At 36.4% G+C, this 72,089-nt stretch overlaps 3 protein-coding genes and 1 pseudogene across 3 annotated transcripts; all 4 read right to left on the bottom strand.

The window, feature by feature from the left end:
* Positions 1 to 8,219: 8,219 nt before the first annotated feature.
* Positions 8,220 to 9,188, bottom strand: LOC103553989 (olfactory receptor 52J3-like). The gene has a single exon (XM_008524796.2). It carries the CDS (start codon positions 9,186 to 9,188, stop codon positions 8,220 to 8,222), a length of 969 nt encoding a protein of 322 aa, XP_008523018.2.
* Positions 9,189 to 24,277: 15,089 nt separating this feature from the next.
* Positions 24,278 to 25,213, bottom strand: LOC103553295 (olfactory receptor 52J3-like). The gene has a single exon (XM_008523793.1). It carries the CDS (start codon positions 25,211 to 25,213, stop codon positions 24,278 to 24,280), a length of 936 nt encoding a protein of 311 aa, XP_008522015.1.
* Positions 25,214 to 39,357: 14,144 nt separating this feature from the next.
* LOC103553983 (olfactory receptor 52J3-like) lies at positions 39,358 to 40,326 on the bottom strand (annotated as a pseudogene).
* A 12,170-nt stretch (positions 40,327 to 52,496) lies between these two features.
* LOC103553978 (olfactory receptor 52J3) lies at positions 52,497 to 53,432 on the bottom strand. The gene has a single exon (XM_008524779.2). The coding sequence runs from the start codon at positions 53,430 to 53,432 to the stop codon at positions 52,497 to 52,499; it is 936 nt and encodes a 311-aa protein (XP_008523001.2).
* Between the last annotated feature and the right edge of the window lie 18,657 nt (positions 53,433 to 72,089).

Genomic DNA, 72,089 nt, shown 5'->3' with positions numbered 1-72,089 from the left:
GATTGTGTTCTGTCTATTAAGTCCATCCACCCCTTCAGCTGGCTGCCTAGCTGGTCTCGGCAGCAAATACCCAGAAGCGGAATTGCGAGATCGTATGGCAGTTCTATTTTCAATTTTTGGAGGAATCTCGATACTGTTTTCCATAGTGGCTGCACCAATTTACATTCCCACCAACAACGTGAAGGGGGTCCCATTTCTCCACATCCTTGCCAACACTTTCATTTGTTGTCTTTTTGATAATAGCCATTCTGACAAGTGTGAGGTGGTATCCCATTGTGGTTTTGGTTTGCATTTCCCTGATGATTAGTGATGTTGAACATCTTTTCAGATGCCTGTTGGCCATATGTATCTTTTCTTTGGAAAATTGTCTATTAAAGTTCTTTGATCATTTTTTAATCAGATTGTCTGTTTTCTTAAGTTGAGTAAGTCCTTCATATATTTTTGATATTAGCGCCTTATTAGATATATGATTTGCAAATATCTTCTATTTAATAGTTTGCAATTTTTTGTTGTTGATGGTTTCCTTCACTATGCAAAAGATTTTTAGTTTGATATCATCCCATTTGTTTATTTTTCTTTTGACCCCTTTCCTGAGGATACCAGTCCAAAACAACATTGCTAAGAGCCATACTAAAGAGTTGACTTCCTATGTCTTCTCCCAGGAGTTGTATAGTTTCAGGTCTTACATTCAAGTCTATAATCCCATGGTACTTTAGCTACAACTTGCCAGATACTACATAGAATAAGTTACCAAATGTTAATAAATTATCCTGTATTCAGCCTTCTATTTCATTAAACTTGCATGACACTCTCAAGGTTGGCATATACTTTCTTGGCTCCTTTCAGTAAACGATAATTTGATGTGAAATTCTTTTATGTTTAAACTCTTTTATCCCAAAGCAAAAATGATACTTACTCATTTGGGCTGCACTGACGTTCAAGAGATGAATCTTTTTAAAGCTGCTAACTTGTTCTTACAAAGTGCCTTGAATTGGCTATTAATTTCCTTTTTTTAAATCTGGTTGTTCATAATGCCTTCTAATGCAGTTTAAATAAAGTGGATCATTTCACAATCATTAGAATTTTTATTACTAGCGTTCACTTGAGGTAGCAACTAATATACATTCCCATGCCTCATTTTTAACCTATTCCACCTCCCAATTAACCACAGGGAAATCTTTAGTAAGTATTATGCTAATGCAGACCCGTGTTTATCACTATCCTGCTTACCATCAGCAACAGGGTCCTTGCTGCTAAAAGCAAAACCTCCTTCTCAGTGCTTGCTTTCTAGAGCCGCTATGGTTCCAATTGTCTTAATACAGATTCTCCAGAAAACAAAGACTGACTCAGTAAAATCGCACGGAGTAAAATCCCAAGAAGCAGAAGTGAGGGACAGGGGAAACATAAAGCGAAGGAGGAGAGTCAAATGAGGATATTCTCTAGATCGTGGGTTGTTTAATGAAACAGCTCAGTTGCTGTTGTAGCAACATCCCCAAGATGTCATATAATCTACATCTCAGAAATGCACATTTAAAGGGAAGAAAGCCCAAAAGATTTATCCACTGGTCCTTTTTCTCATTTATTTTTATATTCTTTATCATTAATTTTATACTCAAGTACTTCCAGGAATTTTCCTAACCTCCTCCCGGTTTAAATGGCATATTTTCTCCATATACCTTAGGAGAATCACAAACATATTTTTCTGAAAGTGTTATAGAAATTAGACCTTGTGCAACTGAGTTAAGGTTGAGAGAAAGGAGGTAGTGGCAGGACTATGGGACTTAGGTATTCTCTTCCCATGTCTCATTATCTTCCTTGTGTCTCAAAGAACTTCTTGGGCTTCATCTCATATACAACCCTTGATTAATTTTACAGTGGGATGTCAGACAGTATCCTGACGATGATGGGTAACACGGTTTGCATGGTAACATTTTGGCTTTTGGCCAAGCGTTCAGTCTACTACAAGCCAGAAGTTCTTTTGTCAAAATGTGACTAGAAAATAAAAAAGAGAAGAAGATTACATAATTTTTGTTCCAAAATCACAAAAAAATGCATTGTGCTTTACCTATCTAGGCCAGCCAAAATCTATCTGCTATAGGTATTTCAAGCACTATTGGATCCACTCAATAATATATTGCAAATGGCAGATCAAATTACTCGGCATTGTAAAAAAGCTGTGGATCCTTCTCTTTTATTGGTGTCCTTTCTAATTACTCAAAATGGGCAAATTTTCCAATTATTTAGAAAATGGGTTGGAGTAGTATATTGCAATGTGATATATTTTGCCTACAGAATCAAAAACGGCCAACCGGATTTTGTGTCTCTTTTTTCCTGATAAGTGAGGCCAGATCCAGCAACTTGTTCCTGACTTTGGAAAGGATATCTCAATATGTCAAAATCATTGAACTTCCTGGATTTTCTCCAATATGTCAGGCTTCTCAATTTTTAAGTGACTTATTTACAACCTGCTAACATGCAAGTGTTGAGTCAAATATCCAGATAAATTATTCCTTCTTGTTCACTATATCCAGTCAGCAAGATGTTCTAAGGAATGACGAAGGATCAAAAATCTGAGGACCACATTAGGATCAATGAATGGAAAGCTGATAAAGCTGTGAAGCAGAACAGTTTATTACTACCCTTGCCAGCTGAAGGCAAACCAATTTTTATGGTCTTTACTAACAAGATGGAATAAATAGAATTTGTCAAATCAATAGCTGCATACCAAATATTAGGAAATATGTTGATTTTATCAAGGAGTAAAGAACACCTGAAAAAGCAGCAGCAATTGGAAACACCACTTGATTAAGTTTCTGATGATACAGTCACCACTCAAGGTGAATTTGTCTTTCACGTAGTTAAAAGAGGCAAGTTCAATGGAGAATAGGAATAAACATTTTAATTTCTTAATGGAAGAACTAATCCCTGCAATTTATTCATGAATGTGATATTGCTTTCTGTGATAAGTTGAGAGACCCTATGGACCCACCATGTGATGGACACAAGTCAAAACTCCATTAATTCCATGATCTTCATATACTCCCACACTGACTAGTGAACCACAGTGGGATTTTGCTTCTCCAGATATTAATGTAGATTCAGGACCAGTGTCCATTAATCCCCCAAGACTCTAGCTATTCCCCATCCCAATGCACAGTCTTGATGACAAACGATTGAATGTCCCTTTCAAGAAGACAAGTATGTATTTGGCTGTTTAGCAGGACCTTTCTTCAAGGAGATACAGCCTCCACTTCAAATGGCTCTAGGTTTCAGAAATGTCTCAAGATCAAATTCAGGAAGCACAATTCGACAGCAAAAGTTCCTGATGCCATTCCCAGCCTGCAGAGAATAGCCAAAACAGATCTTTTCCTGGTTTCTGGGTTCTCCTCATGAATATATTTATCATAGCCATTGTGAAGACAGTATTTTCTAGTTCCTCTGAGGATAGAGTTAGGGGCTAGTTGAACAGGTACTACTTGATAAATCCACTGTAACATTCTGTGCTCCCTGAAATCTTTGGAAATTCCCCTTTACATGGTTTTTAAGGAAATTATTGCCTTTCAGTTTCATTTTCTGAAAGACATCTTTGAGTCCCACTTTCAGTCAACCAACAAAACAAATTGTTAGAGACACTTTCAAACACATTGAGTCCAGAATCTCTATTTAATGTCCTCATATTACAATTCAGCTTCATGCGAAGTCACATTTCTTCTCAGATCCAATACTCTTACATGTGTTCTCCAGATTTCTATCTGCTTAGTGTGGCAAATGCTTGCAGTTCTTTTTTTTTTTTTCTTTTTGCTGAGAAAGATTAGCTCAGAGCTAACATCCTTGCCAGTCTACCTCTACTTTATATGTGGGTCACCACCACAGCATGGCTGACGAGCAGTGTAGGTCTGCGCCCAGGATCCAAACCTGCAAGCCCAGGCCACCAAAGTGGAAAAAGTCAAACCTAAACACTATGCCATGGGGCCAGCTCCCTTGCAACTCGTTTGGTTAGATTATTTTACTCTCTAGAACCTGTTGACATTCAAGTCCATTCATAGATCTAGAATTGTGCTTTCTCATACAGTTGACATTAGCCATATATGACTATTGAACATGTGAAAGGTGGCAAATGCAATTGCAAGACCAAATTTTAATATTTATTTATTTTAATTAATTTAAGTTTAAAATCTAGATCAATATAAAATATTTGTCAGATGAATACAATGTTTTGTTTTGATCTTATAAGACTCCATTTCATTTCAGACATTGAAAATTTAGTGTACAAAATAAGATGTGTTTTAAGCATAAAATACTGAATTAAGAAGACATTTTGACGATTTAAAGGATTTAAAATATTTCACTGATATTTTATATTGATTTTACATTTAAATAATTTGTGGATAGGTTAAGTAAGATTAAATATTCTCTTTAATTTCATTGTTATATTTTAGCCTGTATAGTGTGGTTACTAGAAACATTTAATTACGTAGGTGACCCACATTTCACTTCTAATGGACACGGTCAATCTAGAAGCAATGAGGAGGGTAGGAGTCATTCATGGGATAGATCAGCAATCCATTTCAGGTCAGCCCCCTTAGGAGAAGGTACTGCAATTTCTTCAGACAGGGGAGACTGTCAGCCTCAGACAAGAGAAGAGCTACGTCTAATCGTAAAGGAGTTTTGGCAAAACTCAGGATTTGCTTTATGGGGATCTACTCACATAACCCCATTCCAATTTTTAGAATTCTAATTCTTCTCAATAGATAGCCTGATAGAAGATGAATATTCCTGTAGCTTAGTCAAAAATGCTTTCCATTTCCTTACCTGGACCTTGCACTGGGAATTTAACACACTGACTTCATTATTGCCTTTATTCAGTTTCCCCAGCTTATTCATCACAAAAAGACAAATCCATAATCTTTTTTATTCTTGCTAAAATCTTTGGCAGAAATACTTGGACACGCAAAACCTTGCCTTCTTTAAGCACCTGGCTACAGAGGTCTAAAGGTGATAATGCACATAATAGTTTTGTCACTGCATTCCATAGACCACTAATGTCCCCTTTATCAATAGAAGCAAGTGTCATAATATCCTTAAAGCTAATCAGATAAGGAACCAATTCCAAACTCTCATTCTTAAGAAATGATTGTCAAGGAAGCACTTTTAGTATCTATATTTATGTCAGTTTGAGTTCAATGAAGGAATAGAGCTACTATGAGTATTAAGGAATAAAGAATTTATTTCAGGAGTTAGATACAACTATGGAAGGAGCTAGAAAAGAAAAGATATGAAAACAGATTTACCAGCCAGATTAGGCATGTATGAATGAGTTGGTGTTTGCAGAAAGCTAGGTACATGCGACCTTTGGATGGATTATAAAGGGCATAGGTTAGTAATTTATGGAAGATGGTTTGCTATTCATGGCTATTGCCTCTGTGTATTTGCAGTAAAATATCATCATTTTTTGTCACCAGGGCTGGTATCCATGGAGAAGCAGACATGGAGCTAAGGAAAGTGAGGAGAAATTAGAATCCTCTGGTATCATCGTGTTTATCTGTCACTGCCTGTGAACAACGTTAAACTGCAGAAAATAAGGGCTGCTGTTTTACATCTGCTCCCAGAGCACAAGCATATTTCTCATGTGACCAACTCTAAACTGGAAACTTACAGGGCAGGGAATTGTGGAGAACGGTGTTAGTTAGCTCAGTAGTCACAGCACAAAATCACCAGGGAGCATTTCATCACCTGTGCTTCTCCAAGTGAGGAGCACAGTTAATTTTCCCTGAATAGTTTAAGGAATTGGAGACACTGTTTATTAATTGATAGTAAATGAATCAAAGAAAAAATTAACTCAAAATTCCATCTGGGTATTTTTAACTCTGGCAAAGTGACAGCATTTTTTTTCAAATTATTTTATAGAACAAAAAGAGTAAGAAAATTATAGAAGGATAATCAGGTCTAAAAGTTAATAAAATATATTATAATTCTGTAGTGATCAAAACATTGTGATACTGGTTGAAGAATAAACAGACAAGCAGATACATTGATAAAAAGCAGATGTGTACATATTGAACTTTAATTTGAGAAGGAATCAAATCAAATCAATTCCCAAGTGACAAATTATTAAACAAAATATACTCTAAAAAGAAATTAGAAACAGTAACAGAAAAATATGTAATTTTCCTAATTTTCATTTTACACCAATATGAAGTGCATATAGATTAGAATTAAATGTAAAAATGAATTCACACACACACACAGACACACCAATAAAACAGATGTTGATGTATAACAAAGCTATGCAGAAGTCATAAGCATGAAAGGGATAGAAGACTGTGTCATAGGTAATAAAATCAGTGTGATTTCATTTAAAAATTTATTCTACCATATGAAAATAAGCTTTAAATATAAAGACTTTACGGGAACGTGTTAATATGTTGTGAGCTTAAAGGATTTATGGAACAAGACTTTTAAGAAGCAAGGCAGAAAATTTGCGGAGGGGAAGGGAATTCCAGTAAATAAGAAACATAATACAAGAAAGTAAGAACATGGTTTATTTAATGAGTAACCTACAATCTAACAATTCTACTTTTTTTTAAAGAGTGACACCTCAGCTAACATCTGTTGCCAATCTTCTTTTTGTTTTTTCTTCTTCTTCTTCTTCTCCCCAAAGGCCCCCAGTACATAGTTGTATATTCTAGTTGTGAGTGCCTCTGGTTGTGGTATGTGGGACGCTGCCTCAGCATGGCCTGATGAGCAGTGCCATGTCTGTGCCCAGGATACAAACCGGTGAAACCCTGGGCCACTGAAGGAGAGCACACAAACTTAACTGCTCAGCCATGGGGCCAGTGCCAACAATTCTGTCTTTAAGGGTAGAAACGTTAGAAATTTTTCTAATATGCACAAAAACTGTTCATAAAAATGTCATAACATTGATACTAAATTAAAAATAACTAAACAATTTTATATATCATCAAAGATGTAGGGATATATAAAATGGGAATGAAAAATTCTGCTACATTTTAAAAGGAAATAACTGTATCCCATTCGCATCAGCATAGACAGATCTCTAAATTTACTATTAAGTGAAATAATTTTCTGTGAAATGATACACAGTGCATTACTATTTACATGAATTAAAAATTACAATTTCAAGTCCCCCACGAAACTATTGAATTTGAAATGATAAATTTAGACTCTAAGAAAGAGAAAAAAAAAATGTGATAGTCATTCCTGTCTCTGTTGCAGTCATGGGTCATTTCAACTTAAATGTCTCATGTGTTTGACTAAGAATAACATTTAAAAGGCCAGTGCCGATGGACCTCGAGGGTATTATGTTAAGCGAAATAAGCCAGTCAGAGAAAGACGAACTCTATATGACTCCACTCATAGGTGGAATTTAGTATATTGATAAGGAGATCTGATCGGTGGTTACCAGGGAAAAGGGGGGGTGGGGGGAGGGCACAGAGGGGGAAGTGGTGTACCCACAACATGACTAACAAAAATGTACAACTGAAATCTCACAAGGTTGTAATCTATCACAACATTAATAAAAAAAAAAAAAAAAAAAAAGGCCAGTGCCATGATACAGTGCTTAAGTTTGACACGTTCTGCTTTGGCAGGCCGGGTTCTCAGGTTTGGATTCCAGGTGTGGACATATATCACTCATCTGCCATGCTGTGGTGGCAACCCGAATACAAAACTGAGGAAGATTGGCACAGATGTTAGCTCAGCGTTAATCCTCCTAAAGGGAAAAAAAGGGGGTGGGGGGAAAGAAAGGCAATAGATGTCAGCTCAAGGCAAGAAAATCATTTAAGATAAATAAATCAAAGTTATAATGTTCTTTAATTCCATGTTATGAGAACAGAAGTATTTGTTATATGTTTCCTTGTCTTTTGTTAACTGGGAGAAAATAATAGAACTTAAAAATTGGGGGGAAAAAAGCAGTGTTAGCAAATGTAATGATAAGAAAGGTCATTGCTTGAACTACTGACTCTCACTCCAAATTTACTAGTACAAACAGTTCTTGCTTCCATAACAGGAATTTGTCTTTGAACTCGAAATATTATGAATATTATTCAAATTATAGAATCAATAAGGAGACAACATCAAATCCTCTGGAATGCAATTTGGCAGAAATAAAATTTAGACAGAAAAAGTCTTTCAGGCAATAACACACTAGATTTTCTTGCAGCATCAAAATACTTGGTAAACAAAGGAGGTTGAAATCACTATTTTTTAGTTAAGGCACAGAGCACTCGTTCTCGAATCTGTTTGGTCCTCACACCAGAAATGATGGGGTTAAGTGAGGGTGGGATAACCAAATAGAGGTTGGCAACAAGAATGTGAACATAGTGGGGTATGTTGTGTCCAAATCGGTGAGTGAGGAAAGAGAAGACTGAGGGGATATAAAAAACACAGAGGACTGCAACATGGGAGCCACATGTGCTTAGGGCTTTTAGCCGTGCATCTTGTGATGGGAGGTGGAAGACGGCACGGAGAATGCAAACGTAGGAGATGCCAATAAGGACCAGGATCAGAAGAAAGATAGAAACTACAAAGAGCCCATAGATAGCATTGATACGGATGTTTCCACAGGACAATTTTGCAATGCCCATGTGCTCACAGTAGGAATGAGCTATTATATGAGCCTGACAAAAGGGTAGACGGTAGATGAGATAGATCATGGGAAGTGTAAGAAAGACTGGGAAAATTACAATGTATAAACTGATTCCCATCAGCACACGGGATGTCAAGATGGTCATGTAGTGGAGTGGAGCACAGATCGCCACATAACGGTCAAAGGCCATGGCCACCAGGACCACAGCCTCCATGCCAGTGAAGGCATGGATCAAAAACATCTGGGCCACACAAGCTCCAAAGTTAATCTCATGAGCATTAAACCAGAAGATACCCAGCATGCGGGGCACAGAGGTTGTAGAAAGGGCCAGGTCAATTGTTGAAAGGATGGCTAGAAAGTAGAACATGGGTTCCCGGAGCATGTGTTCCGTCTTGATGACGAGCAGAATTGTGGCATTGCCCAGTAAAGCCACAAGGTAAGCAGAGCAGAAAGGCAGGGAGATCCAGACATGGACCTCTTCGAGACCTGGGATTCCAATGAGGAAAAATGTGGCCGGGTGAAAAATGCTGCTGTTGGAATAAAATATCCTTCCAAATGACAGATTAGGAGAAGTGGTCATTCCTAGAAGGAGAAAAAAAAAAGCTTTGAACAAAAAGTGGTTCTTAAAATGATAAGCTTAGTGCTTCAATATACAGTGAAAATGAAAATAATTTCAATTTGGAAGGGCATATTAATGTAATTCTTTATTCTAAATCAAACTATTCTCATTTGAACAGTCTAGTCTCAAAGATCTTAATCCTTACACAAATTTAATCCTAATTTTTTTTTAACATGTAGGCCTCATCAGCAAGCTCATGGCAGAATTATAAGACATAGAACTTGATATTCATCATGGAATAATTTAATATGCACCATACCTTTTGTGAAGTCCCTATCTGAAGAGGGAAACATGAAAAATCAAGGATACACATATGGAAATGCAGATATAAATCCAAACAGAGACAGGTGAGAACACAAATTCACAGGCACAAATACACAACACACTTCCATGATTAGAAAATGCAGGAAGTCTCTAATGATTTGGTCATCATTTATTGACATAGCGAAAATACCAAGATCAAGCCTAATATCCTGTGAATAAGACAGAAAGACAATATCAGAGGTATACATTATCACAAACAAAAGCACAGACACTCTGGGATGACTGCCCAGGAGGACACACAGGCTGGGTCATATATTGTGTGCTTGAGAGGACCCAGAGAGAAAGATAATAATAAACTTTTGGTAGATTTTCATTGATGTCTCTATTTTCCCAAGACCATCCCATTTCATAGCAGCTCATTTAATATTATGGTGGTGATGGTTTTAGTGGTATTTGAAAGCTTCTTCATTCACTCTCCGCTCCACATTCATACCTCTGAGAAATCCTCCTAATTTTACCATTGCTACAGAACTAAGATGTACTGGGTTCACTCCTTCTGCCTAAGTCACTGTAGATGTGGTTAGAGGACAACCTAGAAAGCCTCAGGTGGTTATAGACCTGGGGAAGGCATTTCTGAGTAACACAAAGATCTATGGAATACAAAATCTAATTGGAGAGGGAATTCTTTTCTGTAATTGTCTAAAGGAAATAGGGAAGGATGCTTTGTCAATGCCTTCAAAACGATGAATAAGCAATCAGGCTCTCATAAACTCAAATGTCAAAATAAAAGGTCTTTCCTGGGTCTCCAACTCGACGCAGAGTGGATCAAGCTCAGAATAAAGTAGCACAGACTCCTGTGTTTATCCTTACATAGCTCTATATTTCTGGGGAAAATGTATCAAGGTAAAAAAAGAAAATAAATGGCATATCCAGTGTGAGATTAGAAGAAAGAAAGAGACAAAGAAAAAGAAGGAAGAGTTGTATTTTGCAATGCCTCCCTTATTTCTGTTTTTTAAAAGCTGAAACATCCAGGTAATGGCTGCTACCTGGCTGTAGCGGGATGTTGGCTAAGAAGAAGCCTTCTAGACACCCGGATGCATACTTTGGGTTCATCCTGGAAATAAGCTCTCAGTAATATGCCGCTGCTCACCTCACACTTTCATCATGCTTCCAAAGGCCATTTCATCCCCTATAACCCATGGCAGAAGAAGAAATTATACTTTATCAACTGACTACAACAATCATTTTGTAGAAACATTTTAAATGCCTTGGATCTTCTAGATATTTTCAAGGATACCCAGCCTCCATGTGAAAGTTGCAGGCTTTTTCCCGCTGTGAGATTCAGAAATTGGACCACATGATGTATATCTCATCAGGTCCAGCAGTTCTCAGCCACCTTTGATTCTCTCTCTTCCTTTTGACTGCAATACAGACCTAAATCAAAAAAAAATTCACCCGTGATGCTTCTTCATTCTTCCACAAGAATAGAGACTTGAGGAGAAAATCAAGCATTAAAGCTCCACGTCCCTTTTCTTGTAGAGTCTATGGAAAGTGGTTTTATGTTAAGGCTCCAGCTGCTTATGCCACTGGAAAAACTGAGTTAATTCAGTTTTCTACCATAATGGTGCCCTGAGATTGAATCCTCTGAGGTTCCTGACAAAACTGATAAACTGTGATTCAGAAAAACAGAAGTCCCAGAGGGGGCCAGCCTGGTGGCGCAGAGGTTAAGTTTGCACGCTCTGCTTCTCAGAGGCCCGTGGTTCCCTGGTTCGGATCCCGGGTACGGAAGTGGCACCGTTTCGCAAAAGCCATGCTGTGATAGGCATCCCACGTATAAAAAAACAAAACAAAACCAGAAGCCCCAGAAAAGTGATGTGAATAGGGATTTCTCTAGAGGAAATCCCACATATGGGATAAAACCACACAGATATAATCATTTATATATGGCATAAAGATAGACACATTTCATCTCCTCCAAAGTTCTATCTTGCAGCCAAATTCTTTGGGTTATTGTTTCCAGATACAATAATATTTAATCCATGTAAGAAGCTCAAACATAACAACCTGTCATAGGAGACTCCATATTCAGCCTTAACTCTCACCGTCCCCCTTCATTGACTGTGTGTTTTAGGTTCACTGAACACTTAGATCTAGGGATTCAGATCTATGAGCCTTTGATCTCACCATCCTTTGTCCCTCATTGTTCCTCTCACTCTTCCTCCTTGACAGTTTTCCTTATCTGTGTCACAGAGGCCATACAGGTAAGTGATAAAAATATCTAATCTTGGGGGCCGGCCCTGTGGCCTAGTGGTTAAGTTCGGCACACTCCGCTTTGGTGGCCAGGTTTGGTTTCTAGGGGTGGACCTACACCGCTTGTGGGCAGCAAGGCTGTGGCAGGGACTCACATGCAGGATAGAGGAAGATTCGCTCAGATGTTATCTCAGCACATATCTTCCTCGGTAAATAAAATAAAAAATATATATAATTCTGCAATTGGTCTGAATCAGTTCTCATACTGGATCTCCCATGTAGTATCTAGGTCACCTTGAGTGATTTACTAATCATCTCTGCGTCTCAGTTTCCTCAAATGGAAAACTAGGGATGATAATAGTACCAACAGCATAGGGCATTTTGAGGAATAAATTGAGTAGTGAATATCAGGCGCTTAGTACAATACATGGCACATTTTCATTGGTTAATTAAAATAGAATTTAACTCATGACACTACCTGATATACTTTTGATATAAGCTAGATTGAGGAATCCCTCATGCCTCTAAGTCTAAATAGCATTTGATCTGAGCGTTCTCATTTATCTTAAACATTTTCCTTCATTTTTCAGTCAAATAAATACATATTTCTCATTCTCACTCAAATAGAATCATTTCGAGTGGAAGAATTCTACCTCTTTACTACACACTTGAGAAGACATCTTAGGCAATGCCTTGAAAAACCACGATCAGTTTGAAGAGCTAAAGAACAGACTACAGAGCATAAGGTTAAATCCTTTTTTTGACTCTTGTATTTCCATTATGTCACACAAACCTTAAAACTGAATCTCTGACAATTTAAAATTGTATACATATACATACATATCTTTGAATGTGGCTTTTTCTTGGATATTGTGTGCATGCGACTAAATTATATGAGAACTAATTTTAAGAAATATTAGGCAAGCCTGTGTCCCTTATTCTGTGAATGAAGAAGCATCTACTCCTGACCTGCTGCTGATAGAAGTCTCAGGACCATGACAAGAGCCAGACTCAGGATAAAGAGGAGTGTCAGAATGGTAACTCCAAAATAGTGCTAGAAATTTATTCCTTGGTGACAAAAGAATCAGATCAACTTCTTGGTGACATCGAGCTTAGAACAATGTTTCTGCTTTGTTTTAATGTGAGTCAAAATTTCCTTTAATATTTTAGTAAGTTAAGTAAGATCAGATTTTCTTTTGCTTATAATTTGAATTTTCATAAAGATACACACTTAATCCCTTTTTTCCTGTGAGATCTTCCTACCAGGAGTATATGTTCAAAGTACTTTTTATGCTAACTTCTTTAATCTTTAGAACAGCCCTATGGCATAGATAACATGCTTATTTCCATTATACAGATGGAAAACTTGGGCTATAGAAAAATTTAGCTAATTTCCAAGGGCTGTACGTCTAGAAAGTAACAGAGATGGAATTTGAACCCAAATGTCTGATTCTAAAATCTATGCTATTAGCTATCCCACATGGTCTTGAGGGGCAAATAATAATTTTAAATAAAACATCTGAAATGACAAGAGACTGGGTATCTTAAACAGAGCTTTGTTATCCTATTAGGTGAATTTATGTGGGAGAAATAATTAGGCAGTGAAGATTCTTGTTTATTTCATTCTTGTTAACTCAGTAATGTGGGACTGTCTCATTACCAGGTATATGTTGATTATTTTAATTTACTTTTCATTGACTTAGGCTTTATTTTTCTAAATCCAAATTCAATAAAGTATTAAATTATTTAGCTTGAACCTAAGATATATAATGGAGTGCTTTCTTCAAAGTTATATTACTTACTTATAGGTAAACATTTTATTTTAAAACAAATAAAAGATTTAGGCTGCAAGGATAGACAAGATGGCATAGACCAATTTTCCCTTTCTCCTTTCTCCTCAGCATCCTGACAGTGGCACAGGAGACAACCAAAGGAGAACTCTGAAAAGTGGCAAGATGAGGTGAGCAGGTTTAGGACCCTAAGAATGGAGGAACAGCACACTTGTAGAGCATGTTGTGTCCCCCATCCAACTGAAGAAGACCACTCAGACCCAATGTTTCCTCATTCCGGACTTAGCAACAGAATGCGGCCTAGGTAGGCTCATTCCTTCTCAAACAGCTAAGATTGTTTCTAGGTATGTATTTTAATTTACCTATTTCCCTTTTTATCTTCTTAAAATGCCTTTTATCGCTTTTTACAGACCTGTGTTAATATATGGGATCATTTTTTCTTATCCTGAAGATTTCTTGCTAATATTTCCTTTAATACAGCTCTGCTGGCATAAAATGATCTCAGTTATTGTATTTCTGACATTGTCTTTATTTTAAATTCATTTTTCTCAATTTTTATTTTTTAGATTCTGATAGCTTTTAAGAGGTATAATGGACATACAATTTTTTTTTCAAATTTTAATTGTATATTTTGAGAAGTTTTAACATATTTATACACCTGGGCAACCATCACTACAATTAAGATGATGTATCACACACAAATGTATTCTGATGTCACTTTGCAATCCTTCCCTCCTGTCCATCTCTAACTCATTCCCATGTCAGTCATCTGACACTCCCATGTCAGTCATTATAAGGTAGTTTTGATTTTCTATAATTTATCTGAATAAAATCACACTATAAGTATTATTTTTGAAGTAATGGCCTTATTGAGATATAATTCACATAAAATGAAATTCACTATTTTAAAGTGTACACCACAAAATTCCTCGTGCAAAACGATTACACCTATTTTGAGGGATATTTTACCCGAAATACCAATTTTCAACTGGCTTTTATGGGCTTTATTCTAACTGGAGAGTCACTGTGGAATTATGCTTTTTGCATACCTAGTATTTTTCATCTCAGAAGATTTATCTAACAATTCTTGAAAGTCTGAGTATTTACCTTTCCCCAGTGAACATTTATTTTGGCAAATACCTTCAGGGTACTTTAGAGAAAAATTGGAAAAAAAAATGCTTACTAAATAGGGTCATGGTGACATGCAAATGTCATTCCGCAAAGAGAAGCTGACTCTGACCCATCGACATTGTCCAATGGAACTACATGAGTGACCAAGATTTTCTATTTTCCATGTGACATCACCTTTCTGCTTGAAACGCCTACAAAATCATTATTATCGTTATCATCATAATAATTATTTATCATAATCCTTATCTACATCATTATTATATACCTTGAGCACTACAGTATTTGCCTATAGATTTATTCACTACTGCTAATACCTTCATCTTCTAGCCATTATCACAGATGCCTCTTGATCAACACATTATGATTTGTACTCCAGGCTTGCTAAATATTTTTGCAATTATGTTGATTTTACCCCTCATAACAAAACGTAGCATTTTGTCATCTGCCATTCAAGATTCCCATCATCCCATCATCCTCTTTGATGCTATGGATCCCAGTTTCATGGCAATATCTTCTACTGTCAAGTCCAGCCTTAGAGATGAGATTCCACCTAGGTATTCAGTGTTAAAACTGCCCTCCTCAGCATTTCTTAATGCCTCAGTGAACCGAACCTCCTACGGGCCTTCACAAAGAACAAAAGCATATGGTGGTTCTAATTCTTACATAATAAATCTTTTTTGGCATAACCACCTCCCTAAGACTTCTAACTCTTCTCTAAATACTAAATCAAGAAAAATCTGCAATTCTACCTAATTTATAAGGCCATCAATGTGAACAGTTTTTCAGGAGCCATTAAAATAGGTTATTACGATTGAATCCTGGTACTCTTTGTTTATTTTTTACTTTTTCATTGAAGTATAATTGACAAACAATATCCCATTTGTTTCAGGTGTATATCATAGTGTATATATGTCTATATACATTCATATAATTATAAATATATATAACTGTATATTTTAATATATATTTATACATGTTCAATTTATATTTATGTATGTTATATAATTATAAATTTTATAATATATAATTGCACATGTATAAATATATTACCTATATTTATATACATTACAAAATGATCACCATGATAAGTCTAGCTACCATCTGTCACTATATAAAATTATTACAATATTGTTAGCCATATTCCCTATGCTGTACATTACATCACAATGACTTATATATATCTTATAATCGGGAGTATGTACCTCTTAACCTCTTTTATCTATTTCATCTGTCTTCCAATCCTGCCCAAATCTGGTACCCAGCAGTTTGTTTTCTTTATCTGAGTCTCTTATTGTTTTGTTTTATTTGTTCATTTGTTTTGTTTTTTAGATTCCACATATAAGTGTAATCACTTATATTTCTTTTTTTATTTTAAAGATTGGCACCTGAGCTAACAACTGTTGCCAATCTTATTTTTTTTTTTTTTCTGCTCTATCTTCCCAACCCCCCCATACATAGTTGTATATCTTAGTTGCAGGTCCTTCTAGTTGTGGGATGTGGGACACTGCCTCAATGTGGCCTGACGAGCGGTGCCATGTCCATGCCCAGGATCCGAACCCTGGGTCGCCGCAGTGGAGCGCACGAACTTAACCACTCGGCCACGGAGCCAGCCCCTGAAATCACTTATATTTCTTGTAATATATTTGTTTTTCTCTGTCTGACTTATTTCACTTAGCAAAATATGCTCTAGGTCTACCCATGTTGTTGCAAATGGTAAGACTTCATTCTTTTTATGGTTGAGTAATATTCCATTGTATGTATATACGTATATATACATATGATGACTTCTTTATCCATTCATCTATTGATGAAAACTTAGGTTCCCTCTATATCTTGGCTATTGCAAATAATTCTGAAATGAAGATAGGGTTGCATAATAATCTCTTTAAATTACATTTTTTGTTTTCTTTGGATAAATACCCAGAAGTGGGAATGCTGGATCATACAGTAGTTCTATTTTTATTTTTCTGAGGAATTCTCATCCTGTTTTCCATAGTGTCTGCAGCAATTTACACTACCACCCACAGTGTACAAGTGTTCCTGCTTCTTCACATCCATGCCAACACCTGTTATTTCTCGTCTTTTTGATAATACCAATCTGACAAGTGTGAGGTGGTACTTCATTGTGGTTTTGATTTGCGTTTCTATGATGATTAGGAATGCTGAGCATCTTTTCATGTGCCTATTGGCACGTCTGTGTATCTTCTTTGGAAAAATGTCTATTCACGTCCTCGACCCATTTTTTTAATTGGGTTGTTCGGTCTTTTGATATTAAGCTGTGTAAGTTCTTTATATATTTTGGATATTAGCCCCTTACTAGAGGTATGATTTGCAAATATCTTGTCCTGTTCATTAGGTTATCTTTTTGTTTTGTTGGTGGTTTCCTTTGCTGTGCAAAAGCTTTTTAGTTTCATATAATCCCGTGTGTTTATTTGTGCTTTTGATGCCCTTGCCTGAGGATACCAGTCCAAAACAATGTTGTTAAGACTGATATCAAAGAGCTGAGTGCCTATGTTTTCCTCTAGGAGTTGTATGGTTTCAGATCTTACATTCAAGTCTGTAATCCCAGGGCACTTTAGCTTCAACTTGCCAGATACTATGTAGAATAAGTTACCAAATGTTAAGAAATTATCCCTTATTCAGCCTTCTATTTCCTCAGACTTGAATGACACCCTCAAGACTGGCATATACTTTCTCGGCTTCTTTCAGTAAATAATAATTGGATGTGAAATTCTTTCATGTTTAAACTCTTTCATTCCAAAGCAAACACGACACTTCCTTATTTGGGCTGTGCTGAGGTTCAAGAGATGAATGTTTTTAAAGCAACTCACTTGTTCTCACAAAATGCCTTGAATTGGCCATTAATTGGCTTTTTAAAATCATGTTATTCATAATGTCTTCAAATGCAGTTTAAATAAAGTGGAACGTGTCACAATCTCTATAATTTGCATTATCAGCATTCACTTGAGGTAACAACTACTATACATTTCATTTTTAACCTACACCTCCTCCCAATTAACCACAGGGAAATCTCCAGCAAGTATTATGCTTTTGCAGACTGGTGTTTATCACTATCCTGGTTACCACCAGCAATAGGGTCCTTGCAGCTAAAAGCAAAACCTCATTCCGAGTGCTTCTTTACTACGGCCACCATGGTTCCATTTGTTTCAGTATGAACTCTCCAGAAAACAAAGCCTTAGTCAGCAAAATACCATGGAATAAAATCCTAGGAAGCAAGCGTGACGGACAGGGGAGGGATAAAGGGAAGGAGGAAAGTCACTTTGAGGATGTAGTTTCTAATCTGTGGCTGTTTAAGGCAACTGCTCGTTTGATCTTGTAGCAACATCCCCAAGACATTGTATAAACTACATCTCAGAAATGTACATTTAAAGAGAAGAAAGGGCTAAAGATTTATCCACTGGTCCTTTTTCTCATTTATTACGTGTATACTTCATGGCAAATTTTATGTCTAAAACTCCCTTCAGGAATTTTTCTAACCTCCTGCCAATTTAAATGGCATAATTCCCTGATATGTCTTGATAGAATCACAAGCAGATCTTTGTAAAAGCATTTATTGTAAAGTGAAAATTACTTTTTTATCTCCTCACTAGATTGTATACTCAATTCTTATACAAACTATTTCCTTTAAGATTCAATGAGGAAGGTAGAACCATTATGACTAGTACAAAATGAAGAATGCATTATAGAAATCATGCCTTATACAATTGAGCTAAGGATGAGAGAAAGGAGATAAGGTGTCAGGACTGGGAAATTTGGGCATCTCTGCCCATTCCTCATCCACTTTCCATGTGACTAAAGGCCTCCTTGGGCTTGATCTCATACACAACATTTGTAATTCATGGTGAAGTTGTTCTGCAATTAACTTCACAGTGTACTGAGTCGCAGAGCATCCTGACGATGATGGGCTACACAGTTTGCGTGGTAACAGTTTGGCTTATGGTCAAGTGTATAGTCTGCAAGGATGAGGTAGCAAGCCAGATGCTCTCTTGTTAAAAGGAGATGAGAAAAAAAAAAGCAAAAGGAGAAGAAGATTGTATAATCTTTTTTGCAAAATCACAAAGATTTGCATTGTGATTTACTTCTCTAGGCCAGGCAAAATCTCCCTCTCGACTATAGACACTTCAAGCATTATTGGATCTGCTGGATCCTATGTCGCAAATGGCAGATCAACTTGCTTGGCATTGTAGAAATGTTGCAGAGCCTTCTCTCTTATTGTCATTTTTTCCAACTATTTAGAAAATAGATTGGTGTGCCATACTGAAACGTAATATGTTTTGTCAACAAAATCAGAAGGGGCCAACTAGTATTTCGGTCTCTTTTTTAGTGGTAAATATGTGGAGATCCAGTAACTTGTAGTTGACCTTGGAAAGGCTATCTCAATATGATCATGATCATTACACCTCCTAGAAATTCCACCAGTGTGTCAGGATCCTGAATTTTTAAGTGTTTTATTTACAATGCACTAACATGCAAGTGTTTAATAGAGTTCTAGATAAATTTCCTTTTTGTTCACCAGATCCAGTCAGAAAGATTTTCTAAGGAATGACAGAGGATCAAAATCCCTGAGGACCACATCAGGACCAACAGATGGAAAGTTGATAAAGCCTTGAAGCAGAACAGTGTATTATTATCCTTACCAGCTGAAAGCAAACAACTTCCATGACTTGTACTAACAAGATGGAACAAAAAGCTTTTGTCAAATTAACAACAGCATATCAAATGTTAAGGAGTATGTTAATTTGACCCAAAACTATAGAACATCTGAAAAAGCAGCAGCAATTGGAAACACCACTTGATTAAGTTTATGATGACAGAGTCACCACCCAAGATTAATCTGTCTTTCACGTAGTTAAAAGAGGCAAGTTCAATGGAGATATTTTATGTATAAACATTTTATTTTATTTTTCTTTTTTTGAGGAAGATTAGTCCTGAGCTAACATCTGCCATGAATCATCCTCTTTTTTGCTGAGGAAGACTGGCCCTGAGCTAACATCCATGCCCATCTTCTTCTGTTTTATATGTGGATGCCTACAACAGCAAGGCTTGATGAGCAGTGCTAGATCCATGCCTGGGATCTGAGCCAGCAAACCTCAGGCCGCTGAAGCAGAGCACACGAACTTAACTGCTACACCATGGGGCCAGCCTCAACATTTTAATCTCCTAATGGAAGAACTAATCCCCACAATTTATTCATGAATGTGTTATTGCTTTCTGTGATAATTTCAGAAAATTTATGTGCCCACTGTGACTTGGACAAAAGTCAAAATTCCATTGCTTCTGTGATAATTGTATGCTCCTACACTCACTATTGAACCAGTGTCATCTTGCTTCTCCAGATATTAATGTTGATTCAGGACCAGAGTCCGTTAATCCCCCAAGACTCTGTCTGTTCCCTAATCCCCAACAGTCTTGATGGCAAATGATTGCATGTCCCTTTGAGGAAAACCAGTACATATTTGGCTCTTTAGCAGGATCCTTCTTCAAGGAGACACAGCCTCCACTTCAATGGCTTCTCAGTTTCAGAATTGCCTCAAGATCAAACTCAGGAAACACAGCTTGACAGCAAAAGTTCCTGATGTCATTCCCGGCCTGCAGAGCATAGCCAAAACAGATCTTTTCCTGGTTTCCTGGTTCTCTTCATGAGTATGTTCATCACAGCTATGATGAAATACTTGTTTCCTAGGTCCTCTGAAGATAGAGATAGGGACTAATTGAGCAAGTATTACACAATAAATCCATTCTAACGTTCTGTACTCCCTGAAGTGTTTGGAAAGTCTCCTTCATAGTTTTTTCAAGGAAATTCTGGCATTTCAGTTTTGTTTACTGAATGCCATCTCTGAGTCCAGGTTTCAGTCAACCAAGCAAACAAGCTGTTAGAGCCACTCTCGAACACATTGAGTCCAGGATCACTATTTAATGTCCTTATATTACAATTCTGCCTTATGCAGCGTCATACTTCTTCCACTTAGATCTAATACTCTTACACGTGTTCTCCAGGTTTCTATCTGCATAAAGCGGCAAAGGCTTGCAATTTTTGTAGTTAGTATATTTTACTCTCTGGAGCCTGCTGACACTTGAGTCCAGCTATAGGTTTAGAACTGTGCTTTCTCATACAGTAGACACTAGCCATATATGGCTACTGAACATGTGAAATGTGGCAAATGTAACTGAGGAAACGAATTTCAATATTTATTTATTTTAATTAAGTTTAAAATCTGAAGCAATATAAAATATTTTAGTTCAGTATGTTTTCTTTTGTTTTTGTAAGCCTACATTTCATTTTAGCAATTGAAAATTTAGTGTACAAAATAAGATGTGTTTTAAGTGTAAAATACTGGATTAAGAAGACTTTGAAAATCTAAATGATATAAAATATTTCATGGATTTTTTTATATTGATGTTATGTTTAAATAAATTTTGGATATATTAAATAAGATTATATATTATATTTAATTTCATTGTTTTTTTTAACTTTCGTAATGTGGTTACTAGGAAATTTTAATTACATAGATGAGCCACATTTCACTTCTAATAGACACCGTCAGTCTGGAAGCAGTGAGGAGGGTAGGAGTCACTCACGGGATAGATCAGCAATCGACTTTAGGTCAGCCACCTTAGAAGAGGGTCCCATTTTCTTCAGACAAGGGGAGATTATCCACTTCAGACAATAGAAGAGCTGCTTCTAATGGTAAAGGAGATTTGGCAAAACTCAGGATGTGCTTCTTCAGACAGGGGAGACTATCAACCTCAGACAAGAGAAGAGCTACTTCTAATCGTAAAGGAGGTTTGGCAAAACTCAGGATTTGCTTTATTGGGGTCTACTCACATAACATCATTCCAGTTTTTAGAACTCTAATTCTTCTCAATACATCTCCTGATAGAAGATGAATATTCCTGTAGGTTACTCAAAAATGCTTTCCATGTCCTTACCTGGACCTTGCATTGGGAATTTAACAGACTGAGCTCATTATTTCCCTTATTCAGGTTCCCCAGCTTATTCATCACAAAAAGCCTAATCCGTAATCTCTTTATTCTTATTAAAGTCTTTGGCAGAAATACATGGACACTCAAAGCCTTGCCTTCATTTAACACCTGGCTACAGAGGTCTAAAGGTGATAAGATTCATAACAGTTTTGTCACTGCGTTTCATACACCACCAATGTCCCTTTTACCAATATCAGCAAGGACTTTAATGTCCTTTAGGCTAACCAGATAAGGAACCAATTCCAAATTCTCATTCTTAAGAACTTGTTGTCAAGGAACCACTTTTGGTATCTATATTTATGTCAGTTAGAGTTCAATGAAGGAAGCAGAACTACTATGAATATTCAGGAATAAAGAATTTATTTCAGTAATTTGATGCAACAATGGAAGGAACTAGAAAAGAGAAGATCTGAAAAGAAATTTACCAACCAGATTAGGCATGTCTGAATGAGTTGGTGTTTGCAGAAAGCTAGGTACATGCAACCTCTGGGATGGATTATAAAGGGCATGGGTGTAGTAATTTATAGAAAGTGGTTTCCTATTCATGGTTGCACTGTATATTTGCAGTAAAATGTATTGTCACAGACTCACCATCACTTTTGGTCATCAGGGCTGGTAGCCATGGAGAGATGGACATGGAGCTAAGGAAAGTGAGGTGAAATTAGACTTATCTGGTATCACTGTGTTTATCTGTCACTGCCTGTGAACAATATTGAACTATTGAGAAAGTAATGGCTGCTGTTTTACATCTGCTCCCACAGCATGTGCATATTTCTTATGTAACCAACTCTAAACTGGAAACTTACAGGGAAGGGAATTGTGGGGAGCAGTGTTAGTTAGCTAAGTAGTCACAGCACAAAATCACCAGGGAGCATTTCATCATCTGTGCTTCTCTGAGTGAGGAGTACAATTAATTCTCCCTGAATAGTTTAAGGAATTGGATACATTGCTTAATTAATTGATAGTAAATGAATCAAGGAATAAATTAACTTAAAATTCTATTTGGGCATTTTTAACTCCGGGAAAGTGACAGAATTTTTTTTTTTTTTTTTGCAAATTATTTTATAGAACAAAAAGAGTGAAAAAATCATAGAAGGATAATCAGCTCTAAAAGTTATTAAAATATATTATATTTCTGTAGTGATCAAAACATTGTGATACTGGTTGAAGAGCAAACAGACAAGCAGACTATATTAATAAACAGAAGACTTCTACATATTGAAATTTAATTTGAAGGAGGAAAGAGACAAATTAGTTCTGAAATGTCAAATTATTAAGCAAATTATGTTATATAATCAGTTTAGAAATAAAATCAGAAAAGTGTTTAATTTTCTTACTGCACATTTTACTCAAAACGAATTGCATTTAGATAGGAATTAAATTTGAAAATTAACACAGATACACACACATACATACACACACCACTAATAAAATAGAGATTGGAATTTTTTGTGTATACTAAGGCTGGGCAGAAGCCTTAAGTGTAAAAACTATAGAAGACTGTGCCCTAGGTAATATAATCAGTGTTTATTTCATTTAAAAATGTACTCTAGCCTATGAAAATAAAGCTTTAAATATAAATATTTAATGGAAAGTGTTAATATGTTGTGTACTCACATAATTCATGCAATGAGACTTTTAAGAAGCTAGACAGAAAATTTGCCAAAGGGGGAAGAAAATACATTAAAAAGAAACACAAATGAGAAAGCAAGAACATGATCTATTTAATCAATAACCTAACATCTGAAAATTCTAGTTTTAAGTGTAAAACCTTTAGAAATTTTTAAAATATGCACAAAAAATATTTATAAAGATGTTACAAGTTACAACATTCATTCCAAACTAAAAACAACTGAATTATTATACATATCATCAAAAGATGAAGGGATAAATAAAATGCAAATGAAAAATTCTGCTACATTTAAAAAGAAAATAACCATATTCCAATATGTGTTGACATAGCTAGATCTCTAAATGAATATTAAGTGAAACAAGACAGTTGTTTCACTTAATAATATGTAGTATATTACAATTTACATGAATTAAAAATTACAATTTCAGCTCATGCCCCTAAAAATTACTGAATTTGAAACAATAAATTTAGATTCAAGGAATGACAAAAAAGCATGTGGTAGTCAATCCTGTCTTTGAGGATAAGAAAGAAACTGCAAGGGGACTGTGGTGGTGGTCATAGTTCATTTCAACTTAAATGTCTGTAACAAAGGTTTTTAGATCCATGTTGTGGAAACAAAGATATGTGTTATAAATTTCCTTGTTTTTTTGTTAGACTGAGGAAAAATAGAAAGATTAGAAATTGGGGAAAAATAGCAACGTTAACAAAGGCAATGATAGGAAAAGTCATTGCTTGGGTATTCACACTCACTCGAAGTAGACTAATGCAAATAGTTCTTGATTCCACGATAGAAATTGGTCCCTGAGCTTGAAATATTCTGAATATTATTCAAATTATAGAATCAATAAGAACCAAGATCAAATCCCCTGGAATGTAATGTGGCAGAACTAAATTTAGAAAGAGAAGTCCTTCTGACAATAACAGACTAGTTTTCCTTGCTGGATTAAAATGCTTGGTAAACAAAGGAGATTGAGTCCTTATTTTTTAATAAAGATACGGAACACTCGCTCTCTTATCTGTTTGGTCCTCACACCATAAATGATGGGGTTAAGTGAGGGTGGGAAAACCAAATAGAGGTTGGCAACAAGAATGTGAACATAGTGGGGTATGTTGTGTCCAAAGCGGTGAGTAAGGAAAGAGAAGACTGAGGGGATGTAAAAAACACAGAGGACTGCAACATGGGAGCCACATGTGCTTAGGGCTTTTAGCCGTGCATCTTGTGATGGGAGGTGGAAGACGGCACAGAGAATGTAAACATAGGAGATATTAATAAGGACCAGGTTCAGAAGAAAGAGAGAGACTACAAAAAGTCCATGGATAGCATTGATATGAATGTTTCCACAAGACAATTTTGCAATGCCCATGTGCTCACAGTAGGAATGAGATAGTATATAAGCCTGACAGAAGGGTAGGCGGTAGATGAGATAGATCATGGGAAGTGTAAGTAGGACTGGACAAATTACAATGTATAAACTGATTCCCATCAGCACACGGGATGTCAAGATGCTCGTGTAGTGGAGTGGAGCACAGATCGCCACATAACGGTCGAAGGCCATGGCCACCAGTACCTCAGCCTCCATGCCAGTGAAAGCATGGATCAAAAACATCTGGGCCACACAAGCTCCAAAGTTAATCTCATGAGCATCAAACCAGAAGATACCCAGCATGCGGGGCACAGAGGTTGTAGAAAGGGCCAGGTCAATTGTTGAAAGGATGGCTAGAAAGTAGAACATGGGCTCTCGGAGCATGTGTTCCATCTTGATGACGAGCAGAATTGTGGCATTGCCCAGTAAAGCCACAAGGTAAACAGAGCAGAAAGGAAGGGAGATCCAGACATGGACCTCTTCGAGACCTGGGATTCCAATGAGGAAAAATGTGGCTGGGTGAAAAATGCTGTTGTTGGTATAAAACATCCTTCCAAATGACATACTAGGAGAAGCTGTCATTCCTAAAGAGAGGAAAAGAAAAGTTTGAACAAAGAGTGGTTCTGAAAAGGATAAATGTTTGCTTCCAAATAAAATCAAGATGAAAAACTTTCCTATTTGGAAAGGCCTATTAGTATAATTTTTTATTCTACATGGAGCCACACTCATTTGAATGGGCCAGTCTCAAAGAACTTAACCCTTATATTTTAATCCTATTTTTTTTAACATGTAGGGCTCATGAGTAACTCATGGCAGAGTTAGAAAACATAGAACTTGATATTAATTATGGGATAATTTAGTATACCCCATACCTTTGTGAAGTCCCTGAGGGAAGAGGGACACAAGAAAAAACAAGGATATGTGTAAGGAAAGGCAGAAGTAAATCCAAAAGAAGACAGGCATGTACGAATGTAAAGTCACAGGGGTAAATGTAAAAGACACTTCCTTAATTAGAAAATGTAGAAATTCTTTAAAGATTCAGTCATCACTTATTGACATAGAAAAAATACCAAGATCAAGACTAATATCCTGTGAAAGAGACAGAAACCGAACATCAGAGATACATGTCATTACAAACAAAAGCCCAGACACTCTGGGCCGCCTGCCCACGAGCACACAGAGTCAGGGTCAAACATCTGCATACTTGAGACACCCCAGAAAGAAAGATAACAATAAACCTTTCGTAGATTTTCAATGATGTCTCTTTCCCCAAGACTATCTCATTTCATAGCAGCTCATTTTGGAGTGTCATCGTGGTGAAAGTTACCAGTGGTATTTGAAAGGTTCTTCATTCACTCTCTACTCCACATCAGTACCTCTGAGAAAACCTCTAATTTTACCCTCTAATGTTACCCTTGCTACAGAACTAGCATGTTCTTGGTTCACTCCTTCTGCCTGATTAAGTCACTGGAAATGTGGGTAGAGGGCAACCTAGAAGCCTGCAGGTCATTATGAGACTAGAGGCCTAATAACCTAGGTTATGAGGTTAGGAGCCGTCAGGGGTCTGAGACGGCATTTCTGAGCAGCACAAAAACGTCCAGAATAACAAAGTATAACTGCGGAGTGAATTCCTTTCTGTAACTGTCTAAAGCAAAGAGAGTAGAAGGCTTTTGCAATGGCTTCAAAATGGTAGATAAGCAACCAGGCCCTCATAAACTCAAATGTTGAAATAAAGGGACTTTCCTGGGTCTCCAACTCGAGGCAGAGTGGTTCAAGATCAGGATACAGTAGCACAGACTCTGGTTTTTATCCTTTATATGGCTCCATATTTCTGTGGGAAGTATATCAAGCTGAAAAAATAAAATAAACGTTATTTCCAATCTGAGATTAGATGAGAGAGAGAGAGAGAGGAGAGCTGTATTCTGCAATGCCTCCCTTATTTGTGTTTTTTAAGAACTGAAAGTTCCAAGTAATGGCCGTTACCCAGGGGCAGGATGTTGGTCAAGAATAAACCTTCTAGACACCCTGATGCATACCTTGGGTTCATCTCCGGAAATAAGCCCTCAACAATATGCTGTGGCTCACCTCAGACTTTCGTCATGCTTCTAGGTCCCTTCATTCCCCATAACCCATAGCAGAAGCAAAAATTATACTTTATCAATGAACCACATAATCATTTGGTAGAAAGACTTTAAATGTCTTGGATCTTGTAGATATTTTCAAAGATACCCAACCTCCAAGTAAAAGTTGCAAGTTTTTTCCCCCTGTTAGATTCAGAAATTGGACTACATGATGTATATCGCATCAGGTCCAGCAGTTCTCAGCCACCTTTGATCACATCTCTTTCACTTGACTGCAATGCAGACCTAAATCAAAAGAAAATTCACCTGTGATGCTTCATTCTTCCACAAGAATAGAGACACAAGAAAAAAAACAAGCAGCAAAACTCTCTCTCTCTCTTTTTATACCGTCCATGGAAATTGGTTTTATGTTAAGGATCCATCTGCTTATGACGTAGGAAAAATTGAGTTAATTCAGGTTTCTACTATAATGATGCCCTGGGATTGACTCCTCTGAGATTCCTGACAAAACTTCAAGAGTATCATTTAGAAAAACAGAAGGGATTTCTACAGAGAAAATCACAAATGTGGGGCAAAACCACACAGATATTATCATTTACATATTGCATAAAGATTGATACATTTCATCCTCCTCAGCACAATATTTCATATCTTAATTCTATGTGGTGTTATTTCTAGGTAAAATAATATTTAATCGATACTCTGAGTTCAAACATAATAATGTGGCATAGGAGACTCCAATTTCAGCCTTAATTCTCGTTGGCCCCCTTCACCAACCATGTGTTCTAGGTTCATGGAATACTTAGCTCTGGGGATCCAGATCTGTGAGCCTTTGATTTCACCATCCTTTGTCCATGATTGTTCCTCTCACTCTTCTCCCTTACAATTTTCCTTATCTTTGTCATAGAGGACATAGAGATAAGTGGTAAAGCATCCAATCCAGGGGGCTGGCCCAGTGACATAGTGGTTAACTTTTGCCTGCTCCACTTCAGGAGCCCGAGTTCACAGGTTTGGATCCCAGGTGGGGACCTACACCACTCCCAAGCCATGCTGTGGTGGCAGCACACATACAAAATAGAGGAAGGTTGGCATAGATGTTGTCTCAGGGCAAATCTTCCTCAAGTAGGAAAAAAAAAGAAAACAAGAGGAACATGGACAACAGATGTTAGCTCAGGGTCAATCTTTCTCAACAAAAAAGAAAAAAGAAAAAAATCCAATCCTGGAATTGGTTTGAATCATTTCTCATTCTGGATATCCCATGTACTAGCTAGATTTCTATGACTGGTTTACTAATCATCTCTATAGCTAAGTTTCCTCAAATGGAAAATTAGGGATGATAATAGTACCAACAACATAGGCTATTTTGAAGAATAAATTAAGCAGTGAATATCTGCACTTAGTACAATACCTGTCACATTTTAATTGGTTAATGAAAATAGAATTTAACTCACAACACCACCTTCACATACTTTCAATCTGTATAAACCAGACTGAGGATCCTCTTATGCCACTAAGTCCGTATAGCATTTGGTCTGAAAGTTCTCATCCATCTTAAACATTTTTCCCTCATTTTTCAGTCAAATGTATATATACTTTTTCTTTCCAGCATGAAATTTTTCTGAGTGGAAGAATTATACCTCTTTACTACACACTTGGGCAAACATCTTAGACAATACTTAGGAAAAAGCACGATCAGGCTGAAGAGCTAAAGCACAGACTTGAAAGCATAAGGTTAAATCCTTCTTTTGACTCTTACCTTTTCAGTTATATCACAAACCTTAAAATTGAATCTCTGAAAATATTAAATTTCGTGGATACACATACATTTGCATATGGCATTTACTTGGAGGCCGTGTGCACTCAATTGATAAGTTCAATCAGAGCTCATTTTAAGAAACATTAGTCAAGAAACATTAGGAAAGCTCATACCCTTTTTGTGCTTGTTGTGAATGAAGAAGGATCTTCCTGATTTCTGCTGATAGAAATCGCAGGACCGTGACAAGAGGCAGACTTGGCATCAGGTGGAATCTCAGAACATCAGCTCCGAAATAGCGAATGAAACTTATTCCTTGGTGACAAAAAATCACCAAGAAAAAATTCTTTGTGACAAGGAGCTTAGACCAACGTTTTTACTTTGTTTTGAAGTGAGAGAAAATTTCCTTTAATGTTTAAGTAAGTTAAGTAAGAATGAGTTTCCTTTTACTTATAATTTAAAGCGTCCTAAAGGTAAACACCTAAGTCCTTTTTTTTCCTGTGAAATCTTTGTACCAGAGGCCTTTAGCCTATTATGCCAGTAAGGATTGATTTTATTTAATGTGTTATTAAATATAAATATTAAAAGGTATGTGCAGGGTATGTTCAAAGTACTTTTTACATGTTAACATCTTTAATCTTCAAAACAGCTCTGTAATATAGATAATATGCTTATTTCCATTATATAGATGGAAAACTTGAGCTCTAGAAAAATTCCAAAAGCCTTACATCTAGAAATTAACAAAGATGGAATTTGAACCCAAAGGTTTGGTTCTAAAATCTATGCTATTAATCAATATATTATACTGCCTCCTTTTTCTGTTTTTGGATCTTGAGCCTATTTTGCTTTTCAACTAGCCTGTTGAAGTTTCCAGAGGGCTGTGTAAGGTTCACTTACAATATATGCACACGATAACTACATACACACCTGAAAATAGCTAGGTGTTGAGTGGCACTGCTTCTTCAGAAGATCTACTAAGCCACCTCAAGCCTGCCGTTCTCTTCGGTGAGTGTGTCTCTCTGAAGAGAGAAATGGTTCTGATTTCCAATTTTCAGAGACAGCTGGGATGCTGGGGATGCGGATCCACAGAATCGATTAGTCTGCATGCTTCTGCGTGACTCTGCAGTCCCAACCCGTGATGGGTAATACTGTCTCTTTTTCATAGTCCTGTTTTTCTGGATGCAGAAGACAATCCTAGGATTATCCTGATTCTACCTGAAGTCAAGCCAAGTTGTTCTGTACTGTAACCACTTATTCCTGTGTTGAAGAGGAACCCCAGGACTTGTTGCAAAGGGTTAGGGGGAAATGGAAGAGAATTAATTCTACAGGTGGAATAAAAATTGTCCCATATGAAGTAATTGATGGAACATCCTAGTTAAGCAGGACTTTGTTTTATCAGACAGGCCAGGCCGTTTGATTCTCCTTCCTGAGCTCAATTAGGGAACCCAAAACAACTATGCCACTGGAGCAGAAAAGGAGTTCCAGGGAGGCCTAGACATTTTGCCCACGCAGCTGGTATGACAATTTCTGAATATCACACAACATATTTACCATGCCCTTTTTGTTAAGTGAGTTATAAAGAAATACTCTTTTATTCTAGTGACTAGAATTATGTTTTTTTGTTGCTGTTTGCTTTTCTTTGTTTTCTTATCTCATTTTCTAACGATGCTAAAGGGAAAGAGCTAACCCACATGGGCTTGAGGGGCAAATGACAACTTTAAAGAATACTTCTGAAATGGCAGGAGATTGGCTATCTTAAGTACAGCTGTGTTGTCTTAGTAGGTGAATGTATGTGGGAGAAATAATTAGTGCAGTTTAAGATGCTAGTTTATTTCATTCTTGTTAACTCACTAATGTCTGGCTGTCTCATTACCTAATGTTGATTATTTTAGTTTATTTTGCACTGATTAGACATCATTTTTCTTAATCCAAATTCAGTCCAGTATTATATTATTCAGCTTTAGCCTAAAGTATATAATGGAGTGCTTTCTTCAAAGTTATATTACTTACTTATAGGTAAACATTTTATTTTAAAACAAATAAAAGATTTAGGCTTCAAGGATAGACAAGATGGTGTAGACCAATTTTCCCTTTCTCCTCTCACCTCAGCATCCTGACCGTGGCACAAAAGACAACCAAAGGAGAACTCTGCAAGGTAGCAATATGAGGTGAGTTCCTTTGGGACCCCAAGACTGAGGAACAGCACACTGGAAAGGCGTATTGTGTCCCCCCATCCAACTGAAGAAGACCACCCAGACCCGATGTTTCCTGACTCCTGACTTAAGAACAGAATGCCGCCTAGGTAGGCTCATCACTTCTCAAACGGCTTGGTCATTTCTAGTTATGTATTTAAATTTACTTGCTTTGTATTTTGACTTTTTTAAATGTCCTTCATCACTTCTTACAGTCCTGTGTTACCTTCTGGGATCATTTTTCTTATCCTGAAGACCTCTGGTTAATATTTCCTTTAATACAGCTCTGTGGGCATAGCATGATCTCAGCTATTGTGTATTTGGCATTGTTTTTATTGTGAATTCACTTTTTTAATTATTTTTTTTTAATTTGAATAGCTTTTTGGGGTGTAATTGACATACAATAATTTGTTCAAATTTTAATTTTAAAATTTAGGAAGTTTTGACGTATTTATGCACCTGTACAACCATCACTGCAATTAAGATGATGTATCACCCACAAACGTATTCTGATGTCACTTTGCAATCCCTCCCTCCTGTCCATCTCTGGCCCATTCCCACGTTAGTCATCTGCTTTCTGTCATTATACGTTAGTTTAGATTTTCTATAATCTATGTGAATAAAATCATACAGTAGTTATTATTTTTCAAATAACAGCTTTATTGAGATATAATTCACATAAAATGAAACACACTGTTTTAAAGTGTATATTTCAGTGATTTTATGCAAATTCACAGATCTGTGAAACGATTACATTATATAATTTTGAAATGTTTTCGTCGCCCCAAAAAGAAGCCCTGCACGCTTTGGTAGTCGTTCCCTAGTGTCCCATCCCCACAGCCGAAAGTAACCGTTAGTCCACATTCTATCACTTTGGACTTGCCTGTTAGGACACACCATACAAATGGAATCATACAATATGTGGCTTTTGCTGTCTGGTTTCTTTCACACTGCATAATGTATCAAGGTCCATTCATTTCATGCTATATATCAATACTTTACCCCTTTTTATGCCCAAATAATATTCCATTGTTTGGATATAATGTATTTTATTTATCCATTCATGAGTTAATGAGGATTTGAGTTGTTCTCTTTTGGGGGCTATTATGAATAATACTGCTATGAACATTCACGTACAAATTTTTTACTCACATATGTTTTAAATTCTCTTGGGTACACATTTCAAACTGGAAATACTGACTCGTATGGTAAGTTTGTATTTAACATTTTGAGGAACAATTGAACTATTTTCCAAAGTGTCTGAACCATTTTACAACCCGACCACAAATATTTGAGAATTCCAGTTCTTCATATGCTTACCAATACTTGTTAGTACCTGCTTTTTAAAAATTTTACCCATCCAAGTGTTCTAGAAATGTTAATTTATTGTGATTTTTATTTGCAATCCTTTAATGCCTAATGACACGGAACTTATTTTCATTTGCAATTCCCCTAATGACTATTGATGCTCAAAATATTTTCATATGCTTTTATACGATTTTATATATTGTTTGGCGAAATTTCTATTCAAGTCCTTTGCCCATTTTAATTTTTGACTTGAAAATGTTCTTTATATATTCTTATATAAATCCCTTATCAGATACATGATTGGCAAATATTTTCCTCTTTGTGTGGGTTATACTTTCAATATCATGAGGGTTTCCTTTAAAGCACAATTTTTTTAGTTTAGAAAAAGTTGAATTTACCCAAATTTTTCTTTCATTACTTCTGCTTTCTGTGTCACATCTAAAAACAACAAACAAAACAAAAACAACTGTTAGCCTACTCCCACAACATGAAGATTTCTCGTGTGCCATTTTCTCGAGGTTTCATAATTTTAGCTCTTACATTGAATTCGATAATCAATTTTGAACATTCTTTTATATATGATGTAAGGGTCCAACTTTGTTCTTTTACATATAGATATTTAGTTGTCCCAGCACCATTTGCTCAAAAGACTATTCTTTCTGCATTGAACTGTCTTGACACAGCTGTCAAAAATGAAGTGGCCATAAATTGTAGGATTTCTTTCTAGAATGTCAATTATTTTACACTTTCTCTATGACGTTCCATAAGCCAGTAGAACACTGTCTTGATCACTGTAAGCTTTGTATTAAGTTTTGAAATCAGAAAGTGAGTCCTCAACTTCATTATCTTTCCTCATTATTTGGCTACTCTGAGTTCCTGCTTTTCCATACGGATTTTAGAACCAGCTCGTCAATTTTTACACTCACACACACACACAAATAGCAAGCAAGAGTGCATTGAATCTGTGGATCAATTTGATGAGTATTGTAATCTTAACAATATTACGCCTTCATATCCATGAACATGGAATATTTTTCCGTTTATTTAAATCCTTTTATGTTTCTTTCAATACTGCTTTGTAGTTTTCAGTATGAAATTTTTTTAAAGTTTTATTTAAATTTATTCCTAAATGTTTTATTGCTGTTATTCTATTTTAAATGGAATTGCTTTCCTAAATTTAATTTTCAGATAATTCACTGACAGTGTAGAGAAGTAGAATTCAGTTTCATATATTGATCTTATATCTTGTGATCTGCTGAAGTCATTTGTTAGTTATATTGTTTTATTGTGTGGTATTTATGTTATTCTATATACAAAATTGTCATATGTTAATGAAAATAATTTTACTTACTCCTTTCTAATACAAATGCTTTTCATTTGGTTTCCTTACCTCATTGCCCTGCCTACAATGTTGAGTAGAAGTGGCAAAAGCAAGTGCACATGTCCTCGTCTTGTTCCCAATCTTCGGGGAAAAATTCAATCTTCAGCTATCAAATGTGATATTAATTTGGGAGTTTTGTAGATGGTCTTTTTCAGGTTGAGGAAGTCCCCTTCTATTTTCAGTTTCTGAGTTATATTATGAAAGGGTGTTAGATTTTGTCAAAATCGTTTTCTGCATCTGTGGAAATGATCATATGGTTTAATATTTTGTCAATGAAGTATAATACATTGATCGATTTTACCGTGTTAAATCAATGTTGAATTTCTGGCATAAATTCCACTTAATTATGTTGTGTAATCATCTTTATATGTTGTTGAATTAAGTTTGTTGGTGTTATGGTGAGTATTTTTGTGTCTCAATTTATAAAGGGCATAGCTCTGTAGTTATTTTTCCTTGCAATATCTTTATCTGGTTTAGATATCAGGGTAATAATCGTCTCAGAATAATCAGAAAGTATTTCCCACTTGTATGATTTGAAAGCATTTGTGCAATATATTAATTCCTTTTTAAAAATATGGTAGAATTCACCAGTGAAGATATATAGACCTGGAATTCCCACAGTTGGAAATATTTGATTACCGATACAATTTCTTTGCATTTTAAATATCTACTCAGATTTTAGTTTTCTTCTTGAGTTGCCTATAAAGATGTTTTGAGATAAACAATCAGACACGTTTCATTGCCAGCTGAACTGTACAAGAAGAAATGCTACAGGTTTACTACCAGCTGATGGAAAACAACAGAAGTTTTTAAATGGGTCTAAATGAAGAAATGAAGATCATTGGAAATGTTGGATATTTATATTATATATTTCAAACATAGAATGAGCTTAGTGCACAAAAATTTTTATTATACTATTTTCAATGATCGCACAAACAAAATAAATACTTAAGTGGACATCACGGTATGTTCACTCAAAGATATCATCGTGCATCCATTAAAATAAAAGTGCATCAAGAATCAACACATAATGGGCCCACTTTTAATTATAAATAAACATGAAATATGCAAACCAATATATGACATAATTCCAATAAAAAGTCAATCATACAGAACAGCATGTTTTGAAATAGCATCACAATATCAAAATATTTGGGGGTCATTGCAATATAGATAACATTATTTCTCTCAGTCTAATTTATGGAGTTTAAAATGTACAAATAATCACCACACAAAAATTTAATAATGCAACTATAATAAATGAATATTTATTTAAAAAATCACTTCACTCACACCTATTGTAAAATAGGATATACTTAAAAATTTTTTCCTATGCTATCAAAAAATGTGATAGTCTCTATTGTTAAGATGGCAGCCTACGTAACTATTGTCATTCTCCCAAGAAAGCTCTGGATATATTAAAATTGATATTGAAAATAAGTGACTAATATATATAACTTCACACTCAGTAGGAACAATTACTAAAGGACAAGTATAAGCATCCTAGCATATAGCGGAAAACATAAGGGATAATTGTATTTCAAAGGAGGGTTATGAATGTCTCTCTATGTCTTGAGGTTTTCAAACAAGAGGCAAGAAGAAACAAAGGGTAAATTCCTAAAGGAGTAGGTGGAGTTTCACAGAAGGGTCTAAACTACACAAAATCCATATACTACTTGGGTAGTGGATGCCATGGTGTGGTATCCATAACCCCCTTTCAGATCTGAAGTTTCAATTCCTCCAATACTGAGAATGTGCCTGACAGCCCTTAGCTGAGTCCTTCTTTGGTTCTTCTCTTGCCTAGTGAGAACTCCCTAAATCTCCCTCCCAGGAAAGCCCCCATTATGAGTGGGTGATGAACCAGTATAAAAACTCATTCAATTCATGACAATTCAGGACAACTGTTAAGGGCCACTCCAGTTTCAGAGGTCCCTGTATAAACATCTAGCTGAAGCTTTTGTTGCCATTTCATCACAAATCATTTTCTCCCTCTTTCTTCATCCACCTAACCCACCTCTAAGAGCAAAGCTGTATTAGTCTTCCAATGGTGCTGTAACAAAATACCAGAAATTTAGTGCCTTAAATCAACACAAATTTATTATCTTACAGTTTTGTTTGTTAGAAGACTGAACGTTTCTCACAGGCTAAAATCAAAGGCACCTGGTCTGCATTCCTTTCTAGAGACACTGGGAGAGAATGTGTTTTGTTGCCTTTTGCAGCTTCTATAGACTGCCCACATTCATTAACTCATGTCTCTCTTCTCCATTTTCAAAGCCAGCAGTGATGGGTTGAATACTTCTCAGACAGTATTACTCTGACTTTGCTTTTGTCATCATATCTCTTTGTCTAACTGTAATATCTCTGCTTCCATTGTCCCCTTTTAAGGACCCTGGTGATTACACTGGGCACACCTGGATAGTTCAGGGTACTCTTCCTATCTTAAAGTCAGCTGATAAATAACCTTAATTCCATCTGCAACTTTAATTCCTCCTTGCCATGAAATTTAACATCTTCAGAAATTCTAGAGATTAAGACATGGACATTTTAAGGGGGCATTATTCTGCCTACCACAACACCAGAGTAAGCTTCATACAGACAAATCTCCATCTCAGAATGTGCGTTCTAGGAAACCCAACCTGCAATGACTGCTTAGCTGAGGTCTTTGAAGATTCCAGCAAGAAATCACAATGGCTAAGGAAAACTCATGGTAAATAGTCTCTAAACATCCCAAGATTATTTACGACATTAAACAAAAGGCTAACGCTATAGTAAGAAACTGTGTGAAGTAGAATTAAAAGTAAACCAGTTCAGGATTTTACAACACATGTAGTTAGCAGCCTTAAAGAGATGAGAGTTGTGAGAGAGAGAGAATTACAATCATGAAGAAAGCATAGGTTTTTATGAGAAGGATTGAACATAGAAAAATTAATTGTTGAAAAATAATTATATTGCGGAACTGAAGAATAAAATGGAAACTGCTGAAAATAAAAATTCTGAGTATTAAAAATAGGTGGATAGACTTTCAGGACCACAGTAAAATAGATAGAGTGATAGAAAGAAAGAAAGTTAAAATACCTGAAAGAGAGATAAGGAGTTCCAACTTTATGTTATTTGAAGAAGAATATGGAAAGAAAGTTCGGAAGAAAATACTTAAAGAAAGATTGAAAAGCTCCTAGAAGTGTAGATACATAGTCTCAGAATATAAGAACTAACCCTGAATATTGACCCTGACTTTTTTAAAAAATTATATTTCTAGACTCAATATAATGAAATTTAAGAACATCAAAATTCAGATGACTTACAAAGAAAAAAGAAGAAAAATGGCCGACCCAGTGGTGCATCAGTTAAGTACGCACGTTCTACTTCAATGGCTTATGGTTCATTGGTTCGGATCCCAGGTGTGGACTTACGCACTGCTTGTCAAGCCATGCTGTGGCAGGCGTCTCACATATGAAGTAGAGGAAGATGGGCATGGATGTTAGCTCAGGGCCAGTCTTCCTCAGCAAAAAGAGAAGGATTGGCGGCACATGTTAGCTCAAGGCTGATCTTCCTCAAAAAAAAAGAAGAAAAATCTTTCCAAAAAAATGAAAAAATGATTGACATCATGTTTCAACAACAGCACTAGTTGCCAGGAAAAAAACAAAGTTGGACAATAAACTCAGAAAGCTGACGGAATAGAATTTTGTTCTAAGGTTCTATAAGTTTTTAATCTATTATTCAAATATGAGGTCAAATAATGACATGTTTAGATATAAAAATATTGTTAAATGTGACCAGAGAAGAAGGCGTTTTGGAAGGCAGCAGGGGCAGGCTGGAAATAATAGATAAACTCTCCACGAAGGTTGTGAATCCCAGAGCAAGAAGATGTTCATGAGGACTTAGTGCACAACTAAATTATTAAAAATATGCATGATTAAATACAAATGGTCATTTAAAAAGGTTTTTTTCCTTATTCTGGAAACAAAATTCCAGCCAATTCAACATGAGAGATATAGATGCACCACACAGGAAAAATAGGAAAAGGCAAAAAAGAAGTAGAAGTTTTGTTCAGAGTAGTCACCAATTAGTTTAATTAGAAAACCAATGTTTAAATAACAAATGTTAGGAAACAAAGTTAAATTAGAGAAGTATAAAGGTCAGAAAAAAGAAAAGTATTGGAACATATGAAATTTTTTAAAAAGGTTATCAAACCAAAGAACTAGAAAGCAGAAATACATTCTAATTGATTACAGTCTTGCTATCCAATAATTCTACCTCAAAGTACAAAACCTGGATAAATTATCTAAAAATGTACAAAGAAATAAATTCAAAAATGCGTAGCATATTTTCTAAGTAAAAACTATGTAAATATTTATTAATATATGAATACATAAATAAAATCAATGTCATAAAACAAAACACAAAGTATTTTAATCTCTATAAATTAATAAGTGATCTAACTAAAATATTGCAATTAGTTGTAAAACTAAGAAAATTTGTGGGAGGAGGATGAAAGAGGAAAAAGGACACATATGTATGGTGATGGATAAAACCTAGATCATTGGTGGTAAAGGTGATACAGTCCATACAGAAACTGACATATAATAATGCACATGTGAAATTTACACAATGCTATAAGCCAATATTGCCTCAAAAAAGTAATTTTAAAAGTAAACTAAAAAATTTTATATTGCAACATCATAAAAACACGATAGATTTTGCCTCTGGAAAAATAGGAAAGAAACTGTGCAAAGCGGTGTTAAACTTTAATTTAATTTAATCAAGGTGATTTCAACTTTAAATCTGTATATAATTTACTTAGTGTTATCTTTGAGATGAGTGTAATGTTAAAAGTCATTAATTCGCGAGTTGTAGGAACAAAGATATTTGTTATGTTGTTACTTTAGTTTCCTTTTTAAGAAGTCTGAAAAAGAGAAAATAAATATTACTTTTTAAAAATACAAACCAATGTGACAAATTTGATGATGCAAAAGGTCATCGCTTGGTCTTTGGAAAATTGTGTTATCATATCAGTTGAGAACTCTCAGTCTCATGCGAAAAAGGTGGCTATTCATCAGTTGAGTTGACAGCTTGTACATTAAAATCACTGGGGGAACTAGAGATGCATCATGTGTCTAGGATGAGAGGCCCTGGACTGAGGATGGAGTATTTTAGGGTCAAATGTAGAATGAGAGAATAAACCTGAATAAAATGATAGGCAAAGTCTAGAATGCATCACATAGATGGAGAAAAATGCTAAATGTAATTTGATTTTAAGACTACACTTTATGCTTATGCTATGGCCTGAATGCAGAGAGGCAATCAGTGATGGTATTGTTGGTATTAGAAATTGCATGCTTGTTTTGGCTATCATTCCAATGAGTCTTACAGATTTGGCAGACCATTCCAATTCAAACTACAGAATTGGCAATGATTTTTTTTGAATCCATGAACTTGGCTTTTTTTTAAGAGCACAACAGAATGCAAGCTCCATAGGCCAGATATTTGTTTTAGTTTGGTTGATTGATTTATCCCAGGCAATTAGAATGATTCAAGACATACAATAGACACAAAATGAATGTAAGTTAAGTGAATAATCAAATGAATGCATGAATGAAAGATTGAATAAACGAATGAAGTAGGATACAGGGTCAAATTTCCAGTGCCACATTTCTCTAAATACTACAAAGCACCAAAGACCCAATATAATACATTCTTTCTTCAGAAAAGAAGCAGACTTAATGCTATCAAGGACTCTGCATGAAGACATGCAGACAGAGGCTACACACTTCCCTTCCAGGATAGCCCATTAGCCTTTGACCTTGAGACGCAATGAAGTTTCTACAAGTCTTAGAATGTGATAGTAGAAGGTAGGAAAAATCAACTTGTATCACAACCTGGCAGCAATAGGTTAGGACGAGGAGACATCCCTTAAGCCAAGGACACACAAGACTTCCTGGATGAACAAAATTCCTTAGTAAAAGAATTTAGTAGGAGTCTTATTTATTAGTAAAGATATGGAGCACTCACTCTCGTATTTGTTTGGTCCTCACACCATAAGTGATAGGGTTGAGCAAGGGTGGGATAACCAAATAGAGGTTGGCAATAAGAATGTGAATATAGAGAGGTATGTTGTGTCCAAATCGGTGAGTGAGGAAAGAGAAGACTGAGGGGATATAAAAGACACAGATGACCCCAATATGAGAACCACATGTGCTTAGGGCTTTTAGCCGTGCATCTTGTGATGGCAAGCGGAAGACAGCATGGAGAATGTAAACATAGGAGATGCCAATAAGGTCTAGAATCAGAAGAAAGACAGAAACCACAAAGAGCCCATAGATAGCATTGATACGGATGTTTCCACAGGACAATTTTGCAATGCCCATATGCTCACAGTAGGAATGAGATAGTATATAAGCCTGACAAAAGGGTAGACGGTAGATGAGATAGATCATGGGAAGTGTAAGTAGGACTGGACGAACTATAACGCATGTGCTGATGCCCATCAGTACCTGGGATGTCAAGATGCTCGTGTAGTGGAGTGGAGCACAGATCGCCACATAACGGTCAAAGGCCATGGCCAATAACACCTCAGCTTCCATGCCAGTAAAGGCATGGATCAAAAACATCTGGGCCACACAAGCTCCAAAGTTAATCTCATGAGCATCAAACCAGAAGATACCCAGCATGCGGGGCACAGAGGTTGTAGAAAGGGCCAGATCAATTGTTGAAAGGATGGCTAGAAGGTAGAACATGGGTTCCCGGAGGGTCTGTTCTGTCTTGATGACGAGCAGAATTGTGGCATTGCCCAGTAAAGCCACAAGGTAAGCAGAGCAGAAAGGAAGGGAGATCCAGACATGGACCTCTTCAAGACCTGGGATTCCAATGAGGAAAAATGTGGCCGGGTGAAAAATGCTGCTGTTGGAACAAAATATCCCTCCAAATGACAGAGTAGGAGAATTTCTCATTCCTAGAAAGAGAAAAAAACTTTGAATAAGAAGTGGTTCTGAAAATGGTAAACTTATTGCTTCAATATATAAAGAAGTTGAAAAACTTTCTAATTTGGAAGGGCATATTAATGTAAATTTTTATTTTAAATGGAGCCATACTCATTTGTTTGGACCAGTCTCAAAGAATTTAATCCTTATACAGATTTAATGTTAATTTTTTTTATCATGTAACACTTATCAGCAGACCCATGGCAGAGTTATAAGACATAGAACTTGACATTAAGTATGGAATAATTTCTTATGCACCATACCTTTTGTGAAGTCCCTGTCTGAAGACGGAGACAAGAAAAATCAAGGATACACATGGAAATACAGAAATAAATACAAAAAGAGACAGGCAGATAAGAAAGTAAAGTCACAGGCACAAATGGACTAGACACGTCCTTAATTAGAAAATACAGAAATTCTTTAGTGATTCAGTCATCATTTATTGACATAGAGAAAATACCAAGATCAAGCCAAACATCCTGTCCAAAAGACAGAAACAGAATATCAGAGATACACACAATCACAAACAAAAGCATGGACATTAGGGAATGCCTGTCTAGGAGCACACACAGGCTGGGTCATATATGTGCACACCTTAGAGACCCCAGAAAGAAAGATAATACTAAAACTTTTCTAGATTTTCATTGATTTCTCTATTTTCCCAAGACCATCCCATTTCTAGTGGCTCATTTTAGTATTATGATGGTAACGGTTCCTAGTGGTATTTGAAAGCTTCCTCCTTTGCTTACCACTCCACATCAGCACCTCTGAGAAAGCCTGCTAATTTTAAGACTGCTGCAAAATAGCAGGCACTAGGTTTACAACTTCTGCCCGATTAAGTCACTGGAAATGTGAGTAGAGGAAAACCTAGCAGGTTTCACATGGTTATGGACCTGGGGAAGGCAATTCTGACCAGCACAAAACTCTCTGTATAAGAAAATCTAATTGGAGAGTGAATTCCTTTCTGTAATTGTCTAAAGGAGAGAGAGAAGAGTGCCTTTGCAATGCCTTCAAAATGATGAACGAGAAATCAGACCCCATAAACTCAAATGTTGAAATAAAAGGACTTTCCTGGGTCTCCAACTTCAAGCAGAGTGGTTCAAAATCAGGATATAGTAGCACAGACTCTGGTTTTTATCCTTTATATGGCTCCATATTTCTGTGGGAAATATATCAAGGTAAAAACATAACATAAATGGTATATCCAGCCTCAGATTAGATGAGAAAGAGAGAGAGAAGAGCTGTATTTTGCAATGCCTCCCTTATTTGTGTTGTTTAAGAACTGAACCATCCAGGTAATGGTCATTGCTCAGTTGCAGGATGTTGGCCAAGAACAAGCCTTCTGACACCCTGCTGCATACCTTAGGTTCATCTCTGGAAATAAACTCTCAGTAATAAGCCACTGCTCACCTCACACTTTCATCACGCTTCCAAAGGCCATTTCTTTCCTTATAACCCAAACCAAAAGCAGAAATTGTACTTTATCAACCAACTGCACAATCATTTTCTAGAAAGATTTTAAATGCCTTGGATCTTCTAGATATTTTCAAGGATACCCAATCTCCATTTAAAAATTACAAGTGTTTCCCCCCTGTTAGATTCAGAAATTGGACTACATGATGCATGTTTCTTCTGGTCCAGCAGTTCTCAGCCACCTTTGATCATCTCTTTCATTTGACTGCAGTACATCTCTAAATGAAAAGAAAATTCACCTGTGATGCTTCTTCCTTATTCCACAAGAATAGAGACATGAGGGAAAAATCAGGCAGCAAAGCTCTATATCCCTATTTTTATATGACAAGCTTCAAGTGTTTATGACATGAGAACAATTGAGTTAATTCAGTTTGCTACTATAATGGTGTCCTGGGATTGAATCCTCTGAGATTGCTGACAAAGCTCATAAACTATGGTTTAGAAAAACAAAAGGCCAAGAAAAAGTGATGTGGATAGGGATTTATATGGAGGAAATTACAAATGTGGGGCAAAACCACACAGATGTTATCATCTATATATGGCATAAGGATACCTGCATTTCATCTCTCTCTAACAAATATTTTGCAGCCAAATTTTATGGGTTGTTGTTTCTAGATAAAATAATATTTAATACATATTCTGAGTTTCAACACAATAACCTGGCATAGGAGACTCAATTTTCAGGCTTAACTCTCACTGTCCCCCTTCACCGACCATGTGTTCTAGGTTCATTGAATACTTAGCTGCAGGGATTCAGATCTGTGAGCCTTTGGTCTCACCATCCTTTGTCCATGCTTGTTCCTCTCACTCTTCTCCCCTACAATTTTCCCTATATATATCACAGAGGCCGTAGAGATAAGTGGTAAAAATATCCAATTCTGGAAGTGGTCTGAATCAGTTCTCATACTGGACATCTCAAGGACTATCTAGGGTACCTTGGGGATTTGATAATCATCTCTATGTCTCACTTTCCTCAAGTGGAAAATTAGGGATATGATAGTACCAACAGCATATGGTTTTCTGAAGAATAAATTAAACAGTGAATATCAGGCACTTGGTACAAAACCTGGCACCTTTTAATTGGTTATGTAAAATAGAATTTAGCTCACAACACCACTTTCACACACTTCGTATCTGTATAACCCAGACTGAGAAATTTTTCATACCACTAAGTGTATATAGAATTTCGTCTGAAAGTTCTCATTTATCTTAAACATTTTTCCCTCATTTTTAAGTCAAATGTATACATATTTCTCATTGTCACTAAAATGAAATTATTTTGAGTGGAAGAATTATACCTCTTTACTACACAGGAGAGCAGACATCTTAGACAGTACTTAAGAAAAAAACATGATCAGGCTGAAGAGTTAAAGAACAGACTACAAAGCATGAGGTTAAATCCTTCTTTTGACTCTTATCTTTCCAGTTGTATCACACAAAACTTAAAATTGAATCTCTGTAAATTTTACATTTCATAGATATACATACATTTGCATATGGCATTTTCTTGGTTTGTGTTCATGCAACTGATGAGTTCTGTCAGAGTTAATTTTAAGAAACATTAGGAAAGCTCAGACCCTTTTTCTGCTGGTTGTGAATGAAGAAGAATCTTCCTGAGTTTCTGCTGATAGAAGTCTCAGGGCCGCAACAACAGCCAAACATAGGATCAAGAGGCGTCTCAGAACATCAGCTCTGAAATACTGAAAGAAACTTATTCTTTGGTGACAAAAAATCTGACCAACTTCCTGATGACAAGGATTTTAGACCAATGTTTCCACTTTGTTTTAAAGTGAGACAAAATTTCCTTTAATGTTTAAGCAAGCTAAGCAAGATCAGGTGGATTCTTCGGGGGGTTTTTTTGCATTTAATTTAAAATGTCCTGAAGATACATACTTAATCCCTTTTTTTCCTGTGAAACCTTCTCACCGGAGGCCTTTAGCCTATTGTTCCATTAAGGACTGTATTTATTTAGTGTGTTATTAAGTGTAAGTATTAAAAGATATACACAGACTTCGTTCAAACTGCTTTTTACATTTTAACCTCTTTAATCTTCAAAATAGTCCTATGACATAGATAATATGCTTATTTCCATTTTACAGATGGAAAACTTGGGCTATAGAAAAATGTAGCTAATTTCCAAAGGTTTTACTTCTAGAAAGCAACCAAGACAGAATTTGAACCCCAATGTCTGATTTTTAAACATATGCTATTAAGAAAACATGATACTGCCTCCTTTTTCTGTTTTTGGAACTTGAGCCTAATTTATGTTTCCCCAGCCTGTTGAGGGTTCCAGAAGCCTGCTGTAAGGTCTTCACTTACAATACGTGCACATGTAACTACATACACATCAGAAAATACACAGGGTGGAGTTGGCACTGCTTCTTCTAAATGCCTGCTAAGGCACCTCAAACCTGCCCTTCACTTTAGTGAGTGAGTTTCTCTAACCATAGAAATGATTCTGGTTTCCAATGTTCAGAGATAGCTGGGTTGCTGATGGATGCTGATATCCATAGAATCTATTAGTCTGCATGATTCTGCTTGACTCTGTAGTCCTACTCAGGGTAGAAAATTACATCTCTTTATCATGTTCCCGTGTTTTGGGTGCAGAAGACAATCGCAGGCTTATCCTGATACTACCTGAAATCAAGCCAAGTTGTTCTGTACTGTAACCACTTACTCCTATTTAGAAGAGAACCCCCAGGACTTGTTGCAAAGCATTAGGGAAAAACGAGTGGAAATTACTTCTACAGAAGAAATAACAATTGTCCCAGTTGAATAAACTGATGGAATGTCCTAGTTAAGTGGCGCATTGTTTTATCAGCAACACCAAGCCTTTTGATTCTTCCTCCCGATGTCAAATGCTGGACCTGAAATAACTATGCCCCTGCTTCAGAAAAGGAATTTCAGAAGACCTCTACACTTTGTCCAAGAAGCTGTTTGACAATTTATGAATATCACACAACAACATATATGCCACGTCCTTTTCATTAAATGAATTATGAAGAAACACTCTTTTATCCTAGTGACTATAATTATGGCGCTTTTTTGTTGTAGTTTGTTTTGTTTTGTTTTCTTGTTTTATTTTCTAACAATGCTAAAGCGAAAGAGCTGACTCAACTGGCTTGAAGGAAAAATAATAATTTTAAATAAAACCGCTGAAATGACAAGAGACTGGGTGTCTTAAACACAGCTCTGTTGTCTTATGAGATGAGTTTATGTGGGAGAGAAATAATTAGGCAGTGAAGATTCTTGTTACTTTCATTCTTGTTAACTCAGTAATGTGGAACAGTCTCACTACCAGGCTTATGTTGATTATTTTAATTTATCTTTCAGATACTTAGACCTCATTTTTCTTACAAAATTCAATCTACTATTATGTTATTTAGCTTGAACCTAAGATATATAATGGAGTGCTGTTTTTGAAGTTAAATTACTTACAGATAAACATTTTAAAACAAATAAAAGATTTAGGCTTCAAGTATAGACAAGATGGCATAGGCAATTTTTTGGCGTGAGAGACAACTAAAGGAGAACTCTGCAAGGTGGTAAGATGAAGTAGAGTTGGTCTGGGACTCTAAGACTGGAGGGACAGCACACTTGTAGGGCGTGTTGTGTCCCTACACACAAATAACAGTCAGGATCACATTAAATTTGTGTATCAATTTGGTGAGTATTGTAATCTTAATGTTATTAAGCCTTCATATCCATGAACATGGGATGTTTTTCCATTTATTTAAATCCTTTCACATTTCTTTCAATAATTTGTCATTTTCAATGTGAAAATTTTTAATTTATCTAAACTTATTCCTAAATATTTTACTGTTTTATTCTGCTAAAAATTGAATTGTTTTCTTAAATATAATTTTCAGATAGTTCACTGATAGTGTATAGAAATACAATTTATTTTCATGTATTGATCTTATATCTTGTAATATGAAGTCATTTACTAATTCTAATGGTTTTATTGTGGACTTTGTACAAAATTATGTCATATGCTAATTGCAATAATTATAATTATTCCTTTCTAATATGAATGCTTTTCATTTTATATTCTTACTTCTATGCTCTGTCTACAATGTTGAGCAGAAGTAGAAAGAGCACACATACTTGTTCCTAATCTTAGGGAAAACATTCGATCTTCAACCATCAAATGTGATGTTAGTTTTTGTAGATGGTGTTTATCAGGTTGAACAAGTCTCCTTTTAATTTTAGTTTCTGAGCTTTTATTATAAAAAGGTATTGGTTTTTGTCAAAATCTTTCTCTGTATCTATGAAGATGACCATATCTATTAATCCTTTATTTTACTAATGTAATATAATACATTGATTAATTTTTAACATGATAAATCAGTGTTGAATTTCTGAGATAAATTCCACTTAATTATGTTGTAAAACTTCTTTATATGTTGCTGGATTAAGTTTACTGACCTTCTGTTGAGTATTTTTGTGTCTGTATTTATAAGAGGCATTGTTGTGTAGTTTTATTCCTTGTAATATCTTTGTCTGGTTTAGATATCAGGGTAATAACAGCCTCATAGAATGAATTGGGAAGCATTCCTTACTCCTATGATTTGGAAGAGTTCATGCAGCATAGTGAGATAGTAATTCCCTTTTAAACATATAGTAGAATTCACCAGTGAAGATATCTAGACCTAGGATTTTCAGTGTGGCAAATATTCAATTACTAATTCAATTCTTTTACATTTTAAATATCTATTCAGATTTTAATTTTATTCTTTTTTTATTTATTTGTTTATTTTTGGATGTACATCATAATACGTTTCGAATTCTGTGTAGATTATATCATGTTCACCACCGAAAAACTAATTATAGTCCATCCCCTCACATGTGAGCTTAATCATCCCTTTTACCCTCCCTCCTACCCCCCTCCCCTATGGTAACCATCAGTCCAATCTCCAATGCTATGTGTTTGTTTGTCGTTGTTTTTATCTTTTACTTATGAGTGAGATCATATGGTATTTGACTTTCTCCTTCTGACTTATTTCACTCAGCATAATACCCTCAAGGTCCATCCATGTTGTCACAAATGGCTGGATTTCATCATTTCTTATGGCTGAATAGTAGTCAGTCATGTAAATATACCACATCTTCTTTATCCATTCGTCCCTTGATGGGCACCTAGGCTGCTTCCAAGTCTTGGCTATTGTGTATAATACTGCAATGAACATAGGGGTGCATGTATCTTTATGCCTTTGTGTTTTGAAGTTCTTTGGATAAATACCCAGCAGTGGGATAGTTGGATCATATGGTAGGTCTATCCTTAATTTTATGAGGCTACTCCATACTGATTTCCACAGTAGTTGCACAAGTTTGCATGCCACCAGCAGTGAACAAGGGTTCCCTTCTCTCCACATCCTCTCCAACACTTGTTGTTTCCTGTCTTGTTAATTATAGCCATTCTGACCAGAGTGAGGTGGCACCTCATTGTAGTTTTGATTTGCATTTCCCACAGCAAATGCAATTCTCAATGGAGAAAAACTGAAAGCTATCCCTCTAAGAACAGGAACCAGACAAGGATGCCCACTGTCACCATTCTTATTTAACATATATTGGAAGTCCTAACCAGATCAATCAGGCAAGAAAAAGAAATAAAAGGGATCCACATTGGAAATGAAGTAGTGAAACTGTTACTCTTTGCAGATGACATGATTTTATATCTAGAAAACCCTAAAAATTCCACTAAAAAACTTTTAGAAACAATAAAGGAATACAGTCAAGTCACGGGATATAAAATCAATGTGCAAAGATCGATTGCGTTTCTATACACTAACAACGAAGTAGCAGAAAGAGAAATTAAGAATACAATCCCATTTACAATTGCAACAAAAAGAATAAAATACCTAGGAATAAACTTAACCAAAGAGGTGAAAGATCTGTACACTGAAAACTGTAAAACATTGTTGAAAGAAATCATAGAAGACACAAAGAAATGGAAAGATATTCCATGCTCTTGGATTGGAAGAATTAATACCATTAAAATGTCCATACGTCCTAAAGCAATCTATAGATTCAACACAATCCCTATCAAAGTTCCGACAACATTTTTCACGGAAATAGAACAGAGAATCCTTAAGTTTACATGGAATAACAAAAGACCCTGAATAGCCAAAGGATTCCTGAGGAAAAAGAACAAAGCTGGAGGTATCACACTCCCTGATTTCAGAATATACTACAAAGCCATAGTAACCAAAAGAGCATGGTACTGGCACAAAAACAGGCACAGATCTGAGTACTCATTCCTCTAATACTAGGAATGCGCCTGAGAGTCCATGGCAAAGTCTCTTTTTAGTTCTTCTCTTGCTTAACGAGACCTTCCTAGCCAAAGATCAAATCCACCTACCAAGAGAGCCCCCGTTATGACTGGTTGATGAAGCAGGATACAAGCTCACTCAATTTACACTAATTCAGGACAACTGTGAAAGGCCACTCCAGCTACAGAGATCCTTGTGTAAACATCTGGCTGATGTTTCTTGGCATTTCATCACTTCTTTGTTCATTTACCTTGCCCAACTTTAAGAGAAAAGCTGTATTAGTTTTCTAAGGCTTCTGTAATACAGCCCCAGAAATTTAGCGCCCTAAATCAACTCAAATTTAATATCTTACATTTCTGTTTGTTAGAAAGCTGATGCATTTCTCACTGGGCTAAAATCAAAGTGTAAGCAGGTTGACATTCCTTTCTGAAGACACTAAAGGATAATGTTTTATTGCTTTTTACAGCTTTTACAGGCTGCCCATATGCCTTAACGCATGTCTCTCTTCTCCATTTTCAAAGCCAGCAGTGAAAGGTTGAGCCCTCCTCATGTGGTATTACTCTGACTTTACTTTTGATATCACATCTCCTTCTCTGATTCTAATTCTTCTGCTTGTTTTGTCTCCTTTTAAGGACTCTAGTGATTACCTTGGGCTCACCTGGATAGTCCTGGATACTCTCCCTATCTTAAAGCCAGCTGATAAATAACCTTAATTCCATCTGCAAACTGAATTTCTCTTTGCCATGAAACTTAACATACTCAGAAATTCTGGAGATTAGGAAATGAATATCTTTAATGGGTTATTGTTCTACCCACCACAACACTGGAGTAAGCTTCCTACAGGCAAATCTTCATCTCAGAATGTGCTTTTTAATAAACGCAACCTGCAAAGGCTGCTTAATCAGGGTCTTTGAAGAGGCCAGCAAGAAATCACAATTGCAAAGAGAAACTCGCAGTTAATAGTCCCCAGATGTTCAAAGATTATTTATAAGACTAAAAAAAAGAGCTAATACTATAGTAAGAAACTAGAATTTTCTAAGATATAGAATTAAAAATTATTCAGTTCTGGATTTTAAAGTACATGTGGTCAACAGCCTTAAAGAGGTGAGAGAGAGAGAATGAGAGAGAAAGAATTACAATCATAAAGAAGGCATAGGTTTTATGAGAAGTATTAACATAGAAAATTTAAATATTGAAAAATAATTGTACTGAGGAACTTAAGAGTAGAATGGAAACCACTGAAAATAAAAATTGTGAGTGCTAGGGGACGGCCTGGTGGTGCAGCAGTTAAGTTCACACGCTCTACTTCAGGAGCCCGGGGTTTGCTGGTTCAGATCCCCGGTGGGGACACAGCACCGCTTGGCATGCCATGCTGTGGTAGGCATCCCACATATAAAGTAGAGGAAGATGGGCATGGATGTTAGCTCAGGGCCAGTCTTCCTCCCCAAAAGGAGGAGGATTGGCAGCAGTTAACTCAGAGATAATCTTCCACAAAAAAAAAAATTGTGAGTACTAAAAATAGGTGCATGGATTTTCAGGACCACAGTAAAATAGATAAAGTGATGGAAGGAGGAAAAGAAAATTAAAATACCTGGTAGTAAGATAAGGAGTTCCAATTTTATTTTAAAGTATTTACAGAAGAATATGGAAATAAAGTTGGGAAGAATACTTAAAGAAATAAAATTTAAAAAGCTCCTAGAATCATTAGATATATAGTCTTAGAATGTAAGAACTGATTGAATACTGAATCTGATTTTTTATAAAAAATTAAATATCTAGACTCAATATAATGAAATTTAAAACATCAAAATTAAGATGACAAAGTACAAGAAAAAAATCTTTTCAAAAGAAGAAAATGATTAACATCACTTATCATTAACAACACTAGCTGCCAGAAAAAAAAAAAGTTGAACAATTAATTCAAAAAGCTGATGGAATAAAACTTTGTTCCATAATTCTACAAATTTTTGATCTGTTATTCAAATATGAGGGCAAATGAGGACATATTTACATATAAAAATATAATTATTTATTACCAGAGCAGGTGGAATTGTCACTGGCATCAGGGGTGTGCTAGGGAATAATAGATATATTCTCCACAAAGATTGTGAATCCCAGAGCAAGGAGATATTCATGAAGATTTGTTGCAGAAATAAAGCATTAAAATATATATGAATAATTAAAAATGGTCATTTAAAAAGTTTTTTTTAACCTGGAAACACCGTTCCAGATAATTCCAACATGAAAGAGAGAGATGCACTGTACAAGTAAAACAGAAAAAGGAAAAAAAAACCTAAAAGTTTTATTTTGCTCAGAGTAGGGTAGTTACAAATTAATTTAATTAGAAAACTAATATTTAACTAATTACTGTCAAGAAGCAAAGTTTAATTAGGAAAACATGAAGGTGAAAAAAAAGAAACATGTTGGAATGTTTGAAATTGTTTTAAAAAGTGATCAAAACCAAAGATCAAGAAAGCAGAAATATGTTCTAACTAGTTGCAGTCTTGCTACCCAATAATTCTACCTCAAAATATAAAACCTAGATAAATTATTTACAAAAGCACAAAGAAATAAATTCAAGAATGTGCAGCATATTTTCTAATTAAAATACATATATATGTATCTATTAATATATGAATACTTAAAATAAAACACAAAGTATTTTAATCTATATAAAAAAAATGATCTAACTAAAATACTGTGCCTGGTTGTAAAACTAAAAAATTTGTGGAGGGAGGGTGAAAAGTGTAAAGGGGCACAAATGAATGGTGGTGGATAAAAACTAGACTATTGGTGGTGAACATGAAGCAATCTGTACAGAAACTGATATATAATAATCTATGCCTGAAATTTACACATTGTTATAAGCCAATAAAATATCAATTTTTTAAAAAAATTTTGTACTGTGATGTTAGAAAAACACATGATATATTTTGCCTCTGGAAAAATGGCAAGAAATTGTGCAGGGCAGTGTTAAAGGTGATTTCAACTTTAATTCTGTAAATATCTTATTGAGTATTACTTTGAGATGAGCATTAATATTGAAAGTCATTAATTTGTTAGTTATAGAAACCAAGATAGTTGTTATATTGCTACTTTAGTGTCTTTTTTAAAAAGTATGATAAAGATAAAATAAATATTGCTTTTTAAAAATGTAAGCCAATGTGGCAAGTTTGATGATGCAAAAGGTTATTGCTTGGTCTTTGGGAAATCTTATTATTGAATTAATTGAAAGCCCTCAGTCTCAAAAACAAGTAGGTATTCATTGGTTGGGTTGACAGCTTGTACATTAAAATGACTGGGGGAACTAGAGATAGATCCATGTGTCTAGGATGAGAGGGCTTAGATTTGAGGATGGAGTGATTAGGGTCCGATGGAGACTGAAAGAACAAAAATGAATAAAGTGATAGGAAAAGTCCAGAAGGCGTCACGCAGATGGAGAGAAATCCTAAATGTAATTTGATTTCAAGATGCACTTTATGCTTATGCTATGGGCCTGAATGCAGCGAGAGGCAATCAGTGATGGTATTGTTGGTATTAGTGAGAAATAGTTTTGAAGTTACATATTTGTTTTGGCTATCATTCCACTGAGTCTTACAGATTTGGCAGATCATTCTAGTTCAAGCTACAGAATTAGCAATGATTTTTTTGAACTCATAAACTTGGCTTTTTTTTAAGAACACAACAGGATGCAAGCTTCACAGGCCAGACATTTATGTTAGTTTGGTTCATTGATTCATCCCTAGCTATTCCAATGAATTGAGAAATACAATAGACACATAATTAATGTAAGTTAAGTGAATAATCAAATGGATGCATGAATGAAAGATTGAATGAATGAAGTAGGATCGAGGGTCAAACTTCCAGTGCCACACTTCTCTAATTGCTGCAGAGCACCAAAGATCAATATTATGAGTTCTTTCCTCAGAAAAGAAGCAAACGTAAGCTCTCAAGGACTCTGCATGAAGACATGTAGACAGAGGCCACACAGTTCCCTTCCAGGATAGCCCCTTAGCCTTGTGTGTGTGTGTGTGAGGAAGATTGGTCCTGAGCTAACATCTGTGCCAAAGTTCCTCCATTTTGTATGTGGGATGCTGCCACAGTACAGCTTGATGAAGTCCACACGCAGGAACAAAACCTGCAAACCCTGGGCCACTGAAGCAGAGAACACAAATTAACCGCTATGCCACCCAGCTGGCCTGCCTATTAGCTTTTGAACATGAGATGCAATGAAATTTCTATAAGTCTTAGAATCCATTAATAGAAGGTAGGAAAACTCAACTTGTATCGCAACCTGCAGCAATAGGTTAGGACCAAGTGATATTCATTAAGCCAAGGACACACAAGTCTTCCTAAATGGACCAAAATCCTTAGTAAAAGAATTTAGTAGGAGTCTTATTTATTAGTAAAGACATGGAGCACTCGCTCTCGTATTTGTTTTGTCCTCACACCATAAATGATAGGGTTGAGCAAAGGTGGGATAACCAAATAGAGGTTGGCAACAAGAATGTGAATATAGCGAGGTATGTTGTGTCCGAATCGGTGAGTGAGGAAAGAGAAGACTGAGGGGATATAAAAAACACAGATGACCCCAACATGAGAACCACATGTGCTTAGGGCTTTTAGCCGTGCATCCTGCGATGGGAGGTGGAAGACAGCACGAAGAATGTAAATGTAGGAGATGCCAATAAGGACTAGATTCAGGACAAAAAAAGAAATGACAAAAAGGCCATAGATAGCATTGATACGGATGTTTCCACAGGACAATTTTGCAATGCCCATGTGCTCACAGTAGGAATGAGCTATTATACGAACCTGACAAAAAGGAAGGCGGTAGATGAGGTAGATCATGGGCAGTGTAAGAAGGACTGGACGAAATAAAATGCACGTGCTGATTCCCATCAGTACTCGGGATGTTAAGATGGTTGTGTAGTGGAGAGGAGCACAGATCGCCACATAACGGTCAAAGGCCATGGCCAGTAAGACCTCAGCTTCCATGCCAGTAAAAGTGTGGATCAGAAACATCTGGGCCACACAAGCTCCAAAGTTAATCTCATGAGCATCAAACCAGAAGATACCCAGCATGCGGGGCACAGAGGTTGTAGAAAGGGCCAGATCAATTGTTGAAAGGATGGCCAGAAAGTAGAACATGGGTTCCCGGAGGGTCTGTTCTGTCTTGATGACGAGCAGAATTGTGGCATTGCCCAGTAAAGCCACAAGGTAAGCAGAGCAGAAGGGCAAGGAGATCCAGACATGGACCTCTTCGAGACCTGGGATTCCAATGAGGAAAAATGTGGCTGGGTGAAAACTGCTCCTGTTCTGATATTTCATCCTATCACTGGACAAGGAGGTAAAGCTGCTCCTCCTGCAGGGAGAAAAAATGAGAAACAGAGCGCAAGAGAGAGAGAGAGAGAGAGATCAGAGGAAAGACATGGTATGTCAATTTCTAGCTTAGTATTTCAGCACAGAATTGATGTCATGTTCACTATATGAGTAAACCTGTTGGTGAAGGACATAGAGACATTTGACAGGCCAGGCCAAAGTCATATTCAGTGTTTTCATTCTGCCTGTTGATTGAATTCTAATTCCAAACATTAAGGTTTGCAGCAAACTCAATACAGATCTCTAGTAATTAGAAGTTGCCATTTACTTTGGAAGAGAATAGGATGTGATTCCATTCTGGGAAATTCACTCTCTGGTGAGTGACACTGGAAACAACAAGAACGCACATAGACCTAACTAATATACTACGGAGGCAAGCAAAACTGCCTTTAAGCAATCCATAATGGAAATAAATCATAGACCAAGGTGTATAGGTACTCATTCATAATCTGAAGTCTTCTGACTCCTCGTTATTCACTGATACAGGGATACATATGTAAAAACTCTGACCCAAGCCCAGTAGCCTGTCACAGACACCAAATCAGATTATAAGAGACAGAGTCACATGATCTCAGGCAATTCCTGGCTCCTCGAGTTGCTTGGAACAATGGCTTGGAGCGGAAACAGCCATTGTTCATGATTTACAGACTACACAGAGTATCAGTTGGGAAAGGGAAAAGGAGGGTAATCTAATGCAATTTACACTCTTTTGTTTAGTATCCACAGCATATCAAGTATTCTCAGAGCACCTATTCGTTTTACTTGTGCTAACTTTACCACTGCCGTGGAACCAATACTTGCTTGGTTACTCCTTCTATCAGTGCAAGATGCTGGAAACCTGGGTAGAAAACCCTGCAAGCCTTGGATGATCTTGGTACCAGAAAAGGCTTTTTTTTGTAGCTCTCTGGGATAGCAGTGTCTTAATAGAGAAAATGTACTTCTGCAGTGATCTAAAGGGGATAGAGAAAGATAAATAAGCAATGCCTTAAAAATGCTACAGAATAACTCAAACTGCTGAAAACGTAAAGAAACTTACCCTGGGGTGTGTGATACAGCAGTTGTAGTTAAAAATAAAGCATAGAGAACCTTGCTTTCATCCTTGTCATAGCTTTACTTTCGTACAATCTTTTAATTATTTTTTTTTCAATGTAGTAACATACCAAGGTGAGAAAAAAAAAATTATATTTTTTGAGTTCAGTCCAACATAGAGAGTACAAGTGTGGCAGGATGGACTGGCCCTTAATTGTGTTCTATGAAAATATAGACATCCTGGCCAATCAAGAAACCGTTGCTTAGTAGAAAGATGATGGTTAAGGCCAAGGCTAGTGAGTTCCTGTTGCTTATTTTGGAACAACACCAGGAGCCCACTCTCAACAATAGGTCTCCACTAGCTCCATCCCTTTCCAGTGCCACAGAACTTTATTTCATCCAATGCAATTGACAGGATGATATTAAATGCCTTTAATCTTTCTGAGAAATTCTAAAGATAATCTTATTACCAGTTAAAAATATAATTTTTTTCCTGCCTGGTGCAGGTTTGGCACATAGTCCAGTTCTCAGCCTGCTTTGCTCATGTATCTCTTCACATGTCGCCACATCTATTCAACAGAACTCAGCAGCTGAGTCAGTCACCTCTTTACTCCATAGCAGGGGACTGACACACAGCATCAGGCAGCCTAGCATTTACTCCTCTTTCTGAGCAGTGGGTGGGGGCATGTTTATTTTAGGCTTCTATCACCTAGGGGATAGTTCTAAGATTACAAACTTTACACCGAGCTCTGGGATTGAGTCCTCAGAGACTGCTCACAAACTTCTAGAGTCTACTCCAGAAACAGAAAAGCCCAAAGAGTATAGGAGCAAACTGAAATGTAGGTAAATACAAGTAAAAAGTGGGGATAAAACACACAGCTCTTGTCATTTATACTTGACATATGTGAAAACAGATCTATTGTATTTCCACATGAATATGAATATGCAGCCCAATTCTATGGGTTACTGATCTGTATATAGAAGAAACTGGCTAATTTAATTTCAAATATTTAAACTTACATGGGAGGCTTTTTGTCTGGCTGTAAATCTCACTATTTCTCTTCACTGACGGTTTTTTCCAACCTAATATCATTGCTTTGAGTTCCCTGATCAACACAAGAACACAAATCCACAATTTCTGTACATGAATTTCCTACCACCACCACCACAATTTCACATGTACAAATTTAAAAGATCCTACTTATCAATTATCAATTTATCAAGTGTCTAACATTTCAATCCTGGAGTCAGAGCACTGGTGTTTAAGTCTTTGCTCTACTACATACTAGCTGTGTGACTTTCGGTGACTTTCATATTATTTCCATCGCACAATTTCCTTAACTATAAAATGGGAATCATAGTAGTTTCTGCCTTGGTGGGTATATTTGATATAAATTAAATGTCTCTGAGGCATTTAGAACAGTGTCCTATACATAGTAAGTAGTCAATTCTAGTTAAATTTATTATTATTATTATTATTTTAGGTTTCAGCTGATGAGAGCAACTATGGATTTTATTCATGCAAACAGATTGAGAAATCATTTGTACTACCAGTTCTACAGCCATTTTTCTTCTGAAACCTCTAATGACATCAAATATTTACTTCTTTAATTTTAGAGTCAATCATGTATATATCCTGGAGATCCTATTTGAATGTGATGATTTGGATTGAAAGAATTAGATCTTCTTATTACACCATTGAAGTTTCTGGGAACCTCCTTAAGACAGAATCAGGCTTAAGAAATAAAGCTTTGAACACAAAGTATGAGAAGTAATATCTTTCATCTGACATTGTTAGTCTTCTCCATCATTCTATACAAACATTAAAGCTATCTACTGTAAATTCACAATTTTTGTTTCCCTGTACTTACATAATGAAATATTCTCTTGGGTCCAATCAAGCTTTTACATGTAATCAAAATCATTCTTAAGACATTTGCTTAAAGCCACATTTCTTCCTTTATGAGTATGAACTAGGACACATGTAATCTTGAGAGTTGCTAAGAGGTATCTTGGATCCATGAGGGGAGCTAACTTTAGGATCGGATGAGATACAGAATCTCCACAGAAAGTGTTAAAACAAATGTGGTTCCCAGTGACACAGTTTAGTTATTCAAAAAACTCTTATATAAAACCAAGCCAAGATCTTTATTGTAGTAAGAGCCAATCAATTTTATTTAATGACTAAGACAATTTGGATTATCTTTTCAGAAGCCTACAATGTAAAATATCCCAATAGATACAGACTTAACTACTTCTTTTTTTTTCCATGGAAGACCTCCTTCCCAGTGGCCTCAAGTCTGTAGTTCCAATCTGAACTGGTTTGTTTTCATGGGCCTAGCTGGAAATACACTTTATTACTCTCCTGTTTTGAATCCATTTTTCCTCATACCTCATATCTTCCCATTTCACAAATAGGTTTCCTGGAATATATCTTATGTAAATTCCCAAAGTAGGATAAGTGGAGAATATAGTTTCAAAATCTTTGTGTGACTTAAAATTACTTTGCCTCAACTATTACTGATATTTTAGTTATACTCATTTGTATTGGTTCAGTTGTGTCCCCCTAAAATTCATATGTTGCTTTTCTAACCCCCAGTGTTTCAGAATTTCACCTTATTTGGAAAGAAGGTCATTGCAGATATAATTATTTAAGTTAAAATTAAGACATGCTAGAGTAGAATGGGCCCCTAATCCAATCTGACTGATGTCCTTATAAAAACATGCCATGTGAAGAAACAGACAGGTGCACAGGGAAAGCACCATGTGAAGATAAAAGCAGAGATCAGAATGATGCCTCTATACACCAAGGCAAATGGCTTTTCTCGTTGGTCAACAGCCTTGAAAAGGAAAAACTGTAAGATCAATATCAAGGAACATAGGGGTAGAGGCATGTGAACAGACATCTGGGAGTAGCACAAAGTGTGAAGATGTTTGGGTCACATTATAACACCCACCAGATAATCCAACCAAGTAGATCCAGTTGACGAGAGCCAGTCTTTGTCATTAACCATAGAGAACATCTGTGTTTAAATAGAGTAGCCCTCCTAACATTGACAGAGACCATGGTTGGGCCCAACTAATACTCTTCCACTAATCAAAGCTCAGCTAGCTACTGCCACTCTGAAGACCCAAACTTCCAGCAGCAGAGGCAAATAATGAACCCCGATATAGCTCCAAGTGACTAACCAAGTATTTGGTGACAATTTGACTACATTATACCTTTCCACCATAAAATAAGCAGCCATTCCTTTACACCATGGCATATATTCTAAGTGTGAGGTTTGACTTCCCTGCTCACAGAGCCTCAGTCAGCACCATTATCCCAAGGCGTATAGCATGTTTAATGCATTGACATGGAACTTAGCATAACATCATATAGAAACAAGGGATCCCTTTTACAACAAGAGGTGTCCAAGGAGTTATAGCAGTGGGCACATGTTCATGAGATTCACTGGTTATATCTTATACTATTAGGCCAACAACCCAATGGAGTAATAGGTTGGCTTATTGAATGCATATCTTAGTTCCAGCTTAAAAATTACAATCTACAATGATGGGTACATCCTCCAGGATGCAGTTCACACTCTAAATTATCAATAATTCTAAAGAAAGAATATGTGAGTCTAAGAACTAAGAGAGAGAAGTATGAGAGGTTCCCATTACTACTACTTCTATTGACCCACTGAGGAAATTTGTGATTGCTGACCGCACAAGATTCTGTGAGTTTGGAGAATCTGGTTCCCAGATTAGGAGTACTTCCACCCAAAGACACTGGTATCTCTGCATGTCACTCAGGCATTTTGGGTTCCTTGTGCCAAATAACAAATGGATGAGACAAAGAGCTATCATCCTGGGTGAAATAATTTATCATGATCATCAGGAGAAGCCAAAGCAACCAATATAAAAAGGTAGCAGAGAAAAATAGGTTGGGTCCCAAGTGACGTATGTGGACATATCTTGGAAGAATATTGCTCAATTTTGATAGGAAATGGATAAACACAACAATCCACACCTAAGAAAGATATGGTGAAATGGGGCTCCACATTAGTTAGGATCTACTGAGAAGAAAATCCCAAGACAGGATTAGACATGCAAGAGATTTGTTGGTGAAATGCCTATGAAGGATAAAGGTATAGAAACAAGAGAAGGAAAGGAGTGTATTTAGACCAGGATAAAAGTCTCATATCTGGAAGAAGAAGGGTAAAGACAAAGAATTGAATGGAAAAATTTGGGGACTGTAGCACAATTCCAAGAAAGATTCAGCCAAGCCAAGATGGAGTTTTGAGCCAAAGTCATTTGTTGGGGAAGTCCTAAGTCCTGTGGGAGTGGACATACATTAGTATCTTACTGTTCTCTGTCACTGTCAGAGAGAAGTCCGTGGGAAGTGTGGCCTAGGTACAAAAGTGATGGAGGACCAGAGCAGTAGCTTGGGTGTTCAGTCAAGTGTTCTCCCTGTAGTGGAAGATCTGAGTGGTTTATTTACACGATCACCACAGTATATCCCTTGTGCCACACAGATCTTTTTCTCCACTTAGGTTAGGGTACCAGTTCTTCCAGAGTTCCTATTGTTTCATTTGCTCTCAGAACTACAACTGATACTCATTATTTCTACCTTTTATAATATAGTCTAAATTCCCGTAAATCCCAGCTGTCAGTTCTGTAGGTCTTGGTGGCTTATCTGGTTGGGTGACCTAAATTTCCATTCTTGAGATGTCTGAGTCTTTGGTAATTATACCCTTCTCTGGCTGGGTTGCTGTGTATATCCATTCACAGTTAAGAAAGAGAAGAAAGTATTAGGAGATGTCCAAGGGGATCATGTAGTTCACACATATTCAAAACAAAAGAAACTCAGTGTAGTTGACTTGCCACCATTTTTTACCTCAGATACCACCAATATGTAGTCCTATTTTTCCACCTGGTGGTAAATAGATCAGTACTACAACTTCATCTTATTGTCTACTATTGCAAGTGAGCAAAAGTGAGGACATCTCATTTTGCCAAATGGCCCCAGCCCCTCCTCTGTGTGACTACTCACTGCTCTGCACGCACTCTAAAAATTTCACATACTCTCCTAATTGTGTAAATATTGTGTTATCTTTTTTCATTTTCTATAATGTAGTGTCTCTATACTCTTTAATAATTTCAAGGCCACTATTTTTGCACCTAACTTTGTATGAATATCGTCACATAAATAAATTTTTTGTTATATTTTAAGTTTTGCCTCAAGATGGATTTTCAGGGAGATGTACACTCAATCAAATAAGATTTAATATATATTGATAAAGATTGACCAATGTAGATAAAAAGAATAACAACATTTAAAAAGAAACTATCACTTCTTGAATTTTACTGCACTAGTCCCTCTGCTAAGTATATATACTTTATGTGCATGTTTTTCAAAAAATGCTCATGGGACAACTGGACATCCATTTGCCTTCCTACTATATACCTCAGTCCATATACAAAAATTAACTGAAAATGGACAAAAGACCTACCTGTAGAGCTAAAACTATAAAACTCTTAGAAGAAAACTTGGGCAAATCTTCATGACTTGGGTTAGTTAATAGTTTCTTTGATATGACACCAAAACACAAGTAATAGAAAAAAAAAGAATTATAAGTTGGATTTCACCAAGATTAAAAATTGAAGGCTTCAAGGGACACAATCAACATAGTGATAAGACAACTCACAATATAGGACTCAAACTCAAGAATATAAAGACAAATAATCCAATTAAAAATGGGTAAAGGATTCAAATAGACATTTCTCCTAAGAACATACATATATGGCTAATAAGCATATAAAAATATTCTCAATATCATTACTCACTAGGGGAATGCACAAAGACACCACAGTGATAAAGCAATTCACTCCCACATCATAACTAAATAAAAAAGAAAGACAATAACAAGTCTTGACAAGGATGTGGAAAAATTGAAACCCTTGTGCATTACTGCTCATACTGCAAAATGATGCAGACACTTTGGAGAACAGTTTGGTGGTTTCTCAAAATGTTAAACATAGAGTTACAATATCACCCAGCATTTCCACTTCTAGATATATACTTAAGAGAAACTAAAGCATGAGCTCATGAAAAGGAAAAAAAAAGAGTAAACAAATTGTCTGCATAATTCATAATAGCAAAAAATGGAAACAACTCAAATGCCCTTCACTGATGACTAGATAAACAAAAATACTATATCCATACAATGGGATATCATTCAGTCATAAAAAGGAATGAAATGCTTATTATGGTACAAATCAATGAAACCTGAAAACATGCTGAATAGAGAAGCCAGACACAACAGATCACACATTGCATGATTCTATTTACGTTAAATATCCCAAATACACAAATCCATAGGTACTTAATGTAGATTAGTGGTGGAAGGAGGGGAAAATGGAGAGTGACTGCTAATGGCTATGAGATTTATTTTTGGTGTGATGAAAATACTCTAAAATTAGATAGTGGTGATAGTCACTCAATTCTGTGAATATACTGAAACAGGGTGAATTGTGCACTTTAAAAGGGTGATTTTTTTTATTATTTGGATTATATATCAGTAAGCTTTTATATATAAAAAAGAAACTGCATCATATAGTACTTTCCTGTATGCTTCTCTTAAGTACCACGTATGAAATATGAAATGGACATTTTGTTGGAAAAAACTCACCTAGAGACTGTAATATGTCTTCCCTATGACTGGAATGCAGAGTAAGCTAGTGTCTGACCGCTGCTTAGCAAATTTTGAGGTTAAGTGAAATGGCTGACTGGCTGTATTAGGGTCCAAGGTACATGACTTTGGGTTCCAGATGTGAAAATGTGCAATAGAAATGCCAAGGCAATGAGACTCTAGAAATAAGAGGTCTTATGTGGAGAAATGAAGAGGAACCAGTTGAAGGAGAGGCACAGCTCATACTAATATAGGAACTAGCAGAGTTGTCTGTAAAGATCGCAAAGGTACCCTGAAGAGAAAGACTCAACCTTAAATATGTTACCGACTTGGAAAGTCTGAAGCCATCTTATGACAAGATGGTCAAATGAGAACTCTGCCTCCATTTTCTTTTTGCTCTGTTCCAGCACTCCAACCTCTAAGGATCAGATCATTAACTGGAAAAATGGGAGATGACAAAGGAGAAAAGATTAGGAATATAAACACATCCTCTTCCCTACTGGGGAAGGTGTTGTCTACATTAACCTGGGAAAGGAGAGAAATCTTACTTTTGCCTGAAGACTAAAGCAGTTAATTGGATGTTATAATTTTTTAATTGCTTTTTTAAAATTAAATTGACGTTAAGACTTTCCATTACCTAAGAATTACCTGAAATGTCATCGTACCTGCCAAGTTTCCATCAAAGAAGAGCCAGGAGAGGATGACCTATGTATAAAAAGTTAAGAATTGACAGGAGGAAACACAATAAAGTCTTTTTTTTTTTTTAATTAAACCCCATAATTCCTGCTCATTCTATGGTCTTGTTACAGTAGGACTCTGTGGAGTCTCGTTCAGCAGGATGTATTCAGAAGAAAAAGCAAAGAAAACTCTCCACAGGTGAGCCCTCAAAGGGGACTACATACAACACCCTATAAAGGGTAACAATTAACGATTTGTGGCGAACATCCCATAAGTCTTCTCTGCTGCCTCTGGCAGAATTATGCTCACCTCACTCATGATCCCAGAGCACCAGGTGAATGATTGTAGAGGAGGTCCACCCTGTATGATAACTATGCCTTTCTGTGTCTGCCTTCTCCGCTAGATTGAAATTCCTGAAAGTTACAGGTTTCTCCTTTTACAAATTGAGAAGGTTTTGAAAATTTAGTCAAAGCCAGGGGTTTTCACTTTGGAATGCATACAGGTTTCACCATGGAGTTTTAAAAAATAAGGATGCCTAAGTCCTATTCCAGACTCACTGAATCTCTTCACTTGAAATTCTTGGTGTAGTCTTGGCATTTTCTTCTTATATTACGTACATTGTTTCTCATGACTAATATGTGCCAAGGTATTTTCCTCAGTAATATTTATGCTCATTCATTTTTATACATCAAATGTAATATTCACTGCCCTTGAAAATAGGCTATATCATTATTCTTAGAGACATTTATCAAGAACTTCATTTTTTGTAAATAATTCATTATTTTATTTTGCATATCACAGAGTCAATTGAATTTTCTTGTCAGTTGCATTATTCTTACTACAAACTCTCCTTGGAACTTTGACCTATGAAGATTATCACAAAGAAATTAATCATAGCCATTTTAAAGTAGTTTTAGCTATCTTAAGTTATCTTAACTATCTTAAACTATAGATAGTTTTGTTTGACTCTGATGCTTATCTGAAAGCTCTGAAATCACCAGTAGGTCAGATATTTGGGTCTTCAACAAAGAAAGATGGTCTCAGAGCCCAGAGAAAAGGACTGTAGGATGTACTTCAAATTTCTATACATATATATATTTTTTTCTTTATTTTGGTGAGGATGATTGGCCCTGAGCTAACATCTGTTGCCAATCTTCCTCTTTTTGCTTGAGAAAGATTGTCACTGAAATAACGTCTACGGCAGTCTTCCTCCACTTTGTATGTGGGATGCTGCCACAGCATGGCTTGATAAGTGATGCATAGGTCTGAGCCTGGGATCTGAAATGGTGAACCCCAGGCCAGCAAAGTGGAGCAAGTGAACTCAACCACTATGCCGCAGTGCCAGCCTCAAAAATAGATTTTTTAAAAATAATTTTAAAAAGCTATCAAAAATAGATTCTTGGGCAATGGTGAGTACTTTCCCATGGACTGAGTCATAATGTCCAGGAATCTTCTTTGTTGAGAGATGGATAGGTTCAGGAGATTGCTAATCCAGGATCTAGTGGAAGAATAATTGAGAATTAATTACACAACGTTAATTGCACTGATGAGGGGCATTTTCTTGTGCTTGTTTGGAATATTGTTGAAGTAATTTTAATGTTCTATTTTCTGGACATATAAGGAAGCCCTTCTCTTTCTTCTTAAGCTATCTGCAATGTGTAATAATCTAGGAGACTCTCCTTTTTAAACTGAAGTGATACATTGTCAAATATTGCCTGTTTCTTACTGAGTCCCCTGGGTTCAAAAATTCTTACTGTGTTCTTGCTTTTCATGGCAATATGGTTGTTTCCATAGGTGCAGTGTAAGTCTATCCCCCTTTTTACCAGCACATAACTGGAAAAATTGATTACGCAGCCAGGGCCCTGCCTGGAATGGCCTACTTGAGAAGGTTCTCAGTTTACTCAGATCTTACAGGCCACTATTAGGGAACCAAGGTTGACTTTATAGAGCTAGCACTGACAAAGCCCTCTGAGTAAAACTGGCCTGACACTTGGCTTTATAGTGTCCAGCCTTTGATGTCACTTTCATAGAAAGCCAGGAACCTAGAGATGTCCTGAACTTCTCCTTAAGAAGAGGGAAATTTACTCAAAATATATAGGTACTACAGGTGAAATCCGATGCAGAAAGTTTCTTGGACATGTCTTCCTAGCTTTGGTAAAGCAAATAATAGCGGCTTTTCAATCTGAGATATTTTGTGAAAACCTCCAGCATCACAAACTTAAGAAGGCCGATATGATAATTTAAAACTCTTACTGCCTCTATATAAATCATCAAGCCAAATATAATGAGTTGGCCTTATTGTGTGATCAAGAATAATCATTCTTTGAGATTATATTTTGTTTAAATGGGAGAGAGTGTAAGGAAAAATTTGTGCCTCATGGAAAACTATGCATTATTTAGAGTACAGTCTTTCGGGTTATCTGATCTGGATTATGTGGGGGCTTTGTGCCTTTCATTGTCTTTGAGCTATTTTAAAACGCTGTAAATTGTAGATACTAATAACTATACAAACAATTTATGTTTGTAGGCATGCAAATATATTTTGTATGGTGAAAGTTCAATCGATTTCCTTCCCCACTGTGAATGAATCCATTTTTGTACTCATTTCCAAATTCATGTCAACTTTTCTGTCTATAAATATACTTTTTATGGATTCTCCTTCAAACATATTGTAACATTATCCTATTTCCCTCATTGAAAAATAAGTTAGGGGCTCACGCAGTGGCATAGTGGTTAAGTTCACGCACTCCACTTTGGTGGCCAGGAGTTCGCGAGTTTTGATCCCTGGTGCAGAGCTACATACTGTTCATCAAACTATGCTATGGTGGCATCCCATATACAAAATAGAGGAAGATTAGTACAGATGTTAGCTCAGGGACAATCTTCCTCATCAAAAAAATAAATAAGTTAAATGAGATATTTAATGGATGTTCATTATTTATCTGTGTGAGAGTTATGATTTTTACTTTATTGGAAAATTATACTATAAAATGGGTTAAATTCTTGTATGGAACAGAGACAATAAACTAAGTATGAAATAGTAAGGTATGGCATGAAGCAGAACTCTCATAGAAAAATAGGATGACAGGAGGCTGACTTGCACTGAATGTATTAATATATGATGTTTGCTGTTCCAAAAGGAAATACAGAAAGAATGGAATTGACGAACTGCTTCTGAATTTTTGTAACATTTGCTATTTTTTCTTGTTTGTTTATTTGTTTCGTGGTTACATGCATGGGAGTGTCATTACTTCATCTCGCATTCAGTTTATGAGAGCAGAGGCATATTTCATATAGGTCAAAACTATGTGTTGAAGACAGATTTTTTTATATGAAGAGGCCATCTTTAGTCACTTATGAACACTATCAAATCAACCCACTTGTCAGAGAAATGGATATTTTAATTTTCAAATAAAAACATTGAACATTTATTCACTAATAGAGAGAATGGAAAGCATATTGTTATGGTTTTGTGTTCCCCCAAAATTCATACACTTAAGTCCTAACTTTCAGCACCTCAGAATGTGAAGTATTTGGAGGTAGAGTCTTTAAAGGGGTAATTAAAATAAAATGACGGCATTAGAGTGAGCCATAATACATTATGACTGTTGTTCTTATAAGAATAGGAAATTTGGACACATAAACACATAAAAGGAAGACAATGTGAAGAGTGACAAAGACACACCTTGACCAAATATTAGTATGGCTTCTATCCCTTCAAGGTTGTGTCCCTGGATAATGACCCCAGCTCCCCTTAAAATACCTGCCTGAGAAAGGTCAACCCTGACAAAAGAATTTACTGCATGCTCCAGTCAAAATATCACTATAGGCTCCTGATCTGCCTTTTCTTAGAACATTTACTATAGAAAACTTGCAATTGTAAATCCTTTCTCTGTCTCTTTCAGAAGCATCTTCTATAATCAGAAATCTCTTTCTCAAGGACCTAGGAACCAGCCCTTAGAAATTCCATCATCAAGAAAGATAAGATCCCTGTCTTATAGTCTCTGTAGGAGGGTAGAAGCCTAACTTCAGTAAAAAGCTTAATCCAGCACAAGTGGCGTAATCCCATTGGTCAAAGTTTCCTTCCCCACAATGACCTTCAATACTGTTCCTTTAGGACACCCCAGCATTTGAAAAGCCTCCCACTTTTTGTTTCAGAAGTGGGTGATGAGCTCAATTCTGTACTGAAGTCTCTCTCCCATTCTAGCAGTCTGAATAAAATCTATATTACAGTTTTAACAAGTGTCCAGTGCAAAAATTTGCTTTTACAAGAGACATAGGAGGAAGACAATCATCTATAAGCCAAGGAGAAAGGCATGAAACAGATCCTTCTCTCATGGCCCTCAGAAGGCACAAACCCTGCCAACACTTTGATCTCAGACTTGTAGCCTCCAGAATTGTGAGAAAATAAATTTTTGATGTTTAAGACACTCAGTGTATGGTACTTATTCTGGCAGCCCTATCAAATCAATGCAGATTTTGGTACCGGGAAGTGGGGTACTGCTGTAACTGCTTTATCTTTTTTGAGGAAGATTAGCCCTGAGCTAACTACTGCCAATCCTCCTCTTTTTGCTGAGGAAGAGTGGCCCTGAGCTAATATCCATGCCCATCTTCCTCTACTTTATGTGTGGGACGCGTACCTCAGCATGGCTTGCCAAGCAGTGCCATGTCTCCTATTGCTTACGTTTATCTGGAGAACCCTAACTAATACAATGTTATTGCCAAGATTTTTTCATGTCTTACATATACCCTGAGATTTAAGCAGGTGTTTTTCTTTTTTTTTGAGGAAGATTAGCCCTGAGCTAACATCTGCCGCCAATACTCCTCTTTTTGCTGAGGAAGACTGGCCCTGAGCTAACATCCATGCCCATCTTCCTCTACTTTATATGTGTGACACCTACCACTGCATGGCTTGCCAAGTGGTGCCATGTCTACACGTGGGATTCGAACCAGCAAACCCTGGGCCACCCAAGCAGAGTGTGTGCACTTAACAGCTGCACCACAGGGCTGGCCCCTAAACAGGTATTAAACAGTAAAATATTAACAGTTTATCAAGGACACAGAGATCAATCTTAATTTTTTTGATTGATGATGAAAGTAATTGAACCATTAGGGTTTTCAGGTACTCACCAAGGTGCAGGCCCTTAGGTCTACACTTCAGGTTCAAAAAATATGAACCAAGGATGAAGCCACTCCAATCCCAGTCTTAGGCACAGAGGATTTTCATCGTTTTTTGCTTTTTGTTTTTTTTCTGAGGAACATTAGCCCTGAGCTAACAGCTGTTGCCAGTCTTCCTCTATTTTTTGTACGTGAGCTGCTGCCACAGCATGGCCACTGATAAACAAATGGTGTGGGTCCACGCCCAGGCTACCAAAGTGGAGTGAACCGAACTTAACCAGTAGGACACAGGGGCTGGCCAATGGTTTTCTGATACTAGTCCTTCCACCCTGATGCTTTTTTGGTGGCTTCTCAGGTTGATGATTCAGCAGACTATACACAGAGGGATTAAAAAACCCAGCTGAAAATTTTGAGTCCTTAAATGAGACTCAATTTAAGGAGAGTCAGCTGAATTCTCATAATGCAAATAATTTAGCCATTTTTGTGAAAAAAAAAGGGGGCATGTCCCAGTTCCATTGTGCTAAATTAATTCCTCTCTCACTTATAATTTCAGAGCATTTTGTTCTTGGTTCTTTTCTAGCAGTTGTTACATTTTATTATTCTATATGATTATGCTTTGACACCACAATTGAGTTATTGGGTTTTTAAATTCTTAAAGGAACAGACTATTAGTTTTAAAAAATGAGGGGATAGTATTTACTTTTAAAATAATATCTGAGGTTGAAATAAATTATACTGACATCTTTAACACAAAAGGGAATGTTGGCCCTTCTCTTCTCCCTACACCCATAATCAAGGATAATCTCCACTGACCATGTGAAACAATTCATTGCGTTTCTCTTTCTCTGTCTACACACTCACACATGCCCTCCCACAGCGATACACACACATATTTATTGGAATTAGTTTTCTGTAAGTAAAGTTGAAATAATTTTATATGTACTGTTATTCAACTATTTCTTTCAATAAATCACATATAAAAAGTATATAATTACATATGCATCTATGTTACTTTATTCACTTGTATGAAATATATTCCATAATACAGATTTTGCTTTTATTTTGTGTTGTTCCCTTATACTGACAAATAGAGAGTTGATATTTTTTCATTTACATACTTATCCATCCCTCCAGGTATCTATCTAGCCATTCATTTTTTGTATATTAATCAATCCATTAGTTTGTTTTTACTTACTCATCGAATGCTTATTTCGTGTCAAATATCACCAACACTTTTCGCTACTTGTTGGTAAATTTTATTTTTAACTTTTAAACGAGTGAGGTTGATCTCATTTTCAAGAGTATTTGAATTTCTTTGTAGATACCAGTTTATTGACATTGTTTGCACATTTTTTATTTATTAGTTTATGGGAGTACTTTATTATGGAAATTAAGCCTTTATTGTGATGTAGTTTGCAAACAATTTTTTCTCTTATGTCATTTGTATTTGAATATATAGAACCACATGGCATTGCTGGCAGAAGTGGGGATGATAGGGTCAAAAATATAGAGGGCAAGGAGTCACAGTTAACATAATAAAGGACAAGATTAGCATAGCAGTCAATTAGGGCTAAGCCACAGAGTGGTAGAAATAGTTAATATTTTATGAAAATAGTTAATATTTTATTTCGTCCATGAGGACAAAGTACATGGGCTGCAGACAATGACACTAGTCAATTTATATCTGCAGAAAAAGTCAAAGAGATGGCTGACCATGAAGCTGAAAGCAATTATGCCCTCCTGGGAATTTATGTTCTCAGCATATTCCAGACCTAAGAATACCAGGTAACATCATAGGCTGCCAGTTTTGAGTGAGACCAACAGTAGGAAAAGCCTTTGAAGCAGTGGAGTTTGTGACCAGCCCACTGGAAATATCTTGGTACCAGTCCCTGGGGTTTGGGAACAAAGCTGCCCATCTGCAGTGTAGAATTACACATCTCCTGATAAATACCTCCTGGCAGGCTACTGGGTTCTTGTAGAAACAGAATGCCTAATATTGAGATACCAAGTAAAAATGCAAGAATTGCCTACACAGTCAGACCCACTGAATCATAAGGCCAGATGGGCCCAGGAACAATCCATCATAAGATGGAAGTGGCATATCAGGGACCCAGCACAAGCAGGATCAGATGATAAAAAAACAAGTTGCAAGATCAGGTAATCTAAACCATCATTGTTACTAGAACAAATGCAGATCCCTTCTTGGGAGTTAAATCAAACTTCACCATAAGTAGCTGTTTCATAAAGCAGAATTTTTATTTGTGGTATGTAGCAAAGAAAAATGGAGACCATAGGGAATAATTTCAGAAAGCTATGGACCCTCAAAGATGGGGAGGTGTGTACCCTTATTTGGGGTAGGAAATCAATATTCAAAAGGGAAGTTTCATCATCGCATGTAGAGGTGGGTGTAAACTTGCACATGCCTGGTTTGAGATCACACGTCTACATAAACATTGCATGACCTAAATTTGGCTGCTTTACTCCTCCCAGAGGAGGGGAACGTACAGTGTTAATGAGGACAGGTTACTTTAGTACAATTTTCTGCCGATCTGTGCAGGTGCCACTCTTGTGGTTGTAGTCTGGGCCGTTTCAGAACGGCTGGGTCCAGGGCAGTTGTCACTTAGAGTTTCTTCCTGGAACATAGCTGAAACCACATAAGCTCAAGTCCCAAGGTGTTAGAACTCCAGCATCTTTCAGGAAGACAAGAGAATTAGGTCAATCACAGAGATTAGAATTTAGGCAAGACAAGAGAAGCGAGTGAGGGTCCATGTCAGGTGATATCACATCACCCTCCACTGTTGTACCAGTGTCCCTCCCTCAGCTCAAACGGATGGTAATTTGCAGAATCCCTTATGCCCTGCAGAAATAGTAGGAAAAAGCCCAAGGTTGGCTTACCTCAGTATGTTAGTCCTTGAAAGAAAATGATGAGAGAAAATCCTCTCAATGAGCAAAGGTTTGGTGATACACTTAGTGATTCACTTTGTGTAGAAAGAGAAGTATCCTGAGGTTAGAATGTATACAAAATCATTGGCAGTGCTGAATTAGGGCTGATCAGGAAATTGACAGGACAAGATTGAAAGAGCAGAGTCCAGACGGTCTGCGGTGGAGGACAGGTATGGGTATATGTTATGAAGTTCTTGGCATCACGTGTTAATGCCCACCAGAGAGTATCCTGCACGGAAGATACAGCCAAGCTGACAAAAGAACTCAATCAGTTATCAGTTACCCTCTGTTTTCAGCTGCCACAGTGCTTGCATAATGGGCACATGAACTTAGAGGCCAAAGAGAATGAGATACAGCTGCATATGGGCCTAACCACTATGGATTGCCGCATAACTAAGACTGATCTAGCTACTGCCACAATTGAATGTCAGACCTAGCAACAGAGACTAGTGCTGAGAACTTGATATGGCATTATTTCTCAAGGTTACCAACTAGACACTTGATGACATGATGACCACATTTGGCCTCTTTAATCCTGCAACAGGGAGCAGTTTGATCTCACAAAATAGACATGTTGTAGGATTGTCTTTTCTGCCTGAAAAGCCTCAGCTGTACCACTCTCTGAAGGCTCATGGAGTGTTTAAACCACTGGCGCAGAATTCACTATGCATTGTATCAGACCAGGAGACATATATTATAGCAAAAGAGGTGAGATAGAGGGCCTTATACCATGCAATCCACTGGTTCTATCATATACTGAAAGTTATCAGCCTAACAGAGCATTCACACAGCTTGTAAAGAGCACATCTGAAGTATCAGCTAAAGCAAAACTCTGTGTGATGACCTCCTCTTGGAGTCAATATATAGACTGAATCAAAGAGCTTCATATGGATTGCCACCACAAAATGAAGACTACATGGGTCATGGGAGATAATGTACATTCTGTCCTAGCAATGACTGTGTGTGGTTAGATGTCCTGGCAGTGACAAAGAAGTGTATTTTTTCCAGAGGCTAAAGCAAGATTTCCATCTAATTATAAGCTATGGCTAATACCTGGGAACTTTGGGATCTTGGGCACAAAAACCAGGAGACAAGAAGAGGGCAGATCACATCAGCAGGTGTAATTAATCCTAATCTTCAGGAAAAGTTAGGACTGCTGTTAGACAAACAAAAATGCTAGTTCATTGAGGTTTATCTGGGGATTACTATTAAGAGGCAATACTCACTGCAGAGATCTCTGCAGGGTTGGGCAAAGCTTTCTCAGGGCTATATTGCAATTCTACTTCTCTCTCTATCCAATCCTACTTTCCTTTCCTTTCACAAGGAATAAAGATCTAATAAATATATTATACCCCAAACATCATTTTAGCATCTATTTCCAGAGAACTCATATTGCCCAAGCTATTTTCTAAAGGTATTGTACCATTTTACACATCCTGAGCCATGAATGAAACTTCAGATAATCACATCCACACCATTGCTTATTATTTCAGCTTCTTTAATTTTAGCCTGCCTCAGTAGGCATATATATTTCTTTGTGACTTTAAATTGCATTCCTCCAATTTTATAAAAACATTTTTATGTATTCATTGGCTATTGTTGTATCTTCTTTTGTGAAGTGGCTGTTCAGTTTTGTCCATTTTATATTAGGATGTTTGTCTTTTAATTATTAAGTTATAGTAGTTATTTATTCTACACAAATCATTTGTTATTTGTCTTACAATTATTTTCTTCCAGTTTTTGGCTTCTCCATTTTCTAACACTATGTTTGATGAGCAGAATATTTTAATCTGATGAAGTCTAATTTATCAATTGCGTATACTATGGTTATTGTTTTCTATTTCCTGATAAAAACTTTGCTTACTCTTTGGTCAAGCTATTGTCCTACTTTTACTACAGAAACATTATGATTTTATTTACATTTGATTTACATTTTACATTTACATCATTTTACATTTATGTCCATGATCATCTTGAATTAATATTTAATTATAATATAAAGTAGAAGCCAAAGTGTAGGCACATAGCTGTTTTATTATTTTTCATTGAAATAATTGTTATTTTTCACTGAAACTGTCTTGGCACCTTTACCATAATCCAACTGATCTTATCAGTTTGGATATATTCATGTAATGGAATATTATATAGCAATAATATTAAA

Source organism: Equus przewalskii, chromosome 6 (genome assembly GCF_037783145.1).
Source record: "Equus przewalskii isolate Varuska chromosome 6, EquPr2, whole genome shotgun sequence".
Lineage (NCBI taxonomy): Eukaryota > Metazoa > Chordata > Mammalia > Perissodactyla > Equidae > Equus > Equus przewalskii.
The sequence above is the reverse complement of the archived record's forward strand: the minus strand, read 5'-3'. Positions and strand labels throughout refer to the sequence as shown.

Excerpts from the sequence above, each read along its gene's own strand:
- LOC103553978 (XM_008524779.2), bottom strand. The coding sequence starts at position 53,432 with ATGAAATATCAGAACAGGAGCAGTTTTCACCCAGCCACATTTTTCCTC.
- LOC103553989 (XM_008524796.2), bottom strand. The coding sequence starts at position 9,188 with ATGACCACTTCTCCTAATCTGTCATTTGGAAGGATATTTTATTCCAAC.
- LOC103553295 (XM_008523793.1), bottom strand. The coding sequence starts at position 25,213 with ATGTTTTATACCAACAACAGCATTTTTCACCCAGCCACATTTTTCCTC.